The sequence below is a fragment of the Curcuma longa genome, chromosome 17 (assembly GCF_044706935.1).
Source record: "Curcuma longa cultivar G26 ecotype Majalengka, Jawa Barat chromosome 17, ITB_CL_G26_1.1, whole genome shotgun sequence".
Lineage (NCBI taxonomy): Eukaryota > Viridiplantae > Streptophyta > Magnoliopsida > Zingiberales > Zingiberaceae > Curcuma > Curcuma longa.
Window position 1 is genome coordinate 10,341,643 of NC_133877.1, and position 70,963 is coordinate 10,412,605.

The 70,963-nt window shown below is 41.6% G+C and overlaps 5 protein-coding genes and 1 pseudogene across 6 annotated transcripts; 4 read left to right on the plus strand and 2 right to left on the minus strand.

Moving 5' to 3' along the window:
* The first annotated feature begins 7,155 nt into the window (after nt 1-7,155).
* LOC141811651 (inactive leucine-rich repeat receptor-like protein kinase CORYNE) lies at nt 7,156-9,415 on the plus strand. Its single transcript, XM_074699675.1, has 2 exons — nt 7,156-8,644; nt 8,875-9,415. The coding sequence occupies exons 1-2, from the start codon at nt 7,782-7,784 to the stop codon at nt 9,182-9,184; spliced, it is 1,173 nt and encodes a 390-aa protein (XP_074555776.1). The 5' UTR covers nt 7,156-7,781; the 3' UTR covers nt 9,185-9,415.
* A 9,108-nt stretch (nt 9,416-18,523) lies between these two features.
* Nucleotides 18,524-24,063, minus strand: LOC141811572 (uncharacterized). Of its 2 annotated transcripts, none has more exons than XM_074699593.1 (6): nt 23,878-24,063; nt 22,817-23,774; nt 22,521-22,708; nt 20,079-20,115; nt 19,894-19,958; nt 18,524-19,192 (listed from the first exon to the last, which is right to left on the minus strand). In XM_074699593.1, exons 1-6 carry the CDS (start codon nt 23,985-23,987, stop codon nt 18,736-18,738), a joined length of 1,815 nt encoding a protein of 604 aa, XP_074555694.1. In that variant the 5' UTR covers nt 23,988-24,063; the 3' UTR covers nt 18,524-18,735. The 2 variants fall into 2 exon arrangements, with proteins under 2 accessions (XP_074555694.1, XP_074555693.1); XM_074699592.1 differs by having other exon boundaries at nt 18,524-19,198.
* Nucleotides 21,151-22,319, plus strand: LOC141811429 (uncharacterized; annotated as a pseudogene).
* Nucleotides 24,064-32,857: 8,794 nt separating the features above from the next.
* Nucleotides 32,858-33,384, plus strand: LOC141848364 (putative dolichyl-diphosphooligosaccharide--protein glycosyltransferase subunit 3). The gene is made up of 2 exons (XM_074736391.1): nt 32,858-33,061; nt 33,160-33,384. Exons 1-2 carry the CDS (start codon nt 32,858-32,860, stop codon nt 33,382-33,384), a joined length of 429 nt encoding a protein of 142 aa, XP_074592492.1.
* A 1,942-nt stretch (nt 33,385-35,326) lies between these two features.
* On the plus strand, nt 35,327-42,235 carry LOC141848711 (homeobox-leucine zipper protein ROC7-like). The gene is made up of 12 exons (XM_074736755.1): nt 35,327-35,488; nt 36,830-36,887; nt 39,256-39,419; nt 39,506-39,623; nt 39,749-39,937; nt 40,018-40,431; nt 40,510-40,614; nt 40,686-41,046; nt 41,118-41,383; nt 41,472-41,570; nt 41,643-41,986; nt 42,065-42,235. Exons 3-11 carry the CDS (start codon nt 39,271-39,273, stop codon nt 41,979-41,981), a joined length of 2,040 nt encoding a protein of 679 aa, XP_074592856.1. The 5' UTR covers nt 35,327-35,488; nt 36,830-36,887; nt 39,256-39,270; the 3' UTR covers nt 41,982-41,986; nt 42,065-42,235.
* A 3,971-nt stretch (nt 42,236-46,206) lies between these two features.
* LOC141848277 (putative beta-1,3-galactosyltransferase 2) lies at nt 46,207-49,420 on the minus strand. The gene is made up of 11 exons (XM_074736328.1): nt 48,981-49,420; nt 48,492-48,588; nt 48,238-48,302; nt 47,941-48,152; nt 47,785-47,848; nt 47,616-47,688; nt 47,419-47,539; nt 47,117-47,204; nt 46,909-47,034; nt 46,709-46,818; nt 46,207-46,635 (listed from the first exon to the last, which is right to left on the minus strand). The coding sequence occupies exons 1-11, from the start codon at nt 49,115-49,117 to the stop codon at nt 46,487-46,489; spliced, it is 1,242 nt and encodes a 413-aa protein (XP_074592429.1). The 5' UTR covers nt 49,118-49,420; the 3' UTR covers nt 46,207-46,486.
* Nucleotides 49,421-70,963: the final 21,543 nt, after the last annotated feature.

Below are 70,963 nucleotides of genomic sequence, written 5' to 3' on the forward strand. Positions count from 1 at the left end.
GAAGTGCAATCATTAAGGGTGGAGAATCAAGAATTGAGAGCTCGGGTCACAACAATAGGGCAATTGATGAAAGATCGGATCTAGGCGGCAGTAAACTAGTCGATGCAAGATTTTTCATTTATGTTGTCTCATTCATTAATTCATTCTTCTACTTTTCCTGATGATATGGCGGGGCGATGATACTTCATCAAGGTATCTCGATAACAACTCAACACAGTCCAGTCAGTCAGTCGGACTACGCCTCCTTCGACTAGACTAATTGAGAATGCTTGTGATGTGGCAGAAATATATTACTCCCACATGTCATGCAAGATAAAGTCATAAAGCCAGTTCATCTTTAAAGTTAAAAAACTCTAAGACTGTTTCACCTGAAGAATAAAAAAAATTTCTTGAATTATTTCTTAAACGAATATTTCAAAATATTTCTAAAAAATTAAAATGGATATCTCAAAATATTTCCTAAATGGATGCTAATATTTCGGAGATCAACTCTATAAAAGATTGCCCATACCTATGGGCACAGGTATACACACATCAACCCTAATTTTTTAAGTCATTAAACTCCCTTCTCACGCAAAACCCTAACTTGAGCGTGAAAGTGACTTGCCGGGATCGTTACCCCGGTGTCATTCTAACTTTCTTTTTGAGTATTTTTTAGGTTTCTTTATCACTCTGAGCAACTATCTAAAAAGAGTGTGCATGTCAGCAGTTCATGAATCAGTGGCTTGATCATTCATGGTGTATTGACTGGAACACTTGACTTTTCAAGTCCGTATGATTTTGATTTTCAGAAGACTCAAGACCTTAGAACTATTGATAAGTAGGTTATATATATTGTGGATTTATGTGATAAATATTTTTGGATAAATATTTGTATTTTGAAATTGATAATTTGGATATCGTTGCTTAATATTAAATTGATTGATATTGATATTGTAATTATGTAGATTTGGATGTAGTTACTAATATTATTATAATTAGTGTGATATTGTAATTTTTTTATAGATTTTATATATATTAAACTATATTATACTAAAATTATGTTAAAATAACTATAGATTTTAAATTTTCATCACTAATTTAGCGACTGAATTTACATTCGATTGTTAAATTTGCGATCGAATTAGCGATTGATTTAAATTTATCATCAAATTTAGAGACCCAAATATCGATCTCCAAATTTAATGACCGAAATTAAAATTTCAATCGTTCAAATTTAACGATTGATTTTATTTCGATCGCTAAGTTAGCGATCAAATTAAAAATTATAATCACTAACAGTTAGCTAGCGATCAAAATTAAAATGACCAATTACTAAATTCTTTTAGTGATATCTTCCGGGGAGGGAAACTTATTCTACTCCACAACAAGTTCTCCTCGGACAACACTTTAAGAATCCGATTCTATCTACTAATCTACGCTTCGCTTTCAGAGCTAATCATACCACAGTATTGGTGCTATTCCTTTTTTATTCCCTTTGCCCGCAAGTTCTTTTGGCAGAGAGCTGGTGGCATTTTTGCCTAATCATGCCACAGCATTGATGGTATTCCTTTTTTAAGCCATTTGCTTGCAAGTTCTTTTGGCAAAGAGCCGGAGGCATTTTTGCCTTCGTCACTGCACCTGTTTGCCATCTTATCTCTTATCTTCTCTTCTTCCTGACGAGAGCTTATATATGATGCAAGCTTTGAACTAATTTGATTGAATTCATGACCTCTTTCATGGCTCTTATAAGTTTCCTTACCTTGGTTAAGAAAGTCAACATCTGACACAATTGACGACGACACGTCGGATACAATGCCCGACCCCATGGCCACTAGCTCAGTTTGGTACCCGACCTCTCAGCTAGCTCAGCTCGGGCTCCCCTCGAGCTCCCCGCCTAAGCTCCAAGTCCGAGCTCCATGCCCGAGCTCTCCGTTCTAGCTTAGTGGCCGAGCTCCGACTTAGCTGACTCTGTGGTCGATTCGACACCTGATTGACTTTGTACCCCACTGTCTCTGCTCCCGAGTGAATTCGTGATCTCCCAGATAGAGATCTACTCCTCAGTCAACTCAGTCTCGTCGAGTCCGTGCTCCTGCCCAAGTAGTCTCGCTCCATCATCACTACCTCCCTCACTCAGCTTGTCAAACCGTCACCAGACTGTCACATGAAACGGTAAAGTATTTAACGGTAGATCACATATCCCATTAATACAGCATGATATACCGTGCCAAGCATGGGAGACGGGACCCTTAACTATCGCGATAGGATTCTCCCTTATCGTCGATATGACGCCTCCTCTGACGCCTTATATAAATCCCACTTCCCGCAGGCACAGCTACACACGTAGACACAAACCCACAATTCATCATTCTCTCTGTTCTGTGCATCTCCTTCTTCTCTATTGTCGGCTGATAAACTGACTTGAATGTCGGAGTGGCTGAGCTAGGGCACTTATGGTCTCCATTCTAACCCTTCTTTCTCTTCGACGCTCTACAAGAACGCCACCTTCTTCTGCTAATCGTGGGTTGTAGGCGACTTCGTTAGCACAGAGGTCAAATGTCTAGTAACTCATTTAGAGGCGATCTCAAACAAAAACACTATCAATCCAAGCCATGAAGTTTCCAGTCCAGAGAATAGAGCAATGCGTGCACACAAAGTACATGGCACATTATATTGCATGAGTTGGGTGTTCATCTTCTCTCTATCTTGGCATCCACCCTATGTTTAGGAGCTGAACCTGAGCCAGCGTCACTTGGGATGGTAGCTCATTGCTATGTGTCAATGAACGTGATACATGCCAAATGGCTTGCTCACCACCACCACCACCACCTCCTCCTCAGGATGCTAGTACGTTCCTTTTTATGGCTAGTAGTTAATAGAAATGGCAAGCATTTGGATCATAACTTCTAGACGATGTGGCATGTAATGACTCAACAAACACACTTCGTTTAACATCCACAAAAGAAGGCGGCCATGGCTCTAGCAAAACTCGAACCTTTGAAAAATATTGGATATTAGGACCTTAATGGACCAATACGGTTTTGTAAAAAAATAAGAATGTCATTAATTGATGAAAGTCATAATTGACTTCAAATCGAAATCTACATTTCGCGTAGATAGATTTAGACTATTAATTTGCTCAAAATCGATTAAGGATGAATGAAAAATTAATTATTTAAAGACAACCCCAGAACAACATTAATTGTTAATTAATGCTATATAAGGAAGTGGATGAGGAATAGTTCCACAACGAAAATTTTTGATGGATTTCCTTTCCTTATTAATGATGCTGTGTTAATAAAGTTAACACAAAAAGACCATGTGTTCTCTTCTCAGGAGCGAGCAGGTGCTCACACCTGTGAGCCCGCCATGTGCGCACGCGCGCACGTGCGTAATGGGCGCTTTGTCGACGCACTTTGCACTTGAGTGACGTGTCAGACTCATATGTAACGTGGCAAAGCCTATGTGGCATCCACGTGGGCAAGAAGAGATGACTGGACTGTTGACTGGGCAAACGGATGACAACCGTTGATCAAAGAAGTGTAATGGATCGCATGTGATGCGATCTAGAGCGTTGGATCGTGAAGAGTCACGATCTGACCGCTTGGGATGAGACTTGATCTGAAGTGTCAGATCGAATGGATCATTTGATCCAGATTCGACGGCTGATGACCAAAGGAGAGATCTGAGGGTTACAACCCTTCAGATCTAATGGATGAGATTAAAGTGGACTATGTGAAAGGTTACAACCCTCCAGATTGGACGATTCAGATCGATCCAGCCCAAAGAACACATCCTCTCACCCAAAGGGCATTCAACCACTTCATTTGGTATAAATAGATCCCTCCAGATGCTGGAAAGATCATCAAATTCATCGATTCTACTCTTCCTTGTGCATTCATCTCATCTAGTGCATTCGGAGTCCAAAAAGCCTACAAGAAAGTTTGATGGTCTCGGAATTTGAAGTGCTACTATTCTGAGACGTTTGTCGTTGTATCTTGGGAACAAATTGCTGCTATCCATAAGCACCGTAGCGGAGCAATATCGTTTACAGAGATAGTGTCAAATACTAGCCTCGACGATCCATATCAGTTTGCGACATCCTCCTTGAAGCTATCGGAATCAACAAAAAATACTAATAGCATCTTAACGGAGCCATATGTCGTCAACCTTTGAACCTAAAGTATATAGAGTTCGCTAGTAACAAAGTTGCCCGAGCTCAACAAACCACTTCTCAATACCTCAACAAACCACTTCTCAATACCATTTCAACGAGAGGCATTTTAAAAACAAATAAAAATATAGGAAACACAAACCTCTTTTAAATAATCAAGTCGGACTAGATCAAGTATCTAGATACAACCAATAAAATATAGGAATTGGGGTGCATGAAAGGCAAAAAGAATGACACCTTTCTTCTTAAACTCATCACTACTCTCTTATCTATTGAAATAGTAACCGCTATATATATATATGAAAGAACAAGATGCAACTAGAAACTAAAGTCCATTTTACTCTCAGGGTCAACTAGAAGCTAGATGCAACTTGAATTTACCTTGCATTTTAAAAACAAATAAAAATATAAGTAGCAATTCCTAATTTATTTTTCACTATTATTGCTACACAATATTCATTTTTCAGCCGTTTGATAATATTAAAATTTAGAAAATTATTTTATGAAAGAAAACAAACATAGAATCATTTTTTAAAAAAAATCAAAATGTCTCCAAAAATCTAGAATCTTAATGTTATCATTTTTTATAAAATAAACATTACACTTTATCTTTTAAAAAAAAAATAATTCAGCAAATATCAAGATTCATTGATATATAACAAGGTCATGTAGAAATAACTCAATAGGTGTTTCAAGGTACATGAGGCCATTTTAGAAGTCATATGGTCGTATTATTATTGTTTTTTTCTACAAATGATTTTTTATAATAATAATAATAATAATAAATTTACTGTATTATTTGTCAATTTTATTCCAATGCATTTGTGCCACAAATGAAGGATCGTTTTTTTGAAAAATATGCACTTTCTACCCAAAATAAAGCACTTGAGTGGATTCTTTTCCTCTTTTTTTTCAACATGAACAACTTTGCATTGATTCAGCCACGTCTAATCTTATCTCTTCTTCTCACTCGAATAACTTATACATCACTTCAAAACTAGCCTTGAGAAAAAATATTAAATGTCCAAAAAGTAGAGGAATTTTTTTGCTTTCAAACATGATATCTTCCACGCATCTCCTTTATTGGTCTAGTTAGTCTTTGTTTCACTCTCTTTTGTATTAAACAAATGTTTTATTTCCAGGGCATAAGTTACAAGGATATCTCTTTTTTATTGAATCATAAAAGGAACATCCTACGTTAATTTTTTTTTTATCAAAAGGACAGCTCACCCATTGTAAAATGACATAACTATCCTTCAATACTCTTCTCATTACTATCCTGTCTCTCACCTAAATGAGGGCATTGTAGCAACTACGAAATCATAATTGCTACATAGTTGTAGTAGTTATGATTTTATAGTTGCTACAACTGAGTTGCCACATAATTGTAATAGTTATGATTCTATAACTACTACAACATGGAAAAAAATTTTAAGATTAAAATCATTTGGAGTCTCTAAAAAAAATTTAAATGATATTTTTGAGTCTGAAACTAGGCTATTACAAGTTCCAACCCATAACCAGCTGTAGATCTCTAAATGAACTTTGATTTGATATATTGTGCGTCTTATGGTTCGACTCGAGTTAAAAGTTATGATCTCTCAAAATTTAAGATTTAATATTCACGTTGTAATAGCTACGGTTTTATAGTTGATAAAACGTGAATGTTAAACTTTAAACTTTGAGAGTAACCATAACTTTTGACTTAGATTGAACCACGCGATGCTAAGGATGTAAACGAGCCAAGCCGCTCGGGGCTATTCAAGTCTCAATTCAAAAAAAAAAGTTCATTCAATTAAGTTATCGAACTAAGTTCGAGTTTGATTTCATGCTCGAAAACATTATCGAGCCGAGCTCAAGCTTAACAATATTTAGTTCGTGAGCTCATAACAAAAGACTCCCGAATATATTTGTTAAGAAACTCATTTTATATATATATATATATATATATATATATATATATATATATATATATATATATATTACATGAATTATAAATATTATATATTAACGAGTTAAATTCGATCTAAGCTCATTTAACTTTTAAATGAGTCATTTTCAAATCGAGCTTGAACTAAGTTCGTTTAATTTTTAAATGAATCATTTTCAAATCGAATTTGAACTAAGTTTGTTTAACTTTTAAATGAGCCATTTTCGAACTGAGCTCAAGTCATTCACGAATTATTTAATTTCATTATAAGTCAAGCTCGAGCTTAATAATTAAAGCTCGAATCAAACTCAAGCTGAGCCCGAGCTTAATTAGAGAAAATGAATTGAGCTCGAGCACGAGTTTCTTACTGTTCGGCTTGGCTCGATTTAGTTCGATTACATCCCTACGTAACGCATAATATATTAAATCGAAGTTCATTCATAAATCTATAATTAATTATTAAATAAAATATATAATAGTTAGATTTCAGACTTAAAAATATCTTTTAAAACTTTTGAATAATTTATCTTTAAAAAATTCATATTATAGTAGTATAATTTTGTAGCTATTATAATTATATAGTAACTATAATTTGGTAAATTTCGTAGTTGTTATAATGTGTCCGATTAATTTAGGATTTAAATGAAAAATATAGATAGTATAATAATAATGAGAATAATATTAAAAGATAATTATATTATTTTATAGATGATGAGATATTTTTTTAATAAAAAATAATCATAGGACAGTATTTGACGATTAACTTTTACTCTTATTTCTAACTTAAGCATATCTTTATTAAGTTTTTTAATAATTTATATAATTTGAGAGTTTTTTTCAATTTTTGTCTTATATATTTTGAACTCCGCGCCTGTGCAGGGTACCCCAATATGAATAATTGAAAAAATTATGTATCAGCGAGAGGGAATACGTTTGGTCGTTGTCAGTCTGGAGAGATGCCAGTCTGTGGCCCAACGCAACTCCCCGATTCCAAAGCGGAGCAGCAGCCTAAAACAAAGCAAATCAAATCTTTATTACACAGTGATGAAGTTAAATGCATGCATTAATCGTCTCCTTCTCCCTTCTCCATTCAGTCCTTCGCTCAACCATCAATCGGATTGAAGAATTTAATTGATCCAGAAATAAAACAAAGAGAAAAGCAGCAGAATCTGCCATGGCTCACGAGAGAAAAAACACAGACAAATAACACGCAAACCCATACGCTTTCTCTTTACCGCCCCTCTCCCTCTTTCTCTCTCTATCTCTGCTTTTTCATCTGCTTTCAGCGATGAGCGCTTTTATTTGTGTTCCCTCGAGGGAGAGAAATGTTGGAGCTCGTGGAGAATGTTGAAGGGGAAAGGGTAAAGAAAAGGCGAGATTTTTATCAGTTGGGGAGCGCTCTCAGTCTCTGCGAGTCATCTTCTTGCTTTGTCGTTGCTTCTTTGCTTGCCTCCTTGCTTCATTATGATAGCTGGCGAGTCAAAGGAAGCTACCAACGACAACAAGCTTGTCGCCTCTTAGTTCGAGTTTGTTGCTTGGATTCTTGTTTCTTGGATTTTTGTGTGTGATCTCTGGTTCTTCTTCTTCTCTCCTCTTCTGTGGCTTCGCTCTGCTTCCGAATCACTGGTAAAAATTCGATCTTGGGGAAGCTGCTTGTTTGGAGCTCTTTCTCCTTGCAGGTCTTTTGGTGGTTTCCCTATGGGCTGCAAGAACCCTAGCAAAACCCTGTCCCTCGTCTTCCTCACCTTGTTCGCCATCCAAGCCTTCGCGCAAGTTCCGCACTCCGAGGCGCCGGCGGCTTCTCCGCTTTCCAAGGCGCCGCCCAAGTTCGCCCACAATGGCCGCCTTCGCCGGATGATCCTCGGCGCCCTCTTCGGCTCCCTCACCGGCTTCGTCGCATCCCTCCTCTTCCTCCTCTCCGTCCGCCTTCTCCTCCTCTGCGCATGCCGTCCGCCCATTCTCAAAGGCCCTGTCGTCTTCACCCCTGCCATCTCCTCCAAAGCTCTCCAATCCGCCCTATCCTCCGACGCCCAGTCGATTCCCAACGGGAAGTACTACCGCGTCGTCCTCGACGACTCCGGGCTCACCGTGGCGGCCAAGAGGCTCCAACTGGGCGCCACCGACGCCGGGCCACCGGCGAACTCCGACTCCCACAAGCGCAGAGTGCAGCACGAGCTTGAACTGCTCGCGAGGGTGAAGCACCGGAACGTGATGAGCTTGAGGGCGTATATCCGAGAGCAGGAACACGTATGGCTGGTCTACGACCACCTCGCTGGAGGAAGCCTAGAGGAGGCAATAGTAAAGGTGCGGGCGGATCAGCTCAAACTTGGTTGGGACGTGAGGCATCGCATCGCCGTCGGCATAGCCAAGGGCCTAAGGTACCTCCACTTCGAGTGTGGCCGGAGAATTCTGCACTACAGCTTGAAGCCGTCGAATGTGATGCTTGAGGAAGGGTGTGAGCCAAGACTAGCAGACTTTGGACTGGCAATGCTTGCAAACTCTCGCATGGACGCACCAAGCACTGCTTACTACGCTGCTCCTGAGTGTTTCCAAAGTTGCAGGTACGATAGATCCTTATCTGAACTTCTAAGCCATGATCCAACGATTCTTTGAGGAACACAGCTAACCTCCATGACCAGAGGAAGTTCAATCCTTCCTGGTTGACAAACCTTAAAAGTTTTGGCGACGATGATCCAATGATCCGATTGCGATCATACCATTCCTGTTATTACAGTCGCTAATCAGTGCATTTCTATTGATTCATCTGTTAATCTGTTCTTGCCTTCAGCAGGTATACAGATAAGAGTGACATATATAGCTTCGGGATGATCCTCGGCGTGCTTCTCACCGGAAAAGATCCATCCGATCCGTTCTTTGCTGGAGAAACAGGGAGAGGCAGCTTGGGAAGATGGATCAGGCATCTGCAGCAAGTCGGAGAGGCACGACAGGCCTTGGACGAGGCTATGCTAGGCGAAGAGCTTGAGGAAGAAGAGATGCTAATGGCAATCAGAATTGCTATCGTCTGCATGTCAGATTTGCCGGCCGACCGGCCATCCAGCGACGAGCTGGTGTCGATGCTTACTCAACTACATGGCTTCTGAGGACACCCAACTCTGTGCCTTGTGCTTAGAAGCCATGGATGATGGTGGTGATTTAGCTTGTGATATATACAATATTCTGAATGTATTTCTGTCGATCGATTAGGTGCCTTTTTTTGGTGCTTGGCATCCATGGAAGTTGGCCATGTCTCAGCCAGCTAAGCTTCCGAAATCCTTTGTAGGGATGTAGAATGCAAAGAGTTCTGCTTGTATGAGTATTAATATGATCGTCCTTTGCTCAACTTCGTTTATATTTGCCTATGATCAGATTAATATGCAATAGAAATGTACAAATACATAAACAAGTATAATTATAAACTAATTTTTACGTGATTTGGAATTCTTGATTCTTATAATTTGTCGCGGATTACTCTTAAAATTTTGCTATATTTTTGCCTCTTCAAAAGCCAAATTTAGAATTCTCTTTGTGCAATGATACCTTGAAAAAAAAATGCAAAGATTAAAAATAATGTAGTAAATAAAAATCACGCCATAAGAATTTTGTTTTGCGTGCTTTATATCCCAACGCTTTCCTTGAAATCAATCGCGAACGAAAGGAATTTGTTGTTTGCTTCTGTTTAACCCTCAAGTCTGTTCTATTAATCGATTGATATTCACATTAATTAATTACTTCAAAACATATATTTTTTAATAGTCTTTCGTGGGTTTGAGTTCTTTGGGTGGACTCTCTCAAACTTGACTACTCCATGCCCTAAATTTGATCAAATCATAAATCCCATGGTTTACAAGTGCTCCACTCTACCAATCGATAACCACTTCAAGGTTGAGTCTATATTGTGTTAAAAGATCTCATGTCTCTAGAACATCCTCATTTACCTAGTATAAGTCATCCTTAACTAGTCAAAATGTCATCTTTACCTAGTATGTAATCTCAACTTATTAAGACTTTTCTTGCCTAGATACTCTTCTTTTTTAGGACTTTAACTATTACCCAATATTTAACCAACCTATGTTTATCATGACTTCTACTTGTCCAAATTCAAGTAATCCATTACTTTGTTAAGACTTCTAATATCTAGAGTTACTCCTCTACAACTTCAACTTTGCCTGATATTTAATTACTATTGACCCATCGAGATTTCATCACTGTTAAGCATTTGGTCCTCTATGATTTGTTTGGAGTTTCATCACTTTCCTAACATCTAATTTCCCTGGACATATTAGACCTTCTTTCACTATCAAGCATCAAATCTTTCATAATCTGATATTTTTAGAATAAGTTTTCAAGCTGTGGTGAGTCACAATGGACGTCATTAAAGTAACCATGTGCCTAAGATAAAGCTTTCCTAAAACAATTAGCCCAAGGGACTTAATACTAACTCTTGGTCTAATTAGCTCATATTGAACTGCGGTAGCTTCAATTAGTTCTACTAGACTGAGTGCACCAGGTAGAACACATATGATTCAACCTCGACATGCTTCGCCTAAGCTTCTCTAACCTGCTATCATCCCAATCCCTCTCGATGCTAGGTTGTCAATGTTAGGTTAACCTTTTTCTAACTAACCATTTTAATTTTAAACATAAAATTAAACTAAGCATATATAAAAAATAATAAATCAGACAATTATGTAATTTACCTAATTAAAATGATTTTTCTATTGGCTCCTCCTGGATCAAGACCCTGAATCCGTCTGGTCAGATAATGAATTCGATCTTTGGGGACTCAATATTGATTCAATCCAAGTTGATTAGTCAAGCTGGACTTGGGAACTCATGCTTGGATTCGTTGTCAATTGGTTTGATTTACTAATGACAAATATGATTTGTGTTGTGATTTAGTTTTATATCTGAGTCCGGATCGATTATACACGACCCTTTGAGTCCCAAACATTATATTAAGATACATAGGGCCCGAAGTAAATTGTTCTAATAAACCTTTAAGGTCCTCGACTTGAGCTTTCAAGGTGAAATTTTCTTTCTCAAGTTGTTGGACTTGAGTTGAAGTTCCACTTTGAACATCTACAGTTGAAGAACTTGGGCTAGTCTTCTCCTTAAGGATTGTTACATCCTTTTGGAGTGACTTGACCCGAACTATAGACTTAGCTAACTTACAAGTTAAAAAAAAAATCATTGAATATGATTTTTCTACTAATTGATGACTTATAGTGGAATTTGGACCTTCTGAACCAGATACGGATCCATGGCTTAACTCGGACTCGACTTCAGATTTGGTTTCAGAGTCAAGCTCGGATTTAATCTCGGCCATTTGCTCTCATACAGGTAGTGCTACGAAGTTTGCTTGTTCTTCCTTGTCTGATTCCTCTAACGAAGACTCATCCCATGTTGCTTTTAGCGTCTTCCTCCTTTACTTCTTATCTTTCTTCAGATTTGGACATTTTATCTTAAAGTTTCCTTTTCGTTACACCTGTAGCAGATTACTTCGGCTTTGGCCTTCGAGATTCGAGTTGGTCCAGTTTGTTTGTTCTTGGACTAGATCACCTTCTTGACTTCAAACTTGTTGAATCCTTTCTTTTTCTTAAACATCTTCCAAACTAGATTGACTAGCTCGGTGGTGATCTCGTCGTTGTCTTTTGAATTCGATTTGTCTTCAAATTTGGGTTCAGGTCAGAATTTAGACTTTGGCTCCTTTTTAATTTGACTCACAATTAGAGCAATACCCTTCTCTACCGGAGTAGTATTAGTTTGCTCATGCAATTTAAATTCAACAAATAATTCATCTAACTTAATTTTTGAAAGGTCCTGAGATATCTTGTAAGCATCGACTATTGATGCTCATAAAGTATTTCTTAGGAACACTTTTAATGCGTACCTTATTACATCTCAGTTCTCGATGGGTTGCCCAATTGCATGTAGGCCATTGAGAAGGTCTTGGATCCGAGTGTATAGTTGACTTGCAGACTCTCCTTCCTGCATCTTGATATTATATAATTTATTTAAAATTAAATCTCTTTTATTTACCTTTGTGTCAGGAGGTCCCTTCATGTAATTTGATTAACTTGCCTCACAGGTCTTTTGCGCTGATGAAGGGGTCTACTAGTTGAGTTCCTTCTTAGTTAGGCTGCATTGTAGAGTCTGGGTAGCCTTAGCATTTGCTTTGATTTTTAGTTTGGTGGTGTTGTCCCACTTTTCATAAGGTTGTGGGATTCCTTCTTCGTCGGTTGGGAGTGTAAACCTAGTTTGGATGATGATCAACATATCCACTTGAATTTTTAAGTGGAACTCCATCCGACCCTTCTAGTATCTGAAGTCTTCCCCAAAGAAGAGGGGAGGTCAAACTGTATTGTAGCTTTCTTGATAGGTCATTAAAAAGATCTTGCACACAATAAAAGGAAAAGAAAAAATATTTCAAGACTTGGTCTTGGATTAGTAGTACGGGAAAGAATAAAACAATGAACAAAGAAATAAAGCTACCAAAAAAAATTAAATGCTCAAATAGTGGTTGCACTAATTCAGAGCGCCCCTTGCTCTAATACCAATTGTAGGATCGAAAGCATGCTAGAGAAGGAGGGGAGAGGTAAATAGCGTTTATCTGCTTTTTCATTTTTTATAGAGATGCAACGGAAAAATAGAAATATGAAAGAAGAAAAAGACTCTTTTCTTTTTTACTTGGTTCACAGCCTACGGCTGCTACTCTAAGGTCCAAGGTTTAAGGTTATTGATCAATTTCGATGGGCAATTCACTAGTGTCTTCCTTATTAAAAAGAAGGAGGTTTCATCTTTTACAAAGAGAAGAACCGGTAATAAGTTTATCGATCTCTTATAATTTAAAGCACCGAAAAGGATAAGTAAAGAGTAGAAAGCTACTGACAAAAGATTACCAATTTAAGCAAAGTCATCAAAGCAATACTTCAATGTAAAATCAAAATTTTAGAGCATGATGAGCAGGAGGCAGTAGAAAATTATTGTGTAGAGTTGTTGGTCGCGACCTCCTTTTATTAGTCATTCCGGGCACACGGATCCCCTTTCGAGCACCCCTAGCTTGATTTGATTCAATCTTGCTTTGATCTGATCCCACGATCATCATGATTCTGTCATCTCCAGGTGCCTAAAACCCTTCCAAGCACTTGAATTGCTGATGTGGCAGCAGTTGATGAAGCGTTTCTTATTCGTACCTGATCATGACTTATCTATCCCCGGACACTTGAATTGCTTTTGGGTGCTTGGAGCATGAGGTGCTCCCGCCAACCCCCGTTTATCACCTCATCTGCTTTGTTGGTTTAAAATATTCTTATCGGAGCGCTCGGATCTATTAGGGGCGCTTGGACCATCCGGGTGCACGGAGTCTGATTTTCCTCCCACCTAATTTTCTTATATCAAAGAGTTAGCACAATACAAATATAGTGCAGAAAGTTATGTTAGGACAATTATATAATTGTCTGGTCTTGACTTTTGGGTTTTCAATGAAATCTTACATCAGACCGATGCCTACTGTTTCCTTCTATGGGAACACGCCCTCATCTATTCCTCTCAAGAGATATTACCTGTCTGCCAAACATTCGGTTCTCCAGACTTGTTTTGACTTTTCTATTCAGCATCTGATCCTCTGACTCCCAGTTTCTAGTCCGACTTGATCTTGGTCCTCTAAATCCCATCAAGTCCCTCCATCTAGTGTCATTGATCTACCAAGACTTCTGCCTAGTCCTTCCGATTAGGACTTTCTTACTTAGCCTCTAGTTAAGACTTTTCCTTACCTAGCCTCTAGCTAGGACTTACCTATTGTGCTACTTGCACGCTTAGATTAGTTCATCAGTTCATAAATAATACTTAACTTTAGACCTTTGCCAACGTCAAAATATAGATTCGATTCTAGTGCTCTTTGCGCCAACATCTATCTCTCGTGTAAATAACTCACTCACATACATTCCTTTAATCTTGATTCTCTTAATCTTTCTATTAATTTCTCTACTAGCCAAACTACTACATTATCATTTTTAAGTTGTTTGATAATTTGAAAAGATGATTAAACTTTAATGACCTTCTAGATTGTATCTATATTATAAAATTAAATTTTGAGAAAAATAATCCATATAATAATTTTAACCAAAACTATATAGTCATCCTAAAATTGTTTGAATACTTTTGAATGCATTATATTTAAATTTAAATTTTAAATAAAAAATAATTATATTTTAATTTGACTAAAATGATTAAATATGATTAGTTTTTAATTATTTTATAACTTTAAAAGAATGATGAGCAGCGACTTGGAGATCTATATGGAGAGTTCCTGTTATTCAGACAGGATGTTCGTGTGGAGCTCCAGACCATGAGGCAGGAGATTCTTGATCTGCTGCGAGGACAGCAGGCATGATTTTTTTTACTATGAGCTTTAATGATTGCAATGTTGTCATGATTATCCATGCTATGATTGCTATTCACTTGATGATTTTATTGATGATTTTATTGATGTTTTAAATATATAATGTTTTATGTGCTTATAAATGAATGATGCATAATTTCAAATCTTAAGGGGGAGAAAAGGTTGAAATATTTAGAAGAAGTCAAAATTCAACTTTAAAGGGGGAGCTTAAGTTTTTAAATCTAAGAAGTTGTAATTTTGAGTGATTAAAGGAGAACTAGATTTTGAATTATCAAAAAGAAAAGGAGTTGTGATGTCAAACCTTAAGGGGGAGTTTAATTTTACTCAAGGAGTTGTGATTTGAAACCTTAAGGGGGAGCTTATGTGTTTTAAAATTTTATGGAGTTATGATTAAGGGGGAGCATTTGATTTAAAAAGTGTTTGAAAGAAGTACATGATGTTTAGGGGGAGCCTAGTGGTTAAATCCTAAACTTACATAATCAAACACATTTTAAAATCCCTCAGGAATTTAAGGATAGTCTCCAAATCAGAAAATTCCAATTCATTAGAAATGTTGATACAAACTTGGACATATATTGACTTTATTCAATCACTTTTGGATTTTGTATCAAACTACCATATTTGAGACCAAAATTTTTCAAAAATATTTTTCTCAAATATGGTTAGTCATAAGTAATGTACGTGTGAAATTTCATGAATTTTTGAAACTCGTACAATTACTTATGCATTTTTCAAATTCGTCTCTGATAACTGAAATTCAGTTTATCAGTCGACTGTCTCAGACTGCAGTCGACTGCTGAGTCGACTGATATACTATGAGTCGACTGATACTTCTGTTTTCAGCATATTTTGAGAATTTAAATTGTTTTTCCCTCCGAAACGATTGTTGGTGCAATATTAAAGAGGGATAAACATTTTTAAGGAGAATTTTACCCTACTTAGTCTATGGATAATACTTTTTGATCTTTGACAAAAAGGGGGAGAAATATGAATGTTTAAGTTAAGGAGAAAATGAAGTTTTTCATGCCTATTCATATTTAATCATGCTCAATCATGCTATTCATGTTATCATACTTTATGATACTGTTAATATTCTCTGTTAATACTCTGATATCATGTGATTCATGCTTTATTTATCATGTTTCAATCACATGCTATGCTTTACATGATTTAAAGACCTAACTTAAACAAGGTTTTGCCAAACATCAAAAAGGGGGAGATTGTTGGTGCAATCTTTGCCCCAAGTGCATTGAGTTTCAATGTTTGGCTAAACCATGTTTAAAGTTAGGCAATACTTGTGATCTAACATGTGTGATGCAAGTTTGCAGGAAAGTCCAAGCGTAGTCTTGGCAAAGAAAAGTCCAAGTGGGTAGTCTTGGCAAAGAAAAGTCCAAAAGTCTTGGCAAGGAAAAGTCCAAGTGGGAAGTCTTGGCAAAGGAAAAGTCCAAGTGGGAAGTCTTGGCAAGGAAAAGTCCAAGTGGGTAGTCTTGGCAAGGAAAAGTCCAAGTGGGTAGTCTTGGCAAGGAAAAGTCCAAGTGGGTAGTCTTGGCAAAGACTTGACATGACGAAGCTGATGGAAGCATCTCAAGCTAGTGCAAGGATGATGGAGCATCCAGGGAAGGCATGAGGCTGTGGGAGATGTTTGAAGGCCGAGGTCTAGGTCAAGAGAAGCTGAAATGTGATTTTTCAGCTTCACCAGTCGACTGGCCCTGCCAGCAGTCGACTGCTCATAAATCAGACGCACACAGAAAAATCAGTCGAGCCAGAGGAAGACAGGAGTCGACTGGGCAGTCGACTGGTGTTATGGTGAGTCGACTGTTGCCAGTCGACTGGTCTTGGACAGTCGACTGTGATTTGAACGTTGCAGAAAATTGGCAAGCATTTAATGCACTTTAATGCGAGATTTTGTTGCCGATTGAAGGCATCAGTCGACTGGCCCTGCCAGCAGTCGACTGATGTTGCAGAGTTATAAAAGAAGCCTGCTCGAGAATTGATCAAGAATCTTCAAGCTATTTTCTGTCTCTTTGCGCTTCTTTTGAGAACGTGTTTGTTCTCTATTCTCTGCTTTCTTCCTCTCCTCCTAAACATTATTTCATATCATTTTGAGGAGATCAAAAGAGTTGTAAAGGTTTCTCCGCCTTCGAGGTTTTCGAGAAGGAGAAGATTCATAGTGCATCGGGTGTGTGCGTGCGTGTGGATCCTTGGATTAGTCACCTCTGCGGAGGTGGATACCAAGTAAACAAACCGGGTTAGCGTTGATCTCTTGTTTTCTCTTTTATATTTTTGCTTCCGCTAATCTCTGTGCAGAGAAAGATCAAGAAAAATCGAGAAACGCTATTCACCCCCCCTCTAGCGAACCAACCGATCCTAACAAGTGCGTGCAAACCATGAGGTTAGAGGAAAAGGCCACGTATAACGACTTAATGAGCCTTCAATGCGACGATGCGGCAAGGACAGATGTCGAGGGAAACCATATTCACGTTACTGGCAAGCACCTTCCTCATACAGCGGCGACGCCTATAACTAGTGTCAAGGAATCATGGTGAGGCTATAGCCTTGGCTGACAGAGGTGGAGTGGCGGGGTTGATGTATAGAAATGAGATTGACTAGAGGGAAACATCTGGGCGAAGCTGCTTGCCGAGACGTCAAGAGACGAGACGAGAGTCCTCCGTCGCCGAGAGGGGCTGCTGGCCAAGACGTCAAGGGACGAGACGAGAGTCCTCCGTCGCCGAGAGGAGCTGCTTGCCGAGACGTCACGGGACGAGACAAGAGTCCTCCGTCGGCGAGAGGGGTTGCTCGCCGAGATGTTAAGGGACGAGACGAGAGTCCTCCGTCGCCGAGAGGGGCTACTTGCCGAGACGTCAAGGGACGAGACGAGAGTCCTCCGTCGCCGAGAGGGACTGCTAGCCGAGACGTCAAGGGACGAGACAAGAGTCCTCCGTTGCCGAAAGGGGCTGCTGGCCGAGACGTCGAGGGCCGAGCCGAGAGTAGTAGCGGTGGACCGGGTGGGGTGAATGTTGCAGGCTGAGAAGAGGCACGGGATGCGAATGACACCTCTGCCTCGGTTTTGACCCTGAGAAGACTTGGAGAAAAACCACGTCATTTGCCTTGATCCCCCGCATCACATAGGATGGAACTGAGATGTTGTAGAACCATATTCCGCGGTAGCGATAGGAAGAACTGATCGGGTTAAAGAAACCCATCTCGAATCAATTGTCGGAGGACCGCAAGATGGTTCCATCGCCGTCGAGGAGAGAACAATCGTTGAAGGGTTAATGTGTTGATTTTGGGCAAATCTCTATAAATAGCATAATTTTGACTTCACGATATAATCTAACATCGATAGGAATGCAAGTCCAAGCCAATACATGAATGGAGAAGCAAAAATAGGTAGGAGGTTTCATGCCCTCGGGACATAGTTGAGTTAATTACGATGAAACATAACTACAGAAATGGATAAGAGTTCGAATTTCGACGAAACCGAGACAATACCCTCCTCCGTCGTAATCAACTGTAACTTCTTTATTTACCTCCTCACATACAATCGTGAAACCGACTGTGTAAGACCGCTAAGGTGATGAATTTCACCTTTTGCAAAAAAAAGATAGAAGGTTTCTTTCAGAACAACTAGTTATAATCATTAAACCTAAACATATAAAATAAATTCTACCAAATTCACTCAACTTCAATGGTTGTTTCAATCATATTTACATCATCTCAATAAAGAATAATTAGGACAATACAATTACTTCTAACAATAATGCTAGTAATATATTGTTCTTATTAATTTAATATATTTACATCTTCACTTAATTTTTATTTGCAGAGAACGCTAAGAAACACCTAACTTATTGATTTTTATATCTATCAATCGCTTTGAAATGTAGACTACAAAAACTTGATCAAGACTTATCATTTGGTATGAGATTGCTTTCAAGCACCAGATAGCCCTGTATACAATCCCAACAAAGAACCTGAAACTTCCAGTACAAATAATCTTTCTGCATCGTTTAATGTTGATCCTAAAAGAAAGTTCTCAATCTGCAAGGATTTAGAAATGATAAAAACAAAAATTTTAGTAGAATGGCTTCCTCAATCATCTTTTGTTTAGAATCAGTAATGCAAATAATGTTTGTCAGGCCAATGCATCATGCTACTATCTGACTGCCCGAGAAATAGAACGCTGGTTGCGAGGATGGTCAACCGGTTCAAAACTGTTTCGAAGGTAGAAGCTTGGAGAAAAACAATAGATCAGTAGCCGTTAATCTGCCGATGAGTCGTTCCTGAGTAAAGCTCCTTGGTGCCGGTAAGGCGGGAAAAGGGAAGTTGTTTCTGAACAGGAACCTTGTTCTCCGGCCTAGCATCGGAAACAGATCTCGAGAATGCTTGAGCAAGCTCCAATGCAGAGGCACCTTTCCCAAATCGAGGTCCAGGAACTTCAGGTTTTTGATTCTCTATGACAGACTTGCGCCAATTGTCAGTATCCGCACGAGGCCGTTCAAGTGGTTTGTCATTCTGTCTAGAGTTCTTTCTGTGATCGTTTCTCCACAAAGCGCTCTGCATATCTACTCTCTCATTATCTGGGTGATAGCCTTTGCTCTCTGGATCCTTTGCAGTCCTCTGCCCGACGGACAGCCTCTCAGCTCTTTCTCCAAGTTGGGTTGATAAATTTGGCTCTGTCTTCTGATCAATCTTCAGAAGATCATTCCTAGTCCTTGCAGAAAAGCAAAACAAAAGGCACGCAAGATAAATGAGCTTTGAAAGGCGCCTAACAAACTCCACAGTCCACATTTAGACAATAAGATAGGAAGGAGGAATGCACATGTTACAAACCACCAACACAATTCATAGGCACTATTGACGAGAGCAGAATATCAAAATAGAATAAATGTACAAACCTACCAAATAGAAATGTACAATAAAATTGTAATAGATTAAAGCCTCACAGATTTCAACAGCATCTTAAGAAACTTAATTTCCAAGGCTTAATCGTCTCTAGTGAACACTTAATGCAGTAGACAATTTGTACTCAAGGAACCTAAATGTACAAACATGTGAGCTGTGAATCTAGAAAATAGTCATAATTATTTTATCTCGCTGAACAACAACTCTACAAGAACAGTTAAGATCAAAGTTACAGGAGTTGACTTAAAATATTAATATACTGGCAAAAGGTTTGGAAAAATCAACAAAGTTGCATTATTCAGAAGTACAACTGTATTCTTATTGGCTCATAATGTTTTTAAGACCCACTACAAAGCAAGTCCTTTAAAGCATAAACTAAAGAATGAAAATATGGCAATGAAACACCTCTTCCGCTTATATAAACTAACAGTCATTTATCTTTCGATAAATTTAGTCAAAGAAACAAGCAACAAGATGAAAGTTCATGATACAGACAGTGACTACCTGTTGGATGATCTGATCATGTCAACCTCATTAGCTGCAATATCTATGCCACGCTCCTTCAAAACCTGCAAAATTATAATTACTTGCGATATAACTAAAAGAAAGATTTAGAAGGCACCAGAAAACCCATCCTGCATTGGAACCCAAAAAGAGTTCTGCATATATAGATAAACAAAGAAACTTACCAGTTCCCGCGGTCGAGCTCCGCCAAAAACATTTTTCCTACAATAAAGCAAGGTAGTACAGTTCATAAGAAATCAGTTACATTGTCAATGATTCAAGGAAGATCTTTAAGTGTGATAATCAATGCACTTGTGCAATAAGAGAAAAGCAAAATATGCCCTTATGAATTTATAGCTAACCAATAATTCGGCTCAGCCTCAAATATCATCAGTGGATTAAAAATGTCAAAAAATATGATGCATATTTATATACCTTTACTGTAAAATAGAAAGCATATCCATGTGTGAAATAAGATGTCATTATATGGTGTTTTAAGATTTTAAATTCTATGAGCAAACATAGTGTTCCTGTTCCTCCTCCCTCTCCAAAAGCTCCATTTCCCACCCTCTCTACAACATTGTGCATAAAATCAATGGGATGACCCAAGATGCACAGGATTAGACAAAGTTACCCAGAACACTGATCCAATTGTTGAAATGTGGGCATTATGCATTAGTAGTCTTGAACTGATACACTACTTACCTCAGAGAATGGACAAAATGGAATTAGTTAGTGTGGTCTCTTTTGCAAATATACCTAGAGTGTGAAGCCTTTTGTGTGCTTGTGTGATGGTGACTTGGTGCCTAATGTTCATATGGTTCTTGAAAGAGTTAAAATATGTTTATTAAATCTTAACTATTTATGTAGAAATCAACACTGCCTATGTGGGTCTCAAGCCCAGATGAAAAAATAAAATTAAGTCAACAAGTTCGTGAATAAATGTCAACAGTATGTTTTGTAAACCAGGTCATCATTTGTGAATCTGGATTTTAAGTAGAGAAATAGCCTTACATAGAATTCAATGATAGATAAATCCATGTAATCAATACCAAAAGTTGGGACTCATATCTTTTTAATCTAGAAACCAAATCATTGCATCATACTCAATAACCTCAAAATGTTTTCATCTTTTTCAACCATATCAAAAAAGCAATCAGTTGGCATAATATAAAAAATGAAGAGCCAAGATAAGTCATCAGCAAGAACGAAATCAATCAATGGCTGAATAATCATTTGGATATGCAATTTTGTGCTATGGCCAACATAACAATTTCTCAGGCTGGTTTACACAAAATTCAAGTAGAAAAGAGAAGACAACCAAAGCAGCTGAGAGAAATGTAAAATTATCAGCTATCTGCAGAACAGGTACAGAACTCAAATATAAAGTAACTAGACAAACAAACAACTAGACTCCTTTTTTAAAAAAAAACTAATTTGTACCAGGAACTTTACATGTTCTACGAATCTATAGTGAACTTTCAAATTTAACAAATCCATCCCAGTATTAACTTCCCATCAAGTTGTCATTAAGTGATGATGTGGCAACAAACCTAATCAGCAATTTTGGTGACTCAGATTTCACATCATCCACTAATTAAATCAAATCAATCAAAAAAACAAAATCAAAGTAATATCAACACCTGCCTTTTCGCTGCCATCCCACCTCCCATTTCACTTTCGTCTTCATTGTATCCGCCTTCATTATCTCTGCCTTGATCAACCTACTCCTCCGTCTCCTCTCCTCCCATTTTCACATCTCGTTTGTCGCTGCAGTACCCTCCGCTGCCTCAACTTCCACATGGATCTGACTCCCATTCCTCCGTTGACTCAGCTTCTTCAACAAAGACAAGGCAGTGCTAGTCAATTTGCTCGCTCCATTTTCCCTCACATCCTCCCTGTCTGTCCTTCCTAAATCCTCCATGGATTATGTCATTTGCCTCTGCTCCTTCCGCCCTCACTCTGATTGATCTAACCCCTCTTGCCCTCCCTGTCGGGCCTCCATTGCCCTCCCTACTGCACCCTTACCTCCTCCACACCAAGATGCTTTCATGGCCAGCAATGTTTAGGTCAACATCAGAAGTGTCAACTGGTGGGAAACAATGTTGGAGGTACCCTCTATGCCCCACCTGCAGACATTCTCATTAGGGTCATCATTCAAGTAAATTGTGGTAGAGGAAATGTGGGTTGTAGTGGTGTGGATCCGAAGACAAGTAGGGGAGGAGGAGATGAGAGAAAAGTTGGTCATGCCGACACTTGGTCACATGGGCATGGAGGTGGGAGGGGTTGGTTGCAGGATCATGTTGATCAGCTGCTCTCATCACGGTATTTTAACCAAAATCAATCAAGAAGTGTTCATAATAGACCAATCTTATTTGTTTTTTTTAAATTGATTGGATTTAATTAGTGGGTGGTATGGCATCTGAGTTTACAGAATTATTAATTAGGCATGGTGCAACATCGTCACTTAATGGTATTTTAATCGGAGTTAAACATCGTGAAAGGTTTATGGTAGATTTATTAATTTTAGAACTTCATGATAGACTTCTTAAAAAGTGTAAAGTTTGTATATATTCAACAATGTACCATAAAAAAGTGAGATAAACGAGCATAAAAGAGATTCTGACCTCTCCCTGTCAGCACTTCCTTCTGACTGCTCAATAGTTTGTGACCGAGGCTTTAGATTCAGTTTGGGGCGTTCAATTGCTTGATGCCCTTCATCTGCTCCAGCTGACTCTGGTTTTGGCAAATTTAAATTGCCATACACTTCATGGGCATTGTGAACTTGCTCAGAGTTCATGGATACCTGATATGCCTGCACAAGTGCCAAATAACAACCACATGTTGCAAAGAAATATGACTTCAGATGCTTAAAAATTTATCAACAACAAAAAGATTGTCAAAAAAAGGATACCACGTATACCTGCTTGTCATCAAAATCCCTATTTTGAATATCTTGAGATTCAAGTGGCTTTCTTCTTGGGAGAAGCTTTAGCTTTGGACGCTCGAACACCTCTGTCGCACCTTGCTTATGTAGTTTTGACCCACTGAACGCCCCATCACTGGAAGTTGGCCGAACACCTTCAAACAAGTAACCAGTAGTTTGTTTCTCGTTCACCTCAGGGTACATTGGAGACCTTGCCCGATGCTGATCTAGTACCCTAACCGGATAAGAGCCTGGTAAAGCCCTCTCCTTGACGTCTGCATAGACCAGCGGGGATGAAACTGATTTTGGATTCTCCCTTTCTCGATCCCGATAGATGCCGTCTACATTTCCAACTGTCTCAACAAACTGCCTTTCCAAGTCTTCCCTTTCATGGGGTTTGACAGTCTCCGCCTCTGGATGCCTTAAGTTCCATCTGCCCGATGACACCTTCTCAACTGCGCTCGCCTGTGCAAGTCTCGATGCCGAACATACAGGCTGGATCGGCAAAGAAGGAAGCGGCTTACTTCCGACTTCCTTCCTCGGACCCCAAGCAGAGCCGACGTTGCTGGAGGGAGGAGGCGAGGGGGAAACATGGCCAGGGTTGGGCACAGGAGCGATGACAGGTGAGGGAACTGTCGGACTCGAGATGGGGCGCTTGGGTTCAGATCTGGGCGGGGCAAAGGGCCGGAGAACATCGTCAGGAGCGGCGGCGCGGCGGGGGACGGAGGAAGCGTCGAAGGGCTCGCGCTCATCCTCATCAAAATGCCTGCCGATGTGGGGCGGATGCGAGAGGAACGCAGCGGGTCGTTCCTCGAGTGCGCGGGCAGAGGCGGAAGCCGCGCCTGCGGATCCGGGACGGGGGCGGAGAAAGTGGTGGTTTTGAAGGTCGGACCTGCCGGAGCCGGGTGGTGCACCGATGCCCCAAGCACCAGGTCGATCGGTCGGCCTAGCGGAGCTGCACAAAAGAAGGAAGAGGAAAAATGCTCACCTTTTTTCCTTTTGAATCGATCAGAAACTCAAAGAGAAGAGGCAATGGAATCAAGGAAAAGAAGTTGTACGCGTTGTTGATGCCGCTGCCAGGTGCTGAGGGGAGGACGAGTTGGGATGGGATGGAGCCTCCATGAAAATCCTTAAGCGTCATGGTGAAGGAAGCCTTCTTCTTCGACATCTTCTCTTACACCCTCGCTCTTTCTCTTCTTCTTCTTCTTCTTCTTCTTCTTCTTCTTCTCTCCTTCGCCTTTGGATTCTCCGCGAGCTTGAGAAATAAAACAAGATGAAAGCGAACCGAAAGAAGAGAGATCTCGACGGTGATGGAAGTGGGCTGGCTGAACGTATGGGCTTTTAATCGGGCTGCGTAGTTTGGCCTAATATTTTCCCAACAACTCAATTAGAAAAGAATAATAAAGAGGGCGCTCTTTTGTTATCTTTATTTTTCAAGTTTGAAGCCATGAGATCAATTGAGCCATGAGATCTATATAATATTAATAATGCTCATTATTCACTCATTTATTTTTATTTTTATTTTATATTAAATAAACAAATACATCTATTCATATTAACATTGCAACACCCCTTCAGTGAGATTTGGTCTCAATGATTTGGGTCTATATATATTTATGTATGGTGGAAGAAGTGTATTGCTTGCGCTCCCGGAGTATAGCTGAGTTGATTATGATACATCAGAGTTGCAGAAGAGGGCAAGAGTTCGAATCTTGACGAAGTCAGGTAATACCTTCTTGCGTCGTGATCAACTACAGTTTCTCGATTTACCTCCTCACAAATAGTCGTGGGGTTGATGTGTAAGGTGGTGAAAAGTATTCTTTGCAGAATGAACAAATAAGTAATGGTTTTCCACATGATGCTCTGTGAGTCATATAGATTATATGTGCATTGAAAAAACAAAACAAAGGAGATCCTCCCCGCTCTAAAGGTCTGTTATGAGTAAAGTTGAGAGCATAATTTGGTAATAAATTCGAGATCATGTAGTTCAATTTTTTAAATATTTAAATTACACACTATATTTTTAAAATTATATAGATTAGAAAAGGTAAATAGTGGTATTTAAAACATGAGTGAGTGGATTGGTAATTTTAAAAGGGCAAAAATTAAAAAAAAAAGACTTTTTTTAAAAAATAGCAAAACAATACTTCAATGTATCTTTCATCTTAAATACTTCGCAACAATTATAATCATAGTCAATACAACATAGAATAAAATTATTATTCTAATTTAATAAAAAGTATTATATATTATTTTAATTAAAGACAGTGGATGAATGAGCCGTCATTAACTAAACAATAAATGATGTGATGATTATCCCCAACCCTGACTATGAGAAGGATCTAAGAATGACTTTAAAAAGGGGTTAGAATGAAGTCAAAGTGGGCATCGATGAAGTCATTCCGACGCTTAAGTTAGTCAGAGATTTTTGAAGATAAGAATGTTGAAAGAGGATTGATTGTGCTAGTGTGTGTACCTTTGCTCATGGAAGTGGACTTCCTTTTATATTACTGTTAATCTCCATGTTTCAACAGTTTGCATCATTATCCGTGATGTTCAAGTCATGGGGGAGTCATGGGGGAGTCATGTTGCCCTCACGTTCTCCGTTCTCATTGTGGAGCCAGAGTGATAGTGTCACATCCTCCCACGTCTTCTGTGTTTATCACGAGGGGCGACCAAGTCAACGAATTGGGGATGGGGCATGAAAGAGTCATAGGCCTGAACTGGTGGAGTTAGGCATGGAGGTCAAGAATGAGGTTGGCTAAGGGATGTTGCAGTCGATCTGAGTTGAGGGACATCACGTTTGAGGTGAGGAGTCAAGGTGTGACTAAACCATAGAAGTTGAAGCGTGGCCGAGCTTAGGGAGTTCGACGTAGGAGTCAAGCATGATCAAGCTGAGGGAGCCCGACGTAAGAGTCGGGCATAACAGAGCTGAGTTGAGGGACGTAACATTCGAGGAGAGGAGTTGAGGCGTGGTCGAGCCGTAGGAGTCAAGCATGACTGAGCTGTAGGAGTTGGGCATGGAGATCAAGGATAAGGTTAGTTGTTCGAGGGTGAGGTCGGCAGGTCGGCTCGAATTTTGCTTTTTCGAAAGAAATGGTTGACTTGACCTGATCTAGGCTCACTCCTGACCAAACTTGATCTAAGTTTGATCATATTCACCCCTTTGACTTCACTGACAGCTCAGCATGATTATGGACCCCATGAGGTCACATAGGGGCAAACGACCTTTCCCATATCACAAGTCTTCCCACCGAGTCTAGTTGAAGGAGAAGGACTGTGGTGTTGCCCCAAGTTGGCGTGAGATTGAGTGTTGAGCTGTCATGTCAACATATCCTTGCTTCAATTAGTTTATACAAGTATCAATTGAGAAAAAAGGCCAAACCGTAAATGTGAGTGACAGACGTGATCACAAAATCTGATGCATAATTAAGCATCACCCTTAGCATTTAATGAAGGCATGTGCTATCATCCTCGATCTCTGAGACCAACACGTTGTTGTGATCGATGTCACCTCTATCATCCTCGATCTCCAAGACCTACATGTTGCTCTGATCGATGTGACCTCTGTGATGAATACCCCTTCGCCTGCCTAATCCGACGTTGCGATTGAGTTGCACATCATTTTCGTGTTGTATCAGACAACTTGATTTGAAATGCCGATGGAAACGAGGAGTTTTCATGATTGCAGAGGCACAAATAGTGACAAGGATTAGAATTGTGGCAATCCACATGCAGGATCTAACAGTGGAGAAGGGATCTCGCCTTTTCAAGCTTGTCATCTCATTGTTGGTGCTGTGAAAGTGGTTTGGATGGTTAGAGGGGAGGGGTGAATAGCGACCTACAAATAAAACTTAATTTCTTTTGCTGACGATTTAGTAAGGACACACACTAGTTAAATGAAAATGAACTCGATATAAAAGAAAGAGGACACAAGAAATTACTTAGTTACAACCATCGGGTTGTTAGTACAAGAACTACGAAAGTTTTACTATCTTCTCCTTTTTTAAAAAATATCCTAAAGGTGGAGAAGCCTCTTGCAATGGTTAAGTACGAGAGTAAAATAAAACAGAACTGAAATAGAAGTAATAAATTTGAGTGTGTTTATTTCTTCTTTAGAGCTTCAATCCATTTATATCATTCATCTCAATCTAACTATTGTGTTGACGTGCCACCTCCGGTCGCCTGGAGGCTTTCAATTTATTAGATAGTTGCTAACGTGGCTTCAGGTTTTATCCACTTCAATAACAGTTCGATAACGGCTATGGATGATTCAACCCCCTTCGGTCACTTAGAGGCTATCCGATTGCCTAGAGGCTACTGACAGATCCATTTCAATAAAGCATCTGAATGACTCAATGGTCAGCCCCCGATGGCTTGGAATGCTTCTAGTCTCCTAGAATATGGTCAACCATTAGTCTTGACCATTTGCTGAGCTCGACGACCCTTAGACGCCTAGGTGATGCTCCGGTCACTTGAACATGTGGTTGTCTGAAAGTTGTCTCAGTCGCCTTAAGTAGTCTTCCTTCTAGCTTCTCATCCCTTGGATGCACTGAGCTCGTTTGGATCGCTCTCATGCATCCTTTTTGTTTTGTCGGAGTACTCTTCCGCATCTCCTAGTACATCGGATGCACCGAGCCCGTTGACTTTTTCCATATCATCCTTCTCTCTTGCTTGCGTCTTCTACCAAGGCTTTGCTTTCTCTAATGCTCCTTAGCCATCGAATACATGTGTGTTCTTTTAAATTCTTGTAAACCTAGACACACATATCAAAATATAACAAGAACCTAATTTAAAACTTATTTAATAACATATCAAAAACACCACTAGGGGTTCTAACACAAACGATCTCGATTGAACGTCCCAAGGTATACTAGGTTTGAGAAGAGTGCCACTTCCATTTGCGTTCTTCGTCCTCGCATTCTTCTTCTGCTGCAATTCATCTATGTCCAACGAACTCGTAAGTCAACTCTCCCCTTGCTCTTATCATTTTCTTTTCTATGATTATGGCTTCCAGTAAACCCTCGAGTGTCTGCTATGAGTTGATATGATCGACTTGTACTAGGAACATCAGGGATGAAATAAGGGTGACCTTCAACGTCCCCTTGGACCATAGGGCCCGAGTGCCAAAACACGATCATTGTCCTCACCTACCGCTGATAGGTTTTATTACCTTTTTCTATAATCAGCTACTAAGCAGCCTTCGTTTCCCCATCCCATAGTTCTTTCAAGAAATTTTCAAGTACTTCCAAATTCTTCTCCATCAATTAACCCCCAATTCTTTGTCTTCTCTATAGGGTTGCCCTTGTCTTTTGTGCCCTTGTCTTCCATGTGTATCAAATTCCTCTTTGTCCCACCATTTTTCATTATTTCTTTTACACCAAAAGGGTGGAGGTTAGGGTATTTTACTTTACGGTGAGGTCAGATTTCAACTTTTTAGACAAACACACGACCTCCCATAAAGGATGGAAGACCCGCTTCATTTTCATAAAACCTCCTTCCTCTTACACTTAGTCGACTAACTGGCCAACGGAGTTGCCGACTCTACCTCCTCTAGGGTAGTATAAACTCGAGTTGGCTTATCTAGAGGCGGCGAACACCCTGACAGGCCTGTGCTTCGATGTGAATAAGCTGATTGAGGATGAGGGACTTCTCCATTGTGGCTGGCTGAATCTGAATGCAATCAAGTTGTCTCAACCTCTTAGTAAGATGATTGTTTTATTTTTCTTCTATAATGATCGATTGATAGTTTTCTGTGTGCATCTGATGTCATGTTGAATGCCTCGGTCAACAAACACATCAAGTGGAGCCAAGCTAGGCTGGAAGTATTGGTGACTCATAAGGGCTCGAGGGTAATGCTAGTGAAGTCAGGGGCCCATGAGATACCTCCTTCCCATTTCATCTTTAAACATGAGCCAAAGGCTAGAGCTCTAGCCCATGTGGCCAAGGATGATCAGATTAATCGAGGTGATTGATCATAAAGCTTAGCTCTGACCTCGAAAATGAGGTCAGACTCTAAATGAACTGCCAACGGTGAGCGTCATCCACCTATCGCCAAGTCCAAGTACGACCGTACCCTTGGTGCAAGGGGAGGGTCTCGCAACCCTCTAGTGGTGCCTTCGCCGTTGCCGACTCAACCTCCTAAAGTTTGTGTCAAGGTGCCTGCAAAAGTCATTATTGATTCGGGTGTTAAGCTAGAGGCTATGGCGGCAGTTCCTGAGTGGGCTAAATCAAGTGCAAACTCACTATATATGCTTGTCCCTAGTAGTGCACACGAGGGACCTAGGAGTTTATTTTAATGTTAACCCTTAAAGTCAATTATAAGATGATTGACAAGGAAAATTTTATATCATATTTCATTAATAAAAGATAAAGTTTATGGTTATTATATTTACTTAAGATTTGTACTAGATGAATAAGTATAATAATGTCCTAGGGTAGTAAATTCTAGTCTATAATATATCAATTGGTTAAATTGATAGTGGGAGACTGTAGATATATATAGAACACTACTCTTAACTATTCTAGTCAAGCTTTAATATACAAGGACAATATTAATGCATTGAGACTAGCATGTAGGTCAACTAATGACTTAATCTCACAAGTCATAAATATAAGATATCAAGTTGACACATGAAAATATATTAAAAAATATGTACTAAATTGACCTGTCATAAGAATGTTTCATGGATTGTTATATGAGTGTCATAAATATTCTCATAGTGACTATTAATATAAATAGTCCTTAGACCTGAAGTCACTACAGTTTCCTATATAAGGAGTTGTGTATTTTGATATCAGCAAACATCACTTATAACAAAGTGGACTATAAGTCGATCATTGGGTATATAATAAGTTATACGAAGGGATATGAGTGATGTAGATTAGATCTATCCCTTTCATATGGAGGAAGTGATATCTGTGAATTCCTTGGTTAAGTAGAACTACTAAAATGCATAGTCATGCTCAAACAAGTCAATATGAGATATTAAGCTCATTTGGTTAAGTGAGTCTACTTGAAGATAAAGAAACACAAAGATTGATAAGGGGATGACATAGTCTATACCTCATAGATCAATCTAGATATCAAGAATAGAAGGATCAAATTTTACAAGATAATAGACATAGAAAGGTTATATCGAATCTCGACATTCTCATCACTTGGGTAGTAATGATGCATTGTTAGATGTCACTTATTTCTTATGTATTTAAAATGTTATTTTAGATACATTACCAACGCTATGAGAACGTATTAGGTTACACACAAAGAACATATTAACTTGGAAATGAGTTTATTTTAGTTTAACTAAAATATGATAGACCCTAATATTATAGGGTTAAGTCTAATCCAAGTTAGATTCATTGAGTTAGACTCAAATGAATCTAATTATTAGATTATTGGATTGAGTCTAATCTGAATTAGACTCATTATATTAGACTCAACCACTAAAGAGGATTAATATCCATTAATACAGATTAATGGAGCATTGATGAAAAAGAGAGGGCAAAAATCTTTGGATGACCCTTTGTATTCATTAGATGATCTTTTGTATTCATTGATATTCATTGGATGACCCTTTGAATTCATTGGATGATCTTTTATATTCATTGAATGAGTACAAAAGGTCATTTTTTTATGCATTTTGTGAATGATCATTTTCTACTCTCCTCTTCTTCTCCTCTTGGTCAAACCATCCAAGTTGCTAGCACAACAAAGGTAATTCTTCTCCGAAGGCTGAGTTCATGTGATAAATGAAGGATATATTCATGTGGATATCAAAGAGGCGCGACCATTCTAATCGTGCTGAGATCTGCTGAATCAAAGTTGCTATCGAGATTGTTACGTTCACGCAACAAAGGTAACAACTAGATAGCAAGCGTGTATACTGTATTCGCATGGATCTCTGGAGGAATTAAATTTTCTGCTGTGTTTATTTTGATTTTTTACATAAGATCCCCACAATAGTATCAGAGCCGCTTACGAATGTGTATACATCATTTAGTTCTGTTTCATATGTGATATAAATAATGAGCATCTGTTTATTATGATTTGCATGATTGTATAAGTGGTTTTATCAAGCAAGTAGTTTATGTTGATTAAATTAAAGGATTGTAGCATCTTTATATATAATTTGAATTGTGCTATAGTCCAATTTCATTCGATAAATCTTTCATGACCTCATAAGCGAGACAGCCGTAAGGTTACGACATATAAATCATTATTTAGAATCATAATAAAAGTATGTTATAGTGCATGGTTAAGATATATTACGAATGATGTATGTCAGGTGCATGGTTATGACCCCTTTTACCGAATGTGATTGGATTATGTGTTTGTGTATATGTTGTAATTCATATTACGACCAACGTGTCGTGCCTTTTACCTTCATACTTCCAGTTGTAAAATTAGACTCATCTCAAATGTAACTTAAGATTTTTTTTAAATTTGTAATGTACAATTAAGAATAGTACTAGTTTACTGGATGACAATGGAAAAGGGTCAACAACACATGACAACTAAGGAAGCACTTGGAGAAAATACAATTCCCTATGTTGACATTTCAATTTTCTCATTGGCTTGAGAAGATCGTAGTAGACGGATCATAATCATGCCATATTTCTAATTATGCATATATATTGATGTGTGACATGTTTGTATGTGACACATGTTTAATTAGTAGTATTATGATAATTAAGTCATTTTATATGTCTACTAAAGTTTGGTACTTACTTTTACATTGATCAATTGTAGACATATTTGCCACAGCAAAGTGACTCAATTTATCTTGGTAGAGTGTGATAGGACAATTGTGATGCCCAAATATTGAATTTTGGGTGATACTTAACTAGGTTGCCTCAATTAGATTGAGAACTTAGAGGGATATTCTATGCATTGGGCAAATGAACAAATAGTCTTGTTCACCTAACTATACAAGAGCTATATACGATATAATTAGTACACGTTGACTACCCAATATGAGTCTTGGGCGATTAACCAAAGCTAACTCAAGATGAGGTATAATATGATCTTGCCCACTTGAATGTCATTGCTATTGGGTTTGGAGTTAGTACTATGGGTAAACTTCGATTGCCCACATCTATGACTTGCTTCTGCCAAGATTTACAGTTTAGTAGGAGAATCATTTAATTAAAAATATAATTAAATGATTTAATTACAATACTTATTTCTATATTTCTTATTGTAGATCACTATGTCGTCAAAAACATCTAATACTCTCTCTATGTGTGATCTATCTTTGATAAGAACAAACTCAATGAAGTTAATTTTCTGGACTGGTACAGAAACTTGAGAATTATTTATCCATCATTGTGACATCCGTGATTGAAATTATTGTATCTACAACAATCTCTACTTCCATCATACAAGAGAATAAAAAATTAATACATTGTCATTTCCAACAACATCTGACAAATCATGGAGTCAAGACCTGATGCAAGACTAAGCAAAGAAAAAAAAATTGGTATGCTCATAAATTTTCAATGAAGATCCAAAGAAAAATTTTAAATTTAAAAAAGAATTATAAAAGGTCATTTGTTTTCGTCAAAAGGATATTTCAATTAGTGCATAATAAAAAGTTATTTTATGTAAATTATCAAAGAAAAAGAAGAAAAAAAAATCAACTTTGAGGACAAAATTATTTTAAAGGACGGCGGAATGATACGATTCCTAGATAGACTTATTCAAATAAATCATTCAAAATATTATCTTTTAAAATATTTTATTAAATTTATTATTAATTTAGATAACGTTATTAGATTTATTAATAATTATTTTTTAAATAAATTATTAGATTTATTAATAATTTTTATATTTATTTGATATTATCGTAAAATTATATATAGTTATTATGTAATTTTTGTAGAAGGGTAATAAAATAAATTTTTTTAATTAATTAATTTTATTTAATTATTAGAGGTTGGTCCTCAAAGTGATCCTGCCGGTTCTTAATTTTTTTGTGTCTGATTTTTCGCCAGATAGTTCACGGGTTACTATCATTCTCCAGCGGTGCTGAGTCCATGGCCAAATTCCTCGAAGTCAAGGCTAGGATCTCCCTCGGTGGCCCGATCCTCCAGGCGCCCCTTGTCTCCTTCCGTCTGGTCCTTCTCCTCCTCGCTGCCATCCTCATCTCCGCCCCTTACCTAATTCGTTGCATCCTGGAGAGCGGCACTCTCTTTCACTACCAACGCCTCTGGATGTCCGTCGCCCTCTTTGGCGTCTCGGCACGATGCACAACACCATCCATAGCATGCCCATGGTGTTGCCCAATCGCAACGACCCCAATCGCTTAATGTTCTTTTGCCAAGGATCTGGGATGCAGCTGGGGGCTGAGAGCTTCGCAATTGGGTTCCTGTACATGGTCGTTGGACTTGTTCTAGCCTTCGTGACTCATTTGCTTATCAGATTTAGGAGCATCTCCGATCAGAGGGGATTCATGCTAGCGGGGATGACACTGGCATATTGGGCAGTGAGCGAAGTGATCTATTTAGATAATTGGAAGACTGGCTACAGAATGCACAGTTTCCGTCTCAAGAGTTGGAGGTGATGTGAGATCAGGTCAGTGCTTTCTTTTCCTGATTTTTAATTTGATTTTGGATGTCTCAATGGCCAAAAGTAAGTTGATTGCCTAAAAACATATACCGATGACTGTCTCTAGTGGAGTGCTAAGCATGATGCTTTGGTCCAAATAGTTTGATGGCCTAAGCAAGTTACGTTGGCAAAGAACAAAAAAAAAAAAATTATAGGCTTCCCAGGAGTCTATGATGGAGTGTTCAAATTGGGTTTGGATGAAAAAATAATCTATTGAATTGAAAATGGGCATTTCAAAGTCAACTCAAAAACATCTATACACCACCTAGGATCTTTGAAGTTTTTGGTTTTTTTACTAAAATTGTTGTTTCTTGGCCATCAAAGTGTGTTTTTGCTAAAACACCTTGATAGGTCATTTCAATTAAATATTTTGATAATACATTTCATTCCTACATAATCTTGAGTATAATATTTTGTCCAAAATGAGAATGTTTGGACCATCAAAATGATTTGAAGAAAGGGAGAGGTATAATCATATAATCAGGGATGTGTTGAGTATATAGAAAGAGTGAGTATGATTTTGAAAATCCAAACTTCAATGTGCCCTTTGGGAAATTTTCCTAGTTTTTTGTTTTCAATTTTTTCAACTTCTAACAACACTAAATGGCATTTAAGTTCTAGGGAAATTTATAAAAAATAGAGAAATGATCGGTCTGCATTGATGTCTTTGCTAGTAAATGGAATAATTCATTGCAATGGGAGAGAGGCCTTGATGTTACCATGGCTTCTAACAAGTTGGGCAGTATTGTAATTTGGAATACCTTTCCAAAATAAGGGAGTTTAAAGCATAAGTTAGGACACCTTTCCTATAAAGGGGTTTAAATCATACTGGCTTCTTGAGCATGGATAGAAATTTAAGCACAAAATGGTTATAAATTAAGAAAGATGATAGAGTTTCTTGCTTTTATCTACTATTATGTTTGAAATAGGTATTATGTGATACGCAAGAGTTGTAATTTAGTTTACTTTCTGATAATCACTCTTAAGATGGCAATACTCTCGGAATTGGTACTATGAATCTGCAGTCAAACAGTTTTTTTTAGTGCATACAAGCGGCATCAATCTGACCACTGCATTGCACATTTACATTATGTGGACAAATAAGCCAATGATATTAAACTTTAAATGGAACACCTGTGCTGAATGGTACACTCCATATGCCTATAGTAGCCAAGGAAAGAAGCATTGGCCTAAGACTTGAGGTTTGTTAGAAAGCACAAATTGCAAATGATTCCTAGTAATGAAGTTTCAAAGATCCTGTTATTTCATATAGTTCAAGGTAGATCACTATGTCTTCGTGATTCCTTTATAATTCGTTATAGACAGAGAAGATAAAAGGCAAAAATTGGAGCTTACACAGCTCAGGATGCCAAAACCCCAGGCCCAACATGATCAAAAGAATCCTCTGTCCTGTGTTGTGCGAGGCACAGGTTGTGTCCTGGGCGACTCCTGTTGGGTGGGGTTTTAAGTTTAAAAATATAAACAAAAACTGAAATCTCACTGATCATAAAAAATATTTATATCAATCCATTTTAACTAAAACAAACTGTGAACTCTCAAACTACACAAAGTTCAGTTATGTATAAAGTACTTGTTGCAGTGTGGTAAAGGGGCTAAAATCACCCACGTGTAGAATGCCAAAAAGGTAGTTTACACGTACAACAATTAACAACTACTTTATCTTTATTTTCTCTAAATTGATTTTGGTATTTCCAAAAAGCAGATGAGATGACGATTAGGGAGTTGCGCTCTTCATACTAACATAAGTTTTCTTTTGTTTGATTGCGTTGTTTCTTTTCTTTAAATCTTGTCTCTGTCTTCTTTATAAATCTTATTGGGTTTGAAACAAACACATTATTTCGTTGTCTAACGTGTTCATCTTATGTCCTGCAGGATTGCAGGTTCTTCTATCTTATGGTTTCAGTAACGTGATGAGATCTTCCATTTGTCAAGAAGATTATTTTTAAGTCAATAGTTGAAATGAAATGAGCATGTTCTGTACGATCAATCGCTAACTATCGAACTTGTTTTGACCATACAACTCATCAAATTTTTCACTAGTGAGTATGCTCTATACAAGATTGTTTCTTTTTGTTTTTTCTCCTAAACAATGTCCATGTGAGTTCTTGTATTATGAGTTTTATTAGGATTCAGATAACTCATAAATTAAACAAGATTTCCATTGTCAAACATGTGAGTTTATGATTAATTTATGATGCCAATGTTTTGCCTTTCATAGATGATTATAGTTTGGATTGTATAATTATTGCATTGCATCACTGTCTAATGATGTTGAACCAAGGATCTTGAAAATTTAGATACTAAACTGTTGATATGATTAACAAAGAGAAACGAGTGGCTTAGTGAAGAAAAAGTACAGAAATATCATAATTAAGAGTTCTTGACAAGTGTTTTAACTTTGACAAAGTTACTGTTGATGATCTTACTGAAACTCATACTACAATGGCTCCAAAGTTAAACAATCAAAACTCACATTGTCATACTGAAAGCCCACATACTGTATATGAAGTTGGTCCAAATTTATCAGGAAATAGCTTATATGGTATTTATGTTTCAATATCTTGAATTGTATCTTGCATTTATTGTTTCCTAGAGTTTGCTAATATCAGTGTTTGAATTAGGGAGGACATCAATCCCAAACCAAGGCAACATAGGGCTACTAAACTCATCAAATGATGAATCAGTCCCAAGACCCTCTACTGAAATTAATTCACAAGAGTGCATAAGATGAAAATCGCAAAGATGAATATGTTATGGTAGATATGTAGATATACGAGGTTGGATAGAAAAGAAGTGAGAACGTTAGAGAGAGTTGAGGTTGCGTCTATTAAGGAAAAACTTTGAGAGATGCATTTAAGATGTCATGGACATATACTTAGATGATCAATAAATGCTTCAGTTAGGTGATCTAAGATTATGACAAATACACATATTAAATAAGGAAAAAGAAAATCAAAGAAGACTTGATTAGTAACAATAAAAGACAAAATAAAATTTATTTAAATATAGTTGATGACATAATTCATATAATTGATCTCATCTGATAGGATAAGACTTGGTCGTCTATAACGTAAAGAGGTAGGAACAAAGTGTGCAACATAGTCAAATAATTAAGAATGGACCACCAAGCTACAGGTACCACTGCAGTTTGCTTCAATATCTTCCATTATGTCATTACTGCTGTAAAGTTATTGCAGGGCAAAATATTAACTCCGGAGTAAGATCCAAATTTTTACATAAATACTGGTTCTGAAGTATTTTTTTCCTTTTTGATAAAATAGGAAAACTATGTCATTACTGCTGTTAAGTTGGTTGCTTCCCTACTTTCTCATCTTCGACATTTATTTATTTTTTTATTGCTGGTTCCATTTCTGCTTCAGCATTCAAGAGAATCTAAGTGGAACAAAGTCATCACTGCATTGAGTGTCACATTATACAGTAAGTACATCTTCCTTTGGCAGCCCTTGAAGTTGAAAACTGATTCTGCTTATACTTATCAATCTTCCTGAATTTATTAATTTCTTGAAAGCTAAATTACTATTAAATATATTGAAGTATTTAAATTCTAACAGCATTTTTTTCAGTCATCACTGTTTACTGCACATGGAGGGGTCTTTGAGTTCAGACCTCATTGAATACGTATTCAATGCTAGACTCTAACAACTTTGTTTCCCTTTCATTCCCTAAATAAAGAAATATAAATATAAATATATATTTATTTATCATAGAATGAATGATAAACAAATATTTTACAGTATTATTTTTTTTTGTAGATTCTGATAAGTTGCTCATATCCCAAACAATAAATTCATGTACGCTTGGCAGATGGGAACAGATTGAGGATTTCGTCTCTTTCTTCCAAATAATAATAATAACAACAGAAAAAAAATATTTTCATATTCCTCTTCTTTTAAAAGCCACCTTCCAACCGAATAAACGTTCAAGGTTTGAGTTGTTCTTGTATTTATTGTTACAATTCCATGTGGTTAAATAATATTCAAAATATGTCTTTTACTACATGATTTACTCAAAAATTATCGATTTACTAAAATTCTTTTATTAACTCTCATGTTTTTTATCATCGATATTTTAATGTGTAAGGATCTAGAAATACATGTGATCTTTCTTTTTTTACCCTTTTCTTTTACTACTATAGATAAGATTTTACTTCGCAACTTGCGACTTTATAGTGAAGATAAGTTTAGAGTTTAGTAACAACATTGATTCAATGTATACAGGAGAATGTGAAGTTAAGTTTAGAGTTTAGAGTTAAGTTATTCCACACTAACTTGTATTTTGAAAATGTGCCATCGGATTCTATATTAGAATTTGATTAAAAAACACTTGATATTCATTCGAAACTACAACCATGAGCAAGTAAAACTTGTCTGCTAATTAACTTTACTTTCCTTTCCTTTTCGTTTGACTGGGTTGACAAATTCAAATAAAACCACACAAAGCAAGCTTTCCTTTACTTCCTTTCCTCCTCTCAAGTAGAGCTTCACCAGCCCAACAATAAATGCAATTCCACCCTCTCTTTACCCTCGCAATAACTCCTCTCTTCCCATTCTTCCACCCTCCTCTCTTCCTGTCTTCTCCCTTCTTCCCCTAAATACAATTAAGAGTCGAATAGAAGAAGAAGAAGAAGAAAAAGAACAAGGTGAGAAAAAAGAAGAGGTGGAGGAGATTTAAGCTTATATGCGGCTCACTCACTTGCTCAAGCTTCTATTAATGCATGCACGCATTCATACTTCTTCCTCCATTAATGGTGATAAAAACAGCTTGTCATCTTCTCCAATCATGAGCTCTACTTGAACGAAACACTTCCTCAACTTTGGCATTTCCTCAGGTGAGCTTCTTTTAATCCATGCTAAGTATAAAGATATATTAGGCATACTACTATCGATCTACTTTTGTCCTTCTTGCATAGGCCATAGCATATACCATCTGTGAGTCGACTTTGCGTAAGCTCTTGTCTCACTCATCGCATTCGAAAAGATATATATATGTTCTTCGAGTGCATTGCACTTGCCTTGCCAAAGTTTTTGAGTGAATATATTTTGTATCGAGTAGCCCTTGCTACTTGCTAAGTTTGGGGAACCCATTTTGGCTATAAAAACAGGGATGATGGAGGTGGTTAGTCATGTGCATGCAGTCCATTAGGGTTCATAGGGCGAGCTGTGGCCTTGAACTTTGTTAGTCATAATGTTTTTTTTTTTTGAAAAAAACAAACATCATCTTTAGGAATAGATCTGTTTGTGACGTAACTCAAGTATAGTAAATTTCATATTTGTTTAACTATTTCAGTCTTTGTCTTTTTTAGCTTTGAGAAAGATTTTCAATAGTTGTTGATTTTTCTTGTAGATCAGAAATAAATGATGTTGCTACTTTTGTCCATCAAGAACTTTTCTCGATTTGGTGGTCTTGTCGGACCATAATGAGCTTTTGCTTTCTAATTGCCCTAGTTCAATTGATCAATCGTCTTCTGTATACAGATAGCTCTGATTCGATCAGTCATCGGTGCTCGTTTCGTTGTTTGGATTGATTTTATATAGAGAAACAGAGACCACCCATGTTCCTCTTACTATGTGTTTACTCGGAATTTATATGCTTTTATACTAATAGTTCCCCCCTTGCCAACTACACTCCTAATTTGTTATAATTTTCATAGGTAAAAAATCATCATTCTCTTACTTGCATTAATTTGTTGAAGTTTATAATCTTTTTCCTTGTCATTCACATTCCTTTTTGTTTAATTTTCTGTTCTCATCTTGAATTTTCTCTTTTGTTTGTTTTTCATTTATAGTCGCAATTTATCAACATGACTGAGGAACATGAGCAAGAACAACAACAAAATGGAATACTTGACGATCCGCTAGCCTTATCCAATGTTGAGCAAGGTGTTCAGAACCATGGAAAAAGAAAGATCAACTATCGACATACTACAGAGCAAATCCAACGACTTGAGGGGTAAGATTCTTTTTGTTTTTCTTCCAATGTATATATCAATTCAATAGAAAAGATGATCATGATATATCAATGCTCCTTTATTTTAGGGTCTTGGAAGAATTCCCTCATCTAGACGACAAACAAAGGAAGGAGTTAGGGGAAGAACTCGGATTAGACCCAATGCAAGTGAAGCTTTGGTTTCACAACAAGAGGACACAAATGATGGTGAGAAGATAGTGCTCATCGCATTGTTATCGTACTTGATTACTATGTCACAATTGCATCAAGAGGTGGCTCGGCCCAATCAAATCATCATGTGTTATTTGATCCATATCTAAATTTTCTTGTAGAACCAACTCGAGCGAGAGGAAAACCAAAGGTTGAAGGAGGAGAATGATGTTCTCCGATCGGACAACTTGAAGTTGAAGGAAGCACTCAACAGTGCTTGTTGTCCCAACTGTGGCGGCCCGCCCTCACTTGGTGAGATCTCTATCGACGAGCAACAACTACTAGCTGAAAACAGTCGTCTACGCAAACAGGTATCGTAATATAAGAATGAATGAAATCTCTTGTATTAAAAATGTACATCGAATGTTTAACTGTTTTCCATTTACGATAGATCGAAAGGGTCACTGCAATGGTCGCAAAGCGAACAGGGGTTCAGCTGATTCCGTTCCAAGAACTAAACCCACCTGCAGCTGGAGCTGGAGTTGGAGTTGGAGTCCATCCTAGACCTGGTTCGACTTCAAACAAAAAGAATGGACCCGAGTTTGGGAAGCCGGCTGCGGCCGCGGCTGTGGCCGCTTTGGCTGAGCTAGCCATGGCGGAGCTTCTCGCACTGGCTCAGCTCGGCGAACCGATGTGGGTTCGAGGCCCCGATGGGCTCACTGAAGAGTTAAACCAGGTCGAGTATGCCCGAGCTTTCGCAAATGGGCTCGGACCCAAGAAAGTGAACCTGGCCACAGAGGCCACCCGGGCTACCGCAATCGTGGCCATGCCTGCTGAGGCACTGGTCGACATGCTCATGGACGTGGTAAGCAAAAAATTGACGGCGGAATGTATAAATGCACTACCGCAAGGTCTAATCTTTGAGGGCTTCGATGGCGTGCAGGAGAAATGGATCGCGTTCTTCTCCGGCATCGTCACCGGAGCAGCGACAGTGGAGGTGTACGCCACCGGAGCAGCAGCAGGAAGCCACGATGGCGCTCTGCAACTGGTAAAGCTTTGCCCTTTAGTGTTTACCTTCGCCAGCCGCCATTAACGATTTGAAAGCTTTGCGCTCCTCAGATGACGGCCGAGCTGCAGGTTCCGAGCCCCCTTGTTCCGGTGAGGGAGGGCTTGTTCCTGAGGCACTGCAAGCAGGCGGAAGGAGCGCGCTGGGCCGTAGTTGACGTTTCCTTCGAAGTGCGGCACGACCCCATGACCAAGTTCCGCCGAAGGCCCTCTGGATGCATCATCCAGGAAACGTCCGACGGTCGCTCGAAGGTCGTATGGGTCGAGCATGTCGAAGCGGACCATGGAGATGTCCATGCGCTGTACAAGGCCATCGTCAACTCCGGCCTTGCCTTCGGAGCAAAAAGATGGTTGGCGAGAATGGAAAGGCAGTGCGAGCGATTCTCGAGCCTCACCAATTCCACTGCTCATATCGGTACTGATGCTCCTCCTCTTCCTCCTCCTCCTCGCAAACTAAAACTCCACTGCTGATTGATTGTTCCTTAGGGAACGTCGAGATGACCCAGAACATTCTAAATCTATCAGAAAGGATGGTGATGAGCTTCTGCAGCGGTGTGAGTGGCTCTCTGATCAACCAGTGGGCTCAAGTTACTGGTGCTGCAACAAACGAGGTGAGGATCAGGAGCAGGAAGAACAATGGAGATTCAGGGAGACCTGCTGGCACTGTGCTCAGTGCAAGCACTTCAATCTGGCTGCCAATCTCTCCAAAGAGAGTTTTCGATTTCCTCCGCAGTGTGCCATCGCGTAGCCAGGTGGTTTCTGATCACCTGATCAATTGGATGCATCTTTTCTTTCTGTAGCCATGAACTCACACTTCTTGGCTTTGTTTCTATGAGGCAGTGGGACATTTTGCTGCATGGAGCCATGGTCTACGAAGCAGCAGCAGCCATTTTGAAGAGCCAGGAAGAAGACAACTGTGTCTCCATTTTGGCTGTTGGAGTGAGTCTATTTCCATTTTTGTTTTGCTTCAATATTTCTGCTGTGATCAGTAACTGTTGGTGCCAAATTTAGCTTCCTGACGAGGGGAACACGACGATGATACTACAAGAGACCTGCAGTGACTCAACTTGCAGATACATTATCTACTCTCCTGTTGAGGCTGCCATGGTCAATGCAGTGCTTGGTGGTGAGGACCCCCACTCTGTTGCACTTCTGCCTTCAGGATTTGCCATACTCCCTGATGATATCTCTGGACGTGGGGGTTCTCTTCTCACTGTGGCGCTTCAGATATTTATCGACTCGTCTCTTGGTTCCAAGATCCCATCTGGAACCAAAGACGTAGTGAACAGTCTTCTGTCCTGTACCTGTGACAGAATAAGAGCCATCATGTCATTCAGTAACGTTCAGTAACGCAGGTAATGGCCATTATCTTCGAGTTCGACATCAATGGCTTTCCTCATCCCTTCACGTTGGTTTGTGAGCAACTTTTGCAGGAGCAGCTGGAGCTCCTGCGAGTAGGAATTCAAGAATGCCTCTCTACTTTCCGACTCGTTTGTGAACAATGCTTGTGCATCAGCATCCTATTTGCTTGGTTTATGCTCTTCATTTGATGTTCTTGGTCTTTGCATGTTTGCTATATGATACAATGGTGCTTTATATTTCCATGGAACATCTAATCCTTAGTCAAATGAATTACAGTCTCGGCTAAGATCAGGAACTAAATTTTATATTGTTCAATTTTAAATTTGATAAGATACCCGAATTAAATTAAGTCAAATTTGAAATGAATCATCATGTTGAAACAATTGATCAAGTTTGAAATTTTTATATTTATAAGTTTGTTTGGTTAGTTAATAAGTTTGATTGTTTATTTTGAAGTTTTTATTTATTAATTAATAAATGTAATAAAAATTTTATTAATGAATACATGACTAATCGTGGACGTATCAAACCTTTTGTACCACTAGTATATGCATGGAACAGGAGGAAAAAAAAAATGATTGAAATGGTTTAATTCAATAATTTATTTTGTTAAAAAAAAAAAAGGAAAACTGATGGTGATTAAATGTGGAAGCCTTATAAGCAATTGAAAAGTAATAGACATCCATACTCAATGAGCGTACAATTTGCAAACACTAAATTGACTGAATTTATTGTGATAAATGCTTAAAGAATCGATTATTTTTCAATATGTTTCAGTACTTATTGATTTTAAGAAAATAGGATTCATTTCAAACAAAATTGATTCAATTTTATTTAACTTGTGACTCTGTTTTTATATATATAATAATATATGTTATATACCTTATTTATGTTGAGATACAATTAAAATTTAATATTGAAAATATATAAAAAAATCATAGGTTTATAAAATAGAATATATCTTTATTGGTATGAGACCTTTTGGAGTTGAATCCAAAAATAAAATTATGAGGCTTAAGTCCAAAGTTGACAATATCATACCATTATGAAGATATTATGATTTCATCAGTACTAACATGTGGTATCAGAGTCATGGTCTATGTAGAGCCATGTGAGGACCCTCAAGAAAAAACAAGGAGGTAGTGGAGACCCGGACCACGTGGAGAATGGTAGGGGCTTTTAGTAGGAGAGTTCGGATCTAGACCATGGCAAGAATGGTAGAGGGACTCTCAGTAGGGGGAGTTTGGACATGAACCACAAGGATAATAGTAGGGGGCTCTCAGTAGGGGAAGTTCGGATCCGGACCACGAGAATAATGGTAGGGGCTCCCAAGAGGATTGTTGGAATACAATCAAAGTCCCACATTGAAAATGCATGGAAAAGATCATGAGTTTATAAGATGAAGACCTTTTGAGTTGAGTCCAAAAATAAAATCATAAAGGCTTAGGTCCAAAGTGGACAATATCATACCATTATAAAAATATTTTGATTCCATTGTACTAATAATTTCTTCCCATATTTAGTTTTTTCTTTCAAAATGCATCCCCATAATTTTATTGTTGTCATTTTATCTTCTCCTCACACTTTAAATATTATCAAAATCCTCTTGGAATTGAATTTTACTTAACTTTTGTGAATATATTTTTTACTCTCTCTCTATTATTGACAGAAATGTGCAATTGACTAAGGTGTAACATGGAAAAAAAATTAATTTAAAGGAGCACTTTGCATATTGTTAAGTAGAGATTTAAAATAAAATTGACATTTTACCAAATGGTTTACTTATCTTTTAAAATTATCTAAATCGTGCATCATCCCGGACTTGTTTTTCAATAGGTCATTAAGTCATTACTAAGTACTTAATTAGAAATGATGCTAATCAACTAGAAGTGACTATAATTGATTGGCATCATTTCTAATCAATTAGTTGCAATCCAACATATTTAGTCAAAAGTTTTTGATAATCATAAAAATTTTGAATTTTTTTTTCATTTAGCACCTTTACATTTTTAGGATTCTTCAAAATTTGCTCATGTTGTTTTTTTTTTTCAAATTATTAATATTTTTTTACTAGAAGTGTTTGAGGACTTTGAAGACTTTAAATTAATGTCGAATGAGCATTCTTACCTTTGTATCACTTGTTAGAGTTGATGAAGGAGTTGAAGAGGTTATGTCTTTTAGGGTGATTGTGTCGATGAAGAAGTCGTAAGAGGCTGTGTCATCTGGAATCAGAGTGACTGAAAGGAGTCGAGCAAGTTGTGTCTTCTAGAATCGGAGTGGTTGAAAGGAGTCGAAGAGGTTGTGCCCTTTGGAAATGGGGTGGCCAAGTCGATGAAGGAGTTGGGGAGGTTGTCATCTAAAATCGAGGTTGGCCCGAGTAGTTGAAGAAGTTGAGAAGGTTGTTGTTCAAATCTAACAGTTGTGTCATCAGGAATCGATAGTGGCCTCGTTGACGAATGAAGGAGCCAAAGTTTCTCGAATCAAGATAATGAGATCAAGATTGACTCTTTAACTTCCATTGATTCTTGACTTTTGACCTGCACCTAAGTTTAACTATTTGAGTTGGCTCTGCCACATATGATGTCTTCTCCTTCTTCAGCCTAATTACCAAAGAACTCAATAATCAAAAGAATTAATAATTTTAATAATATTTTTTATTTTAATTAAAAGTATTTATTTTTTTTAATTTTTATAGTTAAAAAAATTATTTTAAAATATTAAAAAAGATATTTCATTTTATTTTTCATTAATTTTTTATTTTTTATATAATTTAACTAAAAATTAATATAATAATTAATCTAGTCTGAGATCAAAGGATAGAATGATTCAACTAAATAATCATAGTCAAGTACTTTTGACAAGCTAGATACTTGGTTAAGTCAACTCTTCAAGTTGGGTTTTCTTCAAATCAGACTTCAATTAGGTTGACTTTCTTTAGATCGGGCTTCAGTCAGGTTAGCTTTCAAAATGTCGAGTACTATAGAGATCTTTTGAACAGAGGTCTAAAAATACTCAAGGAAGACGTTAGATGAGGGGCTAAGGTGAACCCTGACAAAACCTCTCTGATATTCAAGTTAGACATTGAGGAAAAGATAGAGAAAATGAAAGGTAAAAATAAATAGTAAAGAGAATAGAAAACAATTGAATTGTTTGATTAAATATTGCAATTAGTTACCTTTAAATAGGAAAGGATAACCTTACTACTGAAAAGACATTCCTCTTCTCTTTTGATTGAGAATATATACTTCTTCCCTCTTAACCAAGAGACACATTTCTTGATGGATAGTGCTTTAATAACTATCATATCAAACCAGAGTTTTAAACTATGACAGATCAAATTCAGATGAGACTCGGATGAATTTGACTTGAGATCTTCTAGTAGAGGCCAACTCAACCCGAGCTTGATTTGATAGGACATGAACTCATCTGACTGGATCTAAATTCAGTTTGACCGGACCTGAGCTCGTCTTGACTTGACTTCCAATTCATCTTGACTTTTGACTTGATCATATTACATGGTTGCTATCGCCACATCAATAATATTAACTAATTTTAATTATATATATATATATATATATATATATATATATATATATATATATATATATATATAGATTATGCCAGAGTTTTAGTTAATATTTATTTATAATAATATTAAATAAAAATAAAAATATTCCTGAGATAAATAAAGAATAAAATACTATTTTTATTTTTTTTCAACGCAAAGGCTTTTGAAAACAAAAGGTGGCCTTTTATTTTTCACGAATTGATGATTGCACATTAATCCTGATCGGCGTGTGGCTATGAGGAGGGGATTAGATTTAGTGCAATTATTGAGGTTGGTTGGTTGGTTGGACAAAGTAGAGAAGCCCATTCGTTGGATTTGAATCCACGTGTCGAAAATTTGATAGCGAAAGAAGATACACAAATAGTCTCGCTACCTTTTCCAACAAAGCGACTTCTAATTATGTTCAACAACATATTTTCTACGTTTTATTTTCTTAAATTATTTTACATTTTAAATCAGAGATTTTATATAAGACAACCAAATGATATCAGCTACCTTTGTCTTGCATACTTAATTGTTGTAGAGAAAAACTAAATCTACAAGGAGAAACAATGATCACTTAATTATTCATTTAATTGATTTTATGTATATTGAATGAATATAAATAAATTTTTATCAAATCAAATATCAAACTTTTTCAGAGTGTTTAATTCATTTACTGCCTTAATAATCACTTATTAAACATGAAGCCATTGTTTTACAGGAGTTACATTATTGTGGGGGGAGAGCTATCACTCCTTTCTGTATCTCTATATACCCCTTCTTCCTTAATGCTTTGGGTATTTTTTTCTTTAGGAAATCTAAAGAGTTCTTCCCTCACTGACAAAGAAAAATTATGGTGAATTTAGTGTACAGACAAACATAGCAAATTTTGAATGAACACAACATATTGTGTGGCTAAAGGAAGGTGAATAGGGTGAATCTTTCAGAAGTCTGTGTTCCACAGAGTCTTCTCTCCTTCGCCACATCGCCGGTGAACGTCTTTGATCCTTTCGGCCGAGTTGCAAATGCCACTGCAGGTCCAGTCAAATGAGGCAACACAGATATTGCCTGCCTGAGCTTTCCATTCACAGTCTGCAAGAATAAGTTGGACTAACTAAATTCACTTGATGTTACACATTTCAGTGCCTGCACAATGTTAACTTACCGGGTGGAGTGCCGCAACATAGTTTCCGATCATCGATGTGTTCGACATCTAGCCCAATGAACCATGACCCGAGTGAAACATCCTCATTTGCATACTTGTGAAGCACATGCCTTATGTTACAGGAATTAGATCAGTACAGGAATCTGAGGTTCAAAATGTTTTATGGCACAGTAGCAAAGTAAGTGTAGCATTTAGCTTACTGATTCATGGATATGTAAGCAGCCAAGTCCTTTGAAATGGCATATAGCTGACCGGTTGCGTGCCGGAAATACTTATTTCCATCGTCGCCAAACTTCCAATACTCAGGTTCATGATATCTCACCCCCCTTCAATAGCAACAACCAATAGTGGGATCAATAGTTCATCATACTGCCTTGACTGCAAATACAATGTTGAAAACAAGCTTACTTTTGAGCTAGCACTGGACCTGATTTCATGCATCCAATATACACCCGAGGCTTCGACCGATGTTTAGCTAGAGTGGCTCCAAGTGTTGCTGCAATATACAGATCAAAATATTGCCAAAATAAAGAAATTAGAGAATCCATGTTTCTTGATCAAACTGTTATTCATGTTTCAGACAGTATCAAGATTTTCAACAACCTATACAGATAGATATTCATCTACTTTCTCCATGATCATGTCAATGTGTGAAAACATGCAAGTTCATTTTGAATGACTTTCGATCGTAACATTTAGATGATACTTACCGATATTTACATGGACATCATCATCTACTTTGATGTAGAAATCTGCATCCCACATGGAGACAGCAGTTGCAAAATATATTTTTGTTTTGGCTGACAACTCGAGATAGCCTTCGACATGATCCTGAACATAGAAGCAGCTTCATGAGATTCACAGTTGCTTGTGTTTTCGTAAGTAAATGCGGGAGAAAAAAACTAACCAGCCTCATGAAGTCACCATGCTTTCTATGTTCAGCTTCAATTGCCTTGTCCAAAATTCCACCCGATGTAGCACTAGAGCAACAACTCAGATAAATTGAACATTTCAGATGACAATTCTCCACATACTTTTCTTTGTTAAACAAACTTTGAGCTGAGGATGATACTCACCTGTGACCGATCACAAAGCGAACGATAATTCCTTTCTCTTCCTCCAGCCTCTTTCTTTTCTCACCTACAATACTTTTCAGAGATGAATTTGATGACCAGATGCAAGAAATTTGCCACTGAACAAGTAGCAAAACAAATGTAGGCAAGATAATGAACCTTGAGGCATCCAAGTCGCGCGAACTGAATCCCTTCGCCTGCGACTGCTAAATGCAGTGTTGATTCCTATAACCATGAGATACCTCCTCCTTCCAGCTGATTCAGTTGCCTTGAGAGTCTCCGACACCGGAGCACCATTAAGTATTGATTCCTGAGCAGCTCTGGCAGCTGACAACTCCATTTCTAAGTCCGATATCGTTTTATCCAGAGTCCTGCAACAAAATTTATAAACCTACTGAGCAAATCATCACTGATTGGTCTTCATATTTCAACTTTTCATCAGAACAGATTCCTTACTGGATTACTCGCTGAGTATCTTCAACATTGTTGAGGATGTTCTTATGCTGTTGCTTTATGTCAATCTGAAATGAGTGAAAAGAAAAAAGAAAAAGAAGAGGTAATGCCAAGAACCATTGCAAGATTGATTCAGAATATGAAATAAAATAGGTGGAAAATCTTGAAAGTCAGATTTATCTGAAACACACGAAAAACTCCTCAAGACTTAAATTTGGAAGGAAATTTATAGCATTTGGATGGCTTGACACACTTACTGTTCTCGAATCGCAGTCGCCGGAAACGAGATTGAGCTTATTGTCGTCTGATTCTGATGTTGTCCTGATGATGTCCTTGGCTTCAGGCATAGACCAACTGTCACCATAGTAAAATGTAAAGTGTGTTGGCACGAGAATGATATTGATCAGAAATTTATCTCAGAGAGTAGCTGAGAGAAGAAGAGATCGAAAGCATCATGAGTGAGTTTTCAATTGATTCATGAAAGTTGAGATAAGAATTGCGAAATTCAGGCTTTGTGATGATAAAGAGAGAGCAGTTGATACATACATGCACAGAATTCAAGATTCAGAATTCAGAAATGAAAAGTTAATTTTTGTTGTTGTTGTTGTTGCTGCTGCTCGAATCCAGATGAAAATCTCTTTATTAAGGAAAGAATTGACAGAAATTTAACAAGCGATGAGCTCAAATTAAAAGAAAGAGAGAGAGAAAGAGAGAGAAAGAGAGAGAGAGAGAGAGGAAATCCGCACCTGTTGATGAAGAGAAGACCTGCACAGAAGCTTCCAAGGCAAAGCAAAAAGGTCCACTTTTTCGGCAACATTCCCTTCGCCGACACCTCGCCAGCGCCGGCAACAGCACCGACACTGCTTCCTCTCTTGAAATTCATCGCCGCCGTCCCCGTTTTATCGCGCCGCCAAGGAGCCCCTCCAACCCCCACTCCCCATTTCAATTCCCCGATAAAAATCCTACCTTTTCCTCACCGCACAACCGAACAGAAGGATCGCAAAGCAGCATCCGGAAGCAAAAATCCAACAGCGGAGAGACTCGAATTCGGTACTCGAAGGCCTGGGAGATTGAGAGGAAAGATAAAAATTGGATCTTGGAGGTCGAAAGTCTTCGGCCTTGGTCCTTGGACTCTTTCGCTCCACTGCTAGTCTGTTTCTCTGCTTGGGGTGGACTATGGAGGAAGGAAAGGAGACCCACCAACCAGAGAAGGGGAGGGACAAGGGCCTTGTAACAACAAAACTTTACCAAATTTTCTATAATTTTATTGGTTTTTTTGCCAATGGCAATGCAACGCAGCAACAACAACTTGGTAATAATTGGCATAAACATTACAGCGCCGTCTAAAGAAAGGAAGAACGAAGAGATCGAGAATGAACAAGACAGGGTGGAGATGGCTCAATTAGGAAGAAGGGTGGGGGAGACAGTGTTTTCTATGATTGTTTCATTTCACATTTTGCAAATTGGGAGATAAAGTAAGATTAAAGTGTTGATAATGTGTTAAACAACAACAACAACAATAAATTTTATCTCACACGATAAGGATTGATTATATAAATACCTAAGAATATTTCTTCCAAATGGAGAACGCATTCAAAGGATGCTGGACATCTATTTTATTATATTCATTAAATTTTCCCTAATTGAATCCATTAAATGAGATTTATCATTTTATCTCACACGATAATGATTGATTATATAAATCCTTCTATTATTAAATTTCATCCCTGTTCATTTATATTTAAATAAATTTTATTTTATTTTGTTAATATTAATTAATTTTTCTTTACTTTTTTAAATTTAATATACATACTTTTAAATCACTTACTTAATTAGAATATTTTATTAATTATTTAAAACACATCTAGTTAGTTTTTCTCAATAAGTATAATCATAATTATTTTTTTCAACCCCAACTATACTTATTTTTCATCCGTTGTTTAATGTCTAAAACTTCTAGAAAAATTAATTTGAGAAAGATATTGAAGAAAGCAGAGTTCATCCTCTTTCATATTTTTATTTTTCATCCTCTAATGATAGATTGTTAATTAAGTGAAAGTAGAGTTTGAATTCTTGGAGAGCAATGGTTTGAGAAATAAAATTCCTTCCATTTGAAAAGATAGTTCGTAATGTACTCTTTTCAAATCGCTTTAAAATCGATATTGAAGGAGGAAATTCGGGATGAACATTTCACTTTTTTTGCCACATATTTATTTAGGTGGTAGCAATGAATGAGGCATCATGTGGAAGGAAGGTGGTTTAAGTTTAGAACTGCCTTGTAAGATTTGCTGATGAGCATGTGGCCTACAAGTGAGATAGAAACAATGGCAAATGGGGTTGCACATGGCCCCCTTTGCCTTTTCGCTACTTCATCAACTTTCTCACTTTGGGTAGGTGAAAGTTACAAGTATAGTTCAAACCTCTAGCTAGATCTTAGAATCAAACTTTGCAAGTGAAAAAAATAAAACTTTTGTTAGAAAATACCAAGTGTGTTTTGTCTTCTCTAATTAACAATGTCATTTATAAAGTAAGTTTGATGTTGATTAAGTAAGAATTTATCCATGTTTGTTTAATATATATACGAGGTTAATTAAATGAATAAATTTAAATAATTTATTAATTAAAGAATAAACTTAAATATATAAATATTCAATTTATTAATATTCACAAATAGATATTGAGAATTATTCATGAAAAATATCTATAAATAAAACTTATAAATCGTGTTCATCCATAAATTTCTTATTAAACTTGTAATAAATTTAAAAAAAAAAATCTTAAAATAACAAAATAAACTTATGATATCAAACTTACTAATATATAATGATAATAAACCTGAATTAAAAGATTGATAATATCTAAATCTAAATGAACTTCAACAACTTAGTTTGTTCTAAGTTTGATTTGACTTAATTCGATTACTTTATTAAATAAGAAGTTTAATAACATAAAATTTAGTCAGGCTTAACTAGTTTAGCCTAAGAGAAGATTAAAGATGCCTCCGATTCTCGGCATTGACTAGGCAATATATATAATTTGAAGTCTTTTAAGTAATCATATGGTCCTTTGCATTAATGCATGCACGTGTTGGAGGTTGCCCCATCAACATTCAACATTACTTAATGCACTTCAACAAGAGAAGCCACCATGCTTGCAATCACAGGGACACCTCAACTAGCTCCTCTCTCTATATATATATATATATATATATATATATATATATATATATATATATATATATATATATATATATATATATATATATATATATATATATACTTGCACTTCACATGGCCTAGGGAAGAAGACGAGGGTGCACATCGATATACATGATTTATTGGGCAACAAAGGACAAGAAATTAGTTAGAAGGGTAGGTAGGTAGTTGATAATGAATAAATGTGCCGACTTGGTTTAGTTTTCACATACAATATAATTAATTGTATTCGAGTTGGTTGGGTTAGACGTACGTTGTCAATTAGTTATCATCTAGCCTAGCTCTAAGGAAGCGAAGACCTAGCTCAACTCCTTGTTACTGTGCGGGTCGGCGAGAGAGGAGGTAGTGAAAGGAGGAGGAGATCGACCGTGTCCCAACTCATAGTGACGTCGATCTCTCAATGTTATCTTGAGTTATTTTGCACTCATTGCAATGCTAATGTTGGTGGAATCCTAATAGAGTTAAAATGGGCTAATTTGTGTTAGAACAATACAATACATTTGAAATATTGTCATATTGCTGTGATTCACATGCTTCACTATTTTCTTCTTAGTACATTTCTCGATCTAATATATTTAAAGACTCAAATATATATGACACTATTAATTTACATTGTGTTATAACACATGATACACACACACACACACACATATATATATATATATTATTATTATTTTTCTCGACTGTGTGTGTCTTGACATGGCTTGATTTTTGACTTCTCCACCATGGCAAGTTCTTCCGCATTGGTCGACGAAACAAAAACCACATTTTTTTCTAACCCTAAACCCCCAGAACCCGTCCCCATCCCGATCTGTTTGCTCTGCGAGGTTACGTGTCGTTGTCGTCACCTTCATCCATCCTGCGTGAGTTATTTTCCTCAACTGTGTCTGTTGACGTGGCCTGATTTTTGACTTCTCCACCATGGCAAGTTTTTTCCGCATTGGCCGACGAAACAAAAATCGCATTTTTTTCTAACCCTAAACCCCCGGAACCTGTCCCCATCTCGATCTCTTTGCTCTAGGAGGTCACGCGTCCCTGTCGTCACCTTCATCCGCGCCACGCCATTGCTGTCGTCCATTCACCGTAGGAAGACGGCGACCGATATCCCTACCCATCCCGATCTCTCTGCTCTGCGAGGTTAGGTTTTCAGCCACGACGTCGTTGTCGCCGTCGCCGTCGCCTTCATCTCGGCCATGTCGCTGTCGTCATTCATTCATCGTAGGAAGACGGCGACCAATCTCTCTACCTATCCCTATCTCTCTACTCTGCGAGGTTAGGTAATGCGCCACTACATTGCCGTCGTCGTCGCCTTCATCTAGGTCACGGCATCGTCGCCTTTATTTGGCCCATGCCACCGCCATCCATTCACCATGGGAAGAAGTTAGGTTTTCCCTCTGCGTGAATTATTATCTTCCCTGTTTTGAATAATGAAAACACCCCAAATATTGCTTAATCTTTTCTTGTAATGTATAAATTGTTTAGAGTTGTTATCTTCCCTATTATTTTTTTGAATGATGGTCCGGTTGTCACTGTGTTGTCTATTAGGAAGAAGCTAGGTTTTCCCTTCTATGTGAATTATTATCTTTCCTGTTATTTTTTGAATGGTGGTCCGGTCGTCACTGTGTTGTGTTGAAGTTAGGTTTTTCATCCTACATGAGTTATTATCTTTCTTGTTTTGAATAATGAAAATGTCCTAAAGATTGTTTAATCTTTTCTTATAATATATAAATTGTTTAATTTTTGAAATGCTCGTATTAGGATTTGTCCAAAACTGTGTTGTCTACTAGGAAAGCTAATGAGAATTGTATTTTTGAAATACTCATGTTAGGATCTGTCCAGAATTCTAGTAATCTATCTGAAACATAATGAAGAAAACACCGATTATTGAGATCAATAATTATCATCCCATTTTCTGAAGGAAGCAGATATGTTTTTTAGATCTATTATTTTTTTACATGATGCGGGAAGTCAAGGAAGATGACATGCGTGGTCTCCCCTGGAGGCTTCGCCAGGTCAAGATCTAAGCCACGGCGGCAAACCCTCTCGTCTCGGCGGGAGAGGTCCCCACCTCGGCAAACCCCCTCGTCTCGTCAAGGGAGGCCCCTATCTCGGCAAACCCTCTCGTCTCGGCGGGAGAGGATCCCCATCTCGGCAAACCCTCTCGTCTCGGCGGGAGAGGCCCCCCATCTCGGCAAACCCTCTCGTCTCGTCAAGGGAGGCCCCTATCTCGGCAAACCCTCTCGTCTCGGCGGGAGAAGTCCCCATCTCGGCAAACCCTCTCGTCTCGGTGAGAGAGAGGCCAACCCTCTCATCTCCATCTCGGCAAACCCCCTCGGCTCGACAGGAAAAGTTCCTAACTCGGCGAGGCCTCCCGTCTCGGCAAGGGAGAGGGTTCATCTAACTCCTCAGTGCCCAGCGTCAACATCTAGGGCCTCCCCCTTCAGAGAGTTTCGTCCTGTCTTTGTCACGTTCACCTATGAACCCAGCCACTCCACCTCTATTCGGGTAGGCTTTAACCCTAACCCTGATCTTCTGACACCAACCACCGTCGCCATCGCCGGAAGGGGAAGGAGCCAGTATGTCGCCCAGACGCAATCGCTTTCGGCACCAGTCCTAGTCGCTCCGCCACATTAATGGCGCCTCCCATCGCATTAATGGCGCTCTCCGTCCCTATACGTGGCTTCCTCCTCTAACCTCGTGGTTTGCACGCATTACCATAAAGTAGATATGGGAAATCAGGCTCCGCTTCCCCTACGAGTTCCCCCTACATATATAGCTTAGAATAGAGGGGACAAAGGGAAGGTTCTTCTGGTGATAGCGTGTGTACCCGAGGCACACAACAGCCACCTTCCCGTACGGAGTCCAAAGGTTGGTTATAAAAGGAGTAACTCATGACCATGCAGGAGGTCAGTATCGAAAGAACTCTCTCTCACTCCTATTCTTACTACTTCTCATTTCCTCGTAGCGGAACCCTAACTTGAGCGTCGGAGTGGCTCACCGGGATCCCCCGGGGCGCCATTCTAACCTCCCTTGTGTAGTGTGTTTCAGGACTTCTTCGGAAGGGAAAGTGTCTAAGGTGCCTCCATTCTAATTCGACCGTGAGATCGCCATCGTCAGATAGTCCGTTGACTGGTGGCTTGACCCTCTACGACATTTGGCCGGAACATTTTGGCGCCGTCTGTGGGAAAACTGAGCTAGACGTCGTAATGGTTAACACCAGAAGAACTGCTGACAATCGCGAATCGGCCGACGGAAGGAACCCGGGCGAAATGGTGTCCTTGACTCCCGCGCAACTGGACCACCTGGTGGACCAGATCATGCAAAGGGTTGCGCAACGGCAACCGCCGATGCCGCCACCCGCAGGGGAGGCACCTCAGCCCCAGGCCGGCGGACAACTAGCCAGCCAAGCCCCTGCACCTGGCCCGAATCCGCCACCAGTAGCGGCTTCCCTCCAACGGGAAGTCCCACCTCCTAGAGAAGATTCCCGAGAGTCCCACACCGGAGAAGCCCCCTTACATGACCACAAAGGTAAGGCCCCTGCTATTCCAGAAGAGGAAAAAGAGAATACCCCGTTCTCCAAAGAAATTCTGGAACAGGAGCTACCCCGCCGCTTCCAACAGCCACAAATAGGAGACTACTCGGGCACCACAGACCCGGACGATCACATGTGCCGCTTCGAGCATGTGGCCTTGCTGCATCAATACGCCGATGGGGTGAAGTGTCGGGTTTTCCTGAACACTCTAGCGGGCCCCGCTCAAAGATGGTTTCAGCACCTCCCCCCGCTCTCCATTCGAACTTTCAAAGACTTCAAAGCCGCCTTCCTACATCAGTTCGCTAGCTGCCGGAAGTACCAGCAGACTCCCTTGGACTTGTTTGCTCTGAAGCAGAAGCCTAAGGAGACCCTGAGGGAGTACCTCCATCGCTTCGATGGAACGGTATTGAATATGCCTCCTACCCCATCCGACGTGCTGATCAGCGCTCTTACGCAAGGACTAGCGGAAGGGGACTTCTTCAGGTCCCTGGTGAAAAAGCCGCCCGGGAGCTACCAGCAACTCCTGGACCGGGCCAACAAGTATATACACCTGGAAGAAACCCAAATAGCTCGCAAAGCAGACGGAGGTCCCCCTCCCCGTCCAGAGAAGAAACCAGCCCCTCCTTCACCAAGACGAGAAGCTCCCCCGAAGTTGCTCAACTTCAAGAACGGACGTGTCGTTCAAACAGTGGACTCGGCCCCTCTCTTCACCACGGAGCCCGGCCTGGCAGGGGTGCCTCCCGTCCGTTTTTGCACATACCATCAGACTCACAGGCATGGAACCGATGAGTGCCGAGAGCTTGCCCAAGAAATCAACCGCCTGGTGAAGGAAAGACAACAGACCCGAGGAGCTCCCTTTCCCGCTCCTCAACATCCGCCGGCCCCCGACCACAGGCGGAGAGACTTTCCTCCACGTCGTTACCCGTCCCCTGAGGCCGCCGCTCCCCGCCGGGATAGAGAGCGCCGCCGACGTCCCTCGCCGCCTCGAAGGAGTCCTCGACGGGACGCCCCCCGGAACGAAGAAAACAGACAAGGACGGCAGCACCATGAACCTCACAGGGAACGTCCACCTACCCCCCATGACACTCCCAGCAACGCCGCCTATCGCGGCAACATCAACATGATTTCTGGAGGATCCACCGATGGAGATTCACACCGCGCCCGTAAGGCCCATAGCCGGAGCCTGGAGACATACGGTGTCGAGGTATGTAAGACCGGCCCTCTCATCCACTTTGGCCCACAAGATTTGGCAGGAGTATCTACGCCCCATGACGATGCCCTGGTCATTCGGGCCACCATCGCCAATTATAATGTGGGTCGTGTCTTCGTCGACACCGGCAGCTCGGTCAACGTCCTCTACAAGGAGGCTTTCGCCCAGATGCAGATCGACAGGCACGAGTTACACCCCATGTCCACCGCCCTTTTCGGATTCTCTGGGCATGAAGTGCAGCCCCTTGGACAGATCAACCTCCCGCTGTCTTTGGGAGAGGAACCCTTGCGGCGCACCAGAAGTGTCACCTTCGCGGTGGTAGACGCGCCCTCCTCTTACAACGTGATACTGGGAAGACCGGCCCTCAGCGCCTTCCAAGCCGTCGTGTCGACCTTCTACCAGAAGATCAAGTTCCCCGTAGCCGACCAAGTGGGGATGGTAAGTGGAGACCAAGGTACGGCACGTCGCTGCTATGTGGATGTTGTGCAGGCCGGATGCAAAAGGACGAGGACCATCCGGAGTGAAGTCCAGACCCTCCACGAGGCACCTCCTCCCGCGCGCGCCTGTCCAAAGGAAGAGGTGCCAATTGTGCCAGGGAAGCCGGAACGCGTCACGCAGGTAGCTTCAGACTTGCCGCCCGAGCTCAAGACAGCCTTGGTCGAGAGCCTCATCCGCAACCGAGACGTGTTCGCCTGGGCACCGCAGGAGGTCAGCGGAGTCTCCCCTAATCTCATGGAACATCGCCTCAACGTCCTGCCAGGATCTAGGCCGGTGCGGCAGAAGAAGCGGAATTTCTCTCCAGCGCAAAACTTAGTAATAAGGGAGGAGATCGACAAACTCAAGGACGCCGGACATATTCGAGAGGTGCAATTCCCCTCTTGGCTCGCCAACGTGGTGCTCGTCCCCAAACCGGGCAACAAATGGAGAGTCTGCATCGACTTTCGCGACCTCAACAAAGCCTGCCCAAAAGACTGCTATCCCCTCCCTCGGATTGACCAACTAGTTGATTCTACCGCTGGCTGCGAGTTTATATGTATGCTGGATGCTTACCAGGGGTATCACCAGATCCCCTTAGCTGTAGAGGACCAAGAGAAAGTTAGCTTTATTACCGCTGATGGTACTTTCTGCTACACCGTGATGCCTTTTGGCTTGAAAAATGTCGGCGCCACCTACCAGCGCCTCATGGATAAGGTCTTTCGGCAACAAATTGGACGTAACGTCGAGGTTTATGTGGACGACATCCTGATCAAATCCTCCAAGGCCGAGACACTACTCTCAGATATCGAAGAAACCTTCGCCACTCTCCGAGAACATGGACTCAAACTCAACCCCAACAAGTGTGTTTTCGGCGTAAGGAGCGGACGCTTCCTGGGATATGTCGTTACCGAGAGAGGGATAGAAGCCAACCCAGATAAGATCCAGGCCTTACAGAACATGGCTTCCCCACGCAATGTCAAGGAAGTGCAAAGACTGGTAGGCCGGATCACTGCCTTGTCCAGATTCATCTCCCACTCAGCGGACAAAAGCCTCCCTTTCTTTAAAGTTCTAAGAAAGGCAACCCGTTTCTCTTGGGATGACAAGTGCGAGGAGGCCTTCACCGCCCTCAAGGCCTACCTCGCCACCCTTCCGGTTTTGTCAAAACCGGTGGCGCAAGAACCCCTATGGGTATATCTCTCCGCTTCCGAAGGTGCGCTCGGGTCCGTGCTCATCCGGCAGGAAGGTAAAATCCAACAACCTATTTATTTCTCTAGTCACTTGCTTAAGGATGTGGAAACCCGGTATACCACCCTGGAAAAACTGGCCCTGTCTCTGACGCTCACCGCCCGCAAGCTCAGACCATACTTCCTATCCCATCCCATCACGGTGCTCACTAACAGCCTCTTGGGTAAGGCTATGACAAACCCTGAGGCTTCGGGCCGCCTGATCAAGTGGATGATCGAGCTCAGTGAATACGACATCCAATACTTGCCCCGGACCGCCATCAAAGCTCAAGCCTTGGCGGATTTCCTCACAGAAGTACCAGGGCCGGAGAGTCAAGAAGCATGGAAGATCTATGTTGATGGGTCCGCCACTAAAAGCAGTAGCGGGGTGGGGGTGCTCCTACAGTCCCCGCAAGGTGACTCCCTGCAGCTAGCCATCAAACTGCAGTTTCGCGTCTCCAACAACGAGGCCGAATATGAGGCCCTGATAGCGGGGCTGCAAGCCGCCAAGCACGTTGGAGCGCAGAGAGTGGTCATTCATTCAGATTCTCAGCTTGCGGCACGCCAGCTAGGAGGTACCTTCGAAATCCATAATGAGCGTCTGCAGAGGTATGCAGCCGCCTTCGACAAGATGAAAGCTGAATTTCAGGAAGTCACCATTGTGAAAATTCCAAGAACAGATAACTCTAAGGCGGACGAGCTGGCTAAACTGGCTAGCGCGGTGCACACATGGACCATTGAGGAGCCCGCTGTCCAAGAACAACTGATTGCTCACATAGATCATGCCCAGCCGCCAGCCTCTCAGGCCGATTGGAGAGCCCCTTTTATCTCTTTCTTGCGCACTGGAGTCGTGCCCAAGGAAGCAGGGCCCCCACGCACCTTTAAACAAAGGGCGGCCCGTTTCACTCTCATTGGGGACCTCCTCTACAAAAGAGCCTTTTCTCGCCCCCTCCTGAAATGTTTAGATGAAGACGAGGCCGACTATGTCTTGAGGGAGATCCACCAGGGCTGCTGCGGAAACCATAGTGGAGGAAGAACGTTAGCACGGAAGGTCCTGTTGGCTGGATACTTTTGGCCCACCTTACAAGCTGACGCGGCCCAACTCGCCCGTACCTGTTCCAGTTGCCAGAAACACCAACCTGTTTTGCATCAGCCCGCCGAATATTTAAGAGCCTCCGCGGTCTCTTGCCCCTTCGATCGGTGGGGTATGGACATAGTGGGACCCTTTCCCCCGGGACAAGGTCAGAAGAAATTCCTGCTCGTCGCCGTGGATTACTTCTCCAAGTGGGTAGAAGCCGAGGCCTTGGCCAAGATCACGGAAGATGCTGTTTTGAAATTCCTGTGGCGCAACATTGTCTGCAGATACGGCGTACCTCGGCAGATCGTCTCCGACAATGGGAGGCAGTTCCAAGGCCGCAAGATGCAGGAGTGGTGCCAGGACCTCAGTATACTCCACATTTTCACCTCGGTGTACTACCCCCAGAGCAATGGTCAAACGGAGGTAGTAAACCGGGAGTTGGTCAGAGGACTGAGAGTCCGGCTAGACCAAGCCGGAGGACGATGGGTGGAGGAGTTGCACAATGTTTTATGGGCCTACCGCACCACCCCCCGCGAAGGCACCGGTATGACTCCCTTCCACCTGGTGTATGGAGGTGAAGCAGTGATTCCTGTGGAGATAGGCTCACCATCCCCCCGGATCCAAGCCTATTCCGCCGGAGAGGATAATGCAGACAGACGCCTCCTGGAATTGGACTTCATCAGTGAAGACAGAGCAGTAGCTCACACCCGGCTCCAAGCCTATCGTCAGCGCATGAGTACAGCATACAATAAGAAAGTCTTCCCCCGATCCTTTCAAGTGGGAGACACGGTATGGAAAAAACTTAATCCTATGGGAGACGTCGGCAAATTGGAGCCCCGATGGGAAGGACCATTTTCGATCACCAAGAAGATAGACGGAGGGTCATACTATCTGGCGGACCAGCATGGGAAGGAGCTCAAACGCCCGTGGAACGCCCAGCATCTCCGACCATTCCATAGCTAACTCTCTTCTTTTCTTCACCTCCTTTTGGCACTTTGTACGGCAACACATGATGCTACGTTCTCTGAACATACCTGGACCTCCCCACGAAGGTCCCTTCTCCTACTCTTTTCTCAAGGCCTCAACAACCCTCTCGGCCCTACGCGCCGACGGTTCGGCCGAAACAAAGACAAAAGCCCTCTCGGCCCCACGCGCCGACGGCTAAGTACTCAAGGCCTCAACAACCCTCTCGGCCCTACGCGCCGACGGTTCGGCCGAAACGAAGACAAAAGCCCTCTCGGCCCCACGCGCCGACGGCTAAGTACTCAAGGCCTCAGCAACCCTCTCGGCCCTACGCGCCGACGGTTCGGCCGAAACAAAGACAAAGCCCTCTCGGCCCCACGCGCCGACGACTAAGCTAAGTCAGCAACTCAAGGCCTCAACAACCCTCTCGGCCCTACGCCGACGGCTAAGACGGTTCGCCTTACGCCGAAACGAAACAAAAGCCCTCTCGGCCCCACGCGCCGACGGCTAAGCACTCAAGGCCTCAGCAACCCTCTCGGCCCTACGCGCCGACGGTTCGGCCAAAACGAAGACAAAAGCCCTCTCGGCCCCACGCGCCGACGGCTAAGTACTCAAGGCCTCAGCAACCCTCTCGGCCCTACGCGCCGACGGTTCGGCCGAAACGAAGACAATAGCCCTCTCGGCCCCACGCGCCGACGGCTAAGTACTCAAGGCCTCAGCAACCCTCTCGGCCCTACGCGCCGACGGTTCGAAGACAATAGCCCTCTAAGCCAAGGCGACTCGGCCTACAAAACGCCGACGGCTAAGTACTTCGGCCGACGGTTCGGCCAAGATGAAGACAAAAGCCCTCTCGGCCCCACGCGCCGACGGCTAAGTACTCAAGGCCTCAACAACCCTCTCGGCCCTACGCGCCGACGGTTCGGCCGAAACGAAGACAATAGCCCTCTCGGCCCCACGCGCCGACGGCTAAGTACTCAAGGCCTCAGCAACCCTCTCGGCCCTACGCGCCGACGGTTCGGCCGAAACTAAGTACTCAAGGCCTCAGCAAGCCCTCTCGGCCCCACGCGCCGACGGCTAAGTACTCAAGGCCTCAGCAACCCTCTCGGCCCTACGCGCCGACGGTTCGGCCGAAACGAAGACAAAAGCCCTCTCGGCCCCACGCGCCGACGGCTAAGTACTCAAGGCCTCAACAACCCTCTCGGCCCTACGCGCCGACGGTTCGGCCGAAACAAAGACAAAAGCCCTCTCGGCCCCACGCGCCGACGGCCTTCGACGAAAACAAAGATAAAAACCCTCTCGGCCCTGCACGACGACGGTTCGGCCAAGACAACGAAGAAAGCCCCTACACACCAACGGCTAAACGCCCAAGTTATAAACAAATTCTCTAAGCACAGGAAACAAACAAGACCGCCAACAAATACAAAGATATCCAAAGATATTTTTTATTTCATTCAGAAGGAGGTTACTTTTCCGGGAAAGACATCATCAAGAAATATAAAAACGTCCAGCCTAAACCACCCTCGTCGCTGGCGGGATGATACGGGATCAGCTAAATATAGCTGGTCCTAATCGCTCCCGTAGCCGTCGGAGTAGTATGAAGGCCGCATAGGGGAGACACGGGCCGGTGAGACATAGCCTGGGGCTTGCCTGGCTATCTCCCGTTCTCGGGCTTCCATCCGCTCCTCGGCCTGTGCCCTCTCCTCATCGAACCGCAGCGCACAGGCCTTGGCCTCCTCCAGCTCACGTTCAAGCCGAAGACGATGTCCGGCCGCCTCGGTCAGCATCTGACCAAGCCTCCGGTTCTCCAACCTGACCGGGACCAACTCCTCCTGAAGTTCTCCCAAACGACGGCGCACCGTGGTCAGTTCCTTGTCAAGTTGTACCATCTTGGCGCAATACGTGGCCGCCCGGTGTACCCACTCAGTGGTCTCACACTTGATCTCCAGCCTCTCCGCCCGGAGACGCCTCAACTCCCTTTCCATGGCGGCAGGATCCATGACTACCGTATCCGAGGGAAAGCAAACGAAGGAAGGTGAAGATGCTTCTTGGCATAAAGAAGGGTGTGGGGAACCCCGTTAATATAGAGAAGCGGACAGGGAGACGTAGGGGCATGGCATCCCTCACCGTCGCCATTCATGGTCATTAATGACCGACGGGACACATGATGAGACGGCAGCTGATCCACTTTACGCTACCCCCTTGGCCGCCGACGGTTGGTATCGCCACAGTACCGTCGGATACGATGCCATCCCTGCGGGTGGCGGGGCGCGCTTCCACATGCGCATCATCATTCCTCCTTCCCTAGGCGAATCCATAAATGCACGCTCTTCTCCTCCTTCCCAAGGAAAGCTCCCGCGGGAATCTCATCCTTTGGGCTAAGCCTCTCTCGGATCAGCAGCCCAGTTGACCTGAACTAAACCGCTGGGCTTGGCCCTTCACAAGGAACAGGGATGCAGGCCAGGGCCCAAAGGACTATAGCCCAATTTATAACCTCAGTAAACCCAACCCAAAAGGTTGTGCACAGAACAACGGAAGGAAGTCTCCCATACGCACAAAGTCAACAACAGAAACAAATAGGAATAAACGAAGACCAAAACAGTGCCAACACAAACCACCAACCGCAAACCTAGGCGGGAACAAGTTCACACACAATAGTTCAGTTGCAAAATGTCAAAATCAAAAGGGAGGTGATAGAAAGGAAGCTTCTCCTAATCGGCCCTTTCAGACGGAGGCAAACTTTCCCACGCTTGGCGAGGATTCAAAGCTGACAGATCAACATCCCGGGGAAGAAGCTTCAGCTCCACACACTGCCGGATAGCCCCTTCAAACCATGCCGAAACATGGAGCTACTCCGATCCGCCAGCATCTCATAGAACTCACGTGATTTCAAGAAGGAAGCCTTGACGCTCCTCGAATCGCTGCGCTTCCCCTTCTTTGAAAGCCTGCAGCTCCCTCTGGGCTCTCCCCGCCTCCTCACGCCGCCTCTCCTGAGCAGCCTCCCAAGCACTTTGGTGGCTCGCAGTTCCTCGGTCAGGCTACGCACCTCTTCGTGAGCCGCGTCCTTGGCCGACGTAGCCGCCCGGAGACTTATCGCCGCCTGAATCTCCCTCTCTGATACCGCCTGCACTTGGGACAACAAGGTAGTGTTAGACGCATTGAGGACCGAAATCTCCTCTTCTTGACGGCGACATCGGGTCCCTAGGATTCCAGCTCCCCAACTAAGGAAAGGTGTCGGTCTCGAGCCGCCTGCATGGCGCTTTCAGCCGCCTCTGCCCGCCTCTGCATCTCCCTAGCTGACGCCACCAAAGGCTGAAGCGCCTCAAGCTCCTGCGCCAGGCCCTGCGCCTTTTGATCATACGCGGTGGCCCGTTGCATCCATTTGCCGGCCGCTACTTGCGCCTCCTGTCTCTCCGCCCGCAGCCGCTCTAGCGCCGTGGTGGACACCTCCTGCTCCAACTCCGCCGCTCGGTCGCGTAACTCCCGGCGCTCCTGCATCAGACGGAGGACAAAGTTGCACATACCTTTGGCCGCGACCTCGCTCTTGCGTATGAGCCAGAGGAGGTGTCATCTATCTCCCAGAAGCTCATATGAGGCAGGACGTCCCGCTCATAAGCCCGAAGTTGTTCTTCGTGGGGCCGCCCCGGTCGGCGCCCCTCGCGCCGGGGAGTTGCCTGGATGATCCCTCGCCAAGGACCAGTTGGCGCGAAGATTCGGGAGATGGGAGGAGCTTGCTCCCTCCTCGGAGGCTGTGAATGGCTTCGACGTGTATTCCCGGCCCTTCGGGAAACGGGCGGGTGAGTCGCTCGCTCGGACGAAGCCTCCTCACGTCTGCGGTCGCGACGCCTCTCCTCGGAGCGCTCAAGGTCCCGCTGCCGATCGGACGCTTCAGGCATGTCCCCCTGTGAGACCCTTGCAACTGTGACGGGGAGGATGGAGGAGAGGATGGTACATCCACAACAACCACGGAGGAACCGCCTTCCTATCGGGATAGCTTCGTCCCGTCTCCTCTTGCGGGAGCCACTGGCCTCCGGAACCTCCCGAATCACGACCTCTTCCTCTCCGCCCCCTCCTCTGCTCCTGCAGGGGTCATACCTCCAGGTGTTGTCAAAGCCTCTTCCAGCACAGTTTGGTTGCCCGCTGGCGCCACCGGGCTGTTCCCGGCAATGGCCGCTCGCCTTCCACGGACCACCTTGCTCATCCCCTGCCGTCGCTGAGGTGCCTCCTGGCGCCAAGGGAGGCAGGAGGAGGGCTCCGGCGCTGGATAGCCTCCACTATAATCGCTGCTTCATCGCATCGTGAAACATGGTTTCTAACGGAAGGGGGTCGAGGCACGAGTAGGAATAGCCCCAAGTTTCTGTGAAACAACTAGAAGTCGAAGCGACGCACCGAACCGGTTGGTATATACCCCGGTGATCGTTGATGAAGCGTCTTTTCCTGTCAACCGTGCGATTCGCATCATTTGGGATCGCACCGCAGCATTAAAACCCACTGTACGGAAAGGCGACTACTTACGTTCCTACGCCCTGCGGGCCCAATAGAGGATGACCGAGCCTCGGCCCGTAAGCCTGAACCGCTAGCCTTACCTGTTACAAAACGACAGATAATCACATGCTCGGGCATCATTCTTCATCCGTTCCCTCAAGCGCTTCTCGCTGCTCACTCGCGTCGAAGACACAGGGGAACGCACGCCGCGCCGATTGGGGCATCTATATGTACCTAGCTGCATCTGTAGATACGCAGGAAATACACAAAAGGAGACGCATAGTGCTCTCAAGCGAGAATAGATTGGAAATTGAAAACACCATAAGAAATCCAAGACCGAATCAAAAGTCCGCACCAGTAGACACATTACTATCAAAGGAAGGACACCCTAGGGCAAGAGAGACTGGTACAGGTCCACCAGACAGCGGGGCAAATTAGGAAGTCATCCTGTGCGTGGTCAACCCTAACAGAAGCCGGTAGCTCCTCAAAAACTCGCAACGGGTCGAGATGGCTAAGGTCCACTTCTGGGGAAAGCAGCCCTGTCGCCACGCATTGTCGCAGAGCCTCCTCAAATCCATAGCGCAGCATTTGGCTGCTCCGGTCCGCCAAGGCCTCGAAGAACTCTTGAGACCGGAAGAAAGTTGCCCGTTGTTCAGTTAGATCACGCTCTGCCGCTGGCTCCGGCTCTAGCGTCTGTTGCCCCACGGTCTCCATTTCAACCCAGGCCATGACTAGCTCTGCCGACAACCGATCGACCACTCCCTCTTCCTCGGAGTGCAACTGGGGCGCCGGAGGTGTGTCCCGCTCCGGTGTAGCCCGTCCCGCTCCGTTATGGCTTGCTCCAGCTGCCCCTGCACGGCCATCAACTCTCCCTCGGTCGTCGTCTGTCTCTGTCGGCTCTCTTGAAGGTCTCGCTCCAGCTGCTTCAAGCGGTCTTCACTAGTGGCAACCCATTTCTTCCATTCGGCCAGTTCGGTGGTCGTCTCTTCCAATCTCCCCTTTGTCTGATGGAGCTCCCGAGGAAGTTCTTCCATCAGCGTCCGTAGTTGCCGGCGGCATTGGGCCCTATCTCGGAGGAAGGAAGGCAAATGCCGATGGACCAGACGGAGCTCCACCAAGCCCTGCCATAAAGACTGATACGAACTATCAAGGACTTCATAGATGTCCATCTGACAAAGAACATTTCGCTCATACTCCTGCAGCATCGTGGTGAGAGGCGAAGCACCCCCTTCCACGTCAGCCGTCGGCCGTGCCGAAGTCGAAGCGGCTGTCTCCCTAGCCTGATTGGCAGGAGGAGCCGGCACATTCGTAGGCTCCGGAAACGGGATGTGGGTCGCTCCTGGGGCATTGCATCCCCCCGCATCTCTACGGCTAATGGTTCGACGATAGGCTCTGTAGTCAAGGAGGGAGAGGCTGCTGGTGGCTCACCTGCCGGCCCCTGCACGAATCCCCCTTCAAGGGTGGAAGGCACCAATTCTGTGCGGAGTCAAGGAGGAACGGCGATTCCACCACATCGACCCCAGGTGTCTCCGTCAGGGGGCATAACATCTCCTCTTCCTCGTTGCCTTCAGCAGCAGGTACCGATCCTATACCCTGCTCCACTCCCGCCTCCTCCACGAACCGAACAAGCCTCCGCCGTCGCCGAGGAACTTCTACTGCTGCCTCCGAGGCACCGGGGAAAGCATTCTCGGAAGGAGCTCCCGATGATCCCTCACGGACAAGTGTCGGAGCTGAAACCTCCCGGCGCCTTTTCTTGGTAGCGGGCTGGATGGTTTTCTGTGACTTGCGCGACGAAGAAGGTTTAGACGAAGCGGAAGAGGTCGCTGATTTACCCTTCATCGGTCCCGCCTCAGGGGCAGGCTCCAGTAGTGTGGGGTCAAAATCCGCTGTCGGATCCCCTGACAGTAATAAGTTAGCTTCCACAACCAAATTCCATTTCAGCTCGCCGTTAACGGAGGCCCGGCGCAGGATTTCGGACAGAGGCGAGGTCAGAGGTCTGGCCAAAGGACTTAACCCCGCCCTGTGCAGCAACGCCTCATCTTCCGACAGCAGGCTCGCATTGTACTTCAACCCCAGCACTATGTCTAGTATATACTGATAAGATCGTTTCATCCTGAAGATCTTTCAGTTCCGGAGACTCAGGAGGATCATCCAACCAGGGACTGGGCCAAGTGTATGGTTGTGGTGGTTTCACAAAAAAGAACTTGCTCTGCCAAGCCCTAATCTTGGAGGGATACTCCCCAAGAAGTTGTACTTGCCTCTGGCGGCGAAGAAGAAGACGCCTTGCTCGCTCTTGCGAAGGTAAAATAAATGATGGAAAGGTGGCCGGCTCTAAGGGTATCTGGTATAGCCGGAAGAGGATAACAGCACTGGCGATTAAACGAAAGGAGTTGGGAGCCAGTTGGGAGAGGGATATCTGAAAATAGTGCGACAACTCCTGGAAATATGGGGGAATGGGAAAGCGTAATCCGCCCCGCACCTGGCTCTCGAAGAAGGTCACAAACCCCTCAGGCGGGTTGTTCGGCCGTTCCTCTGGTAGCGGAACTCGCAACTCATGATCGGAGGGAATACCGTACGTCTCCCGAAGGCACTCCAATGTTGTTACCGCCACAGAGGACTGCTCCTTATCGAACCATCTATCGGTAGGTGACGCCTCCGCCATCGCTAGGTTAGCAGGGAAAAAGAAGACGAAGAAGCGCAGAAATGGCTCGCGATGAAAGGGTAAAATCAATAGAAGCTTACGCCGCAAGACATCTTTATTCAAACGACGGGCTCGTCCACAGCCGTCAGATCATGATCATGGGATGACAGAGACACCTAAAGGATGATAAACAAAACGTCCCCTGCCGAATCTCCTCTTCCACAACTTGTCCAGTCAGTCGGACTGCGCCTCCTTCGACTAGACTTGAGGGGGATGCTTATGATGCGGGAAGTCAAGGGAGGCTATGCGCGCAGTCGAGATTTAGGCCACGGCGGCAGACCCTTTTCGTCTCAACAGGGGAGACCCCCCTCCATCTCGGTAGGATCCTCTCGTCTCGACCGAGGAGGCCCCCATCTCGGCAGGTCCTCTCGTCTCGGCCGAGGAGCTCCCCCCGTCTCGGCAGGTCCTCTCGTCTCGGCCAGGGAAGCCCCTCGTCTCGGCAGATCCCTCGTGTCCCAGCCCGGAAGAGTTAGCGTCTCGTTAAGGCCTCCCCCTCTCGAGAGCTTCGCCCTGTCTTTATCACATTCATCTTTAAAACTCAGCCACTCCGCCTCTATTTAGGTAGGCTTAACCCTAACCTTGATCTTCTGACACCAACCATTGTCGCCATCACCAGAAGGGCAAAGGGTCAGTATGTCGCCTAGACACAATAGCTTTCGACCTCAGTCCTAGTCACTCCACCGCATTAATGGCGACTCCCCTCGCATTAATGGCGCTCCTCGTCCTTATACGTGGCGTGCTCCTCTAACCTCGTGGTTTGCACTCATTACCATAAAGCAGGCATGGGAGATCAGGCTCGCCTTCCTCTACTAGTTCTCCCTGTGTATGTAGCTTAGAACAGGGGGGACAAAGGAAAGGTTCTTCTGGTGATAGTGCGTGTACCCGAGGCGCATAGCAGCCGCCTTCCCGTACGGAGTTCAAAGGTTGGTTGTAAAAGGAGTAACTCATAACCATGCAGGAGGTGAGTATCGGAGAACTTTACCTCACTCTCATTTTCTTCGCTTCCTTGGGAGAGAACCCTAACTTGAGCGTCGGAGTGGCTCACCGGGATCCCCCGGGGTGCCATTCTAACCTCCCTTGTTTAGTGTGTTGCAGGATTCCTTCGAAAGGGAAGGCGTCCAACGGTCCAAGAGCCCCATCCTCATTCAATCGTGTGGATCGACTCCGTCAGACGGTCCGTTGACTGGTGGCTTGACCCTCTAAGACATTTGGCCGGAATAATATGCAATAGAAATGTACAAATACATAAACAAGTATAATTATAAACTAATTTTTTACATGATTTGGAATTCTTGATTCTTATAATTTGTCGCGGATTACTCTTAAAATTTAGCTATATTTTTGCCTCTTCAAAAGGCAAATTTAGAATTCTCTTTGTGCAATGATACCTTGCAAAAAAAAAAAAAATACAAAGATTAAAAATAATGTAGTAAATAAAAAACACGCCATAAGAATTTTGTTTTGCTTGCTTTATATCTCAACGCTTTCCTGGAAGTCAATCAATAATCTACTCAATTTATTAGTCTATTGATATTCATATTAATTACTTACTTCAAAACATATATTTTTTAATAGTCTTTCGTGGGTTTGAGTTCTTTGGGCGGACTCTCTCAAACTAATCAATTGACTACTCCATACCCTAAATTTGACCAAATCACAAATCCATGGTTTACAAGTGCTCCACTCTATCAGTCAATCGATAACCACTTCGAGGTTGAATCCATATTGTGTTAAAAGATCTCATGTCTCTAAAACATCCTCATTTACCTAGTATAAGTCATCCTTAATTAGTCAAAATGTCATCTTTACCTAGTATGCAATCTCAAATTATTAAGACTTCTCTTGCCTAGATACTCTCCTTTTTTTGGGACTTTAACTATTACCCAACATTCAACCAACCTATGTTTATCATGACTTCTACTTGTCCAAATTCAAGTAATCCATTACTTTGTTAAGACTTATAATATCTAGAGTTACTCTACAACTTCAACTTTGCCTGATAGTTAATTACCATTGATCCGTCGAGATTTCACCACTATTAAACATTTGGTCCTCTATGATTTGCTTGGAGTTTCATCACTTTCCTAACATCTAATTTCCCCGAACATATTAGACCTTCTTTCACTATCAAGCATCAAATCTTTCACAATATGATGTTTTTAGAATAAGCTTTCAGACTGTGGTGAGTCACAATGGACATCATTAAAGTAACCATGTGCCTAAGATAAAGCTTTCCTGAAACAATCAACCCAAGGAACTTAGTATTAAATCTTGGTTTAATTAGCTCATGTTGAACTACGATGGCTTCAATTAGTTCCACTAGACCGAGTGCACCAGGTAGAACACATATGATTCAACCTTGACATACTTCGCTTAAACTTCTCTAACCTACTATCATCTCAATCCCTCTTGATGTTAGGTTGTCAATGTTAGGTTAACCTTTTTCTAACTAACCATTCTAATTTTAAGCATAAAATTAAACTAAGCATATATAAAAAATAATAATAAATCAGATAATCATGCAATTTATCTAATTAAAATGGTTTTCTATTGGCTCCTCCTATATCAATACCCTGAATCGGTCTGATCAGATAATGAATCTAATCTTTAGGAACCTAATATTGGTTCGATCCAAGTTGATTAATCAAGCTGGACTTGGGAACTCATGCTTGGATTCGTTGTTTATTGGTTTGATTTACTAATGACAAATATGATTTGTGTTGTGATTTAGTTTTATATCTGAGTCTGGATCAATTGTATGTGACCCTTTGAATCCCAAGCATCATATCAAGATACTTGGAGCCTGAAGTGAACTATTCCAATAACCTTTAAGATCCTCAACTTGAAGCTTTCAAGGTAGAATTTTCTTCTTTAAGTTGTTGGACTTGAGTTGAAGTTCCACTTTGAACATCTACAGTTGAGGAAGGAGCTTGTGCTAGTCTTCTCCTTAAAATATAATTTTTCTACTAATTGATAACTTACAGTGGGATTTGGACCTTCTGACTAGATATAGATCCGTGGCTTGACTCAGACTCGGCTTTAGATTTGGTTTCAGAGTTGAGCTCGGATTCAGTCTCGACCATTTGCTCTCATGTAGGTAGTGCTAAGAAGTTTGCTTGTTCTTCCTTGTCCGATTCCTCCGACGAAGACTCATCCCATGTTGCTTTTTGCACCTTCCTCCATTGCTTCTTGTCTTTCTTCAGATTTGGACATTTTGTCTTAAAGTGCCCCTTTTTGTTACACCCATAGCAAATTACTTTAGATTTAATCTTTATGGTTTGAATTGGTCCAGTTTGTTTGTTCTTGGACTAGATCACCTTCTTGACTTCAAACTTGTTGAATCCCTTCTTTTTCTTAAACATCTTTCAAACTAGATTGACTAGCTCGGAGGTAATCTCCTCATTGTCTTCTGAATCTGATTCATCTTCAAATTTGGGTTCACTTGGAATTTAGATTCGACTCCTTCTTCTTGAATTTGACCTGCAATTAGAGCAATACCCTTCTCTACCGGAGTAGTATTAGTTTGCTCATGCAATTCGAATTCAGAACATAATTCATCTAACTTAAGTTTTGAAAAATCTTGAGAGGCCTTGTAAGCATCGACCATTGACATCCACAAGGTATTTCTCAGAAATGCTTTTAAAGCATACTTAATTATGCCTCGAGTTCTCGATGGTTTGTCCAATTGCATGTAGGTCATTGAGAAGGTCTTGGATCCGGGAGTGTAGCCAGCTTGCTGACTCTCCTTCCTGCATCTTGATGTTATATAATTTATTTAAAATTAAATCTCTTTTACTTACCTTTGTGTCGGAGGTCCCTTTATGTTATTCAATTAACTTGTCCCACAG

Excerpts from the sequence above, each read along its gene's own strand:
- LOC141811651 (XM_074699675.1), top strand. The coding sequence starts at position 7,782 with ATGGGCTGCAAGAACCCTAGCAAAACCCTGTCCCTCGTCTTCCTCACC. Across the intron at positions 8,645-8,874 it reads GAGTGTTTCCAAAGTTGCAG|GTATACAGATAAGAGTGACA; the intron begins GTACGATAGATC and ends TGCCTTCAGCAG.
- LOC141811572 (XM_074699592.1), bottom strand. The coding sequence starts at position 23,987 with ATGTCGAAGAAGAAGGCTTCCTTCACCATGACGCTTAAGGATTTTCAT. Across the intron at positions 23,775-23,877 it reads GGCAGCGGCATCAACAACGC|CTCCGCTAGGCCGACCGATC; the intron begins GTACAACTTCTT and ends TCTTTTGTGCAG. Across the intron at positions 20,116-22,520 it reads GGAAGTGCTGACAGGGAGAG|GAAAAATGTTTTTGGCGGAG; the intron begins GTCAGAATCTCT and ends GCTTTATTGTAG.
- LOC141848364 (XM_074736391.1), top strand. The coding sequence starts at position 32,858 with ATGGCCAAATTCCTCGAAGTCAAGGCTAGGATCTCCCTCGGTGGCCCG. Across the intron at positions 33,062-33,159 it reads TCGCCCTCTTTGGCGTCTCG|CTGGGGGCTGAGAGCTTCGC; the intron begins GCACGATGCACA and ends TCTGGGATGCAG.
- LOC141848711 (XM_074736755.1), top strand. The coding sequence starts at position 39,271 with ATGACTGAGGAACATGAGCAAGAACAACAACAAAATGGAATACTTGAC. Across the intron at positions 39,624-39,748 it reads ACAAGAGGACACAAATGATG|AACCAACTCGAGCGAGAGGA; the intron begins GTGAGAAGATAG and ends ATTTTCTTGTAG. Across the intron at positions 40,615-40,685 it reads ACGATGGCGCTCTGCAACTG|ATGACGGCCGAGCTGCAGGT; the intron begins GTAAAGCTTTGC and ends TGCGCTCCTCAG.
- LOC141848277 (XM_074736328.1), bottom strand. The coding sequence starts at position 49,117 with ATGAATTTCAAGAGAGGAAGCAGTGTCGGTGCTGTTGCCGGCGCTGGC. Across the intron at positions 48,303-48,491 it reads GCGACTGCGATTCGAGAACA|ATTGACATAAAGCAACAGCA; the intron begins GTAAGTGTGTCA and ends CACTCATTTCAG. Across the intron at positions 47,849-47,940 it reads CGCGACTTGGATGCCTCAAG|GTGAGAAAAGAAAGAGGCTG; the intron begins GTTCATTATCTT and ends AAAGTATTGTAG.